Source organism: Plecotus auritus, assembly GCF_963455305.1.
Source record: "Plecotus auritus genome assembly, chromosome: 2".
NCBI classification, from domain to species: domain Eukaryota; kingdom Metazoa; phylum Chordata; class Mammalia; order Chiroptera; family Vespertilionidae; genus Plecotus; species Plecotus auritus.
In genome coordinates, this window is record NC_137771.1 from 30,150,816 (window position 1) to 30,211,763 (window position 60,948).

Consider the following 60,948-nt stretch of genomic DNA (forward strand, 5'->3'; position numbering starts at 1 on the left):
TGGGTTCCATCCTGGTCAGGTCACATCCAAGGAGCAACCAATGAATGCATAGATAATTGGAACAACAAATTGATGTTTCTTTCTCTAAAATCAATAAATAAAAAATCAAAAAAGAACTATCAGGAACTTTTCTTTCTCTTTCTCTCTTCCTTTCTTTCTCCCTTCCTTTCTCCCTTCCTTCCTTCCTTCCTTCCTTCCTTCCTTCCTTCCTTCCTTCCTTCCTTCCTTTCCTCCTTCCTTCTTTTATTCCGCCAGAACCTATTCCTGGTATTGGGAAGTGAGCTACTTCCTAGAGCCCTGGGGAAAAGGGGTGCTTGGTGGTAAAAATTGACAACTGCCCCAGGACTCCAGGGTCCAGGTTAGAGTTCCAGGAAGACACTGGCTTCCACCAGACACTGAAAGGTTGAGTTGTGTTTTAGATCAGGATAAGAAGGAAAACATCACACGTTGTGCCCTGCACCCCACTTTTCAGGACTTTGCCTGGAAACAGAAAAATCACCTATCTGAAAGCTGTTCTTTTTGTTCTTTATGGAGAAGACAATAAGACTACATATGAAGATGTAAGGTTGGGGGTGGGGAGGGACACACATTTTATGTATATTTTTTATTACAGTGGTAAAAATGCTCCCTTCATATGGATTAAAAAAAAAACACATGGAAAATAAAAATCATTAGATGTGTTAGGACTTTCAGGATGTACAGAGATGGATTGAAAGCTATTTAAGTTTTGTTTTCCATAAATATCACAATGTTTGTATAATCAAAAGAACAGATCCTACCAGCGTTTGCTTGAGGGGTGAACACTGGGGCTGGGGCTGGGGCTGAGTCAGGTGACATTTCCTGGGGAAAGTGACTTAGCCTCTCTGAGTCAGTTTCCTCAAATGTAAAAGAGTTAATAACAGCAGCACCACCTCACACGGCCGTGGTGAGGTTAAATGAAAAATTCCACACAGCATTTAGCAGACAGTGCTGCGGCATGGTAACCCTCCAAGGTGCCCTGGCCATTCCCAAGAGGACATGGCGAGGAATGCTGTGTGAGGACCACATTGGTGCGACTGCGCAGAGCTGGCATCAGGGCTGTAAGCAACTTCATTGGGGTGTAATTGACACACGATAAACAGCACACGTTTAAATGATGCTATTTGATCTTTTGACACATGTATACACACTTGAAACCAGCACCACCGCCAAGATAAGGCACATATCTATCACCCCCAGAAGTCGCTTATTCCCCTCCATCACCCCTCCCTCTTATCTCTCCCCCGCCCTCCACCCCACGCAGCCATGGCTCTGCTCTCTGGCACTGTAGATTAGTTTGCATTTCCCAGATGTCATAGAAATGGAGCCCTGCACATTATGAACGCTTCCATTTATTTATTTTTTGCTCTGGCTTCTTTCATCCAGCTTGTTCGCCGTCCGTCCGTGTTGTTGCATGTATCAATAGCTCATTCTTTTTCATTGTGCGCGGTACCCCATTGTATGACTAGATCCACTCACCTGTGAGCATGAGTGTTGTTTCCAACCGTGGGCTACTACAGAGAGAGCTGTTATGAGCTTTCCCTTACAACCCTTTGGGTGGACTGCGCTGTCATATGCCTTCAATTGCTGGTCGTAATGTAAATATGTCACTTTATAAAAAACTTTCTAGCTGTGAATGTGGCATTTTGAGTGTGGGATTCCCCTGGAGAGGGGTGGGAGGCTGGAGTTCAGAAACAGAGGGCTCGTCACCCCATCCCCACCTTCTCAAGCTCTTGCTTTGATCCTGGAGATGCAGGGTTGGTATTTCAGTGGGGCCTTTCTCTGCTTAGAGACACCCTCTCCCCATGCCAGGGGTTTCCATACCGGGTGGGCATCAGAATTTCTTGTGAGCTTTAAACAGTATAGATTCCTGGGTCCCACCTGAGACCTACTACTCAGAATATTGTTGGTGGAGCCACAGAATCTGTTTTATAAAGTCCCTCGGGTGATTCTGCCATGTAGACAGGCATAGAAACTCCCACCTACTAGAGCCACTTTAAACCCCCAGGCAACGCACTCTGAGCCCTTTGCCATCTGGACCCAGTGCCCCTGTGCAGCCTCACGCCTGGCCCCTCACCCCAAACATCCAGCCTCATGGAACCGCTCCATGGTCCCCAGACACGCTCAGGCTGCCTCACTCAAGTTCATCTCTCTACCTTCTGCCTTCTCTACCCGGGGAACTTCTACACATCCTTCCAGGCCCAGAAAGCCACCTCCTGCAGGAACTTCCACACCCTTCCTCCTCCCAGCCAGGCAGAACTCGGCTCCTTCCTGTGAGTCTCACTGCTCCTCCCACCACCTTATTCAGAGCACCTGTCACTCTGCCCAGTCATTAACCAGTAATGCCTGCACCAGTGGCCTGTGAAACACCCCCCTCCTCCCCCCGCCCAAGCATCCTCTGAGGTGGACGAAGAAGATGATGATCCAGATGATGACTAGGCGAAGAGCCTGCAGGAAACGTCTACATGTGCAGCTGGGTCCTTAAATCCTCAAACAGCTGGTGCAGGGGGTACTGTCCTTACTGGGCCCATCTGACACATGAGGAATCCGAGGCCCCGAGAGGCAAATTCACTTGCCCCAGTCACACTGGAAGTGGCAGCGCCAGGACCTACCAGCCAGGGCTCCAGATACCGTGGTTGTACCCACTGTGCTTCGGGCCTTATACAGACGAGGACGCTGAGGTGCAGGGAACTATGTGCGCACACTCACCATAAGTAGCACCGTTATAATTTATACCTCGGGGCCTCTGATTCCCCAGCTCCACACTCCACGTGGCCCCTGTTTACTTTTATTTATTGATTTGAGAGAGGGAAAAACACTGATTTGTTGTTCCATTTATTTATGCTTTCACTGATTGCTCCTTGCATGTGCCCTGACCAGGGATCCAACCCACAACCTTGATGTATTGGGATGATGGTCTAATCAACTGAACTACCTGGCCAGGGCTTCCATGGCCCCTGTTTAAACCTCCATCTAAATAATCCCCAGGCCAACCCCTTTTTCTTTTTCCTTCGCCCTGGGACTTGGACTGTTTCCAGATTTTGGCTATTACAAATATAGTTGCTATGAATATTCATGTACAAGTTTTTGTAATGCTTTCAGTTCTCTTGGGTAAATAATTCAGAGAGGAATGTCTGGGTCACAACATGGGTTATGTTTAACTTTTTATTAAACTGCCAAACTGTTTTTCCAAAGTGGTGATACCATTTGACACTTTCACCAGCAGCATCTGAGGCTTCCAGCTGCTTCACATGTTCACCAAAGGCTTGGTGTGGTCAAGTCTTGTCAATTCTATATGTTCTAATAGATCTGTGGCTGTGACATACTGTAGTTTCAACTAGAGGCCTGGTACACGAAATTTGTGCACGGGGGAGGGGGGTCTTTCTCAGCCCAGCCTGCACCCTTTCCAATCTGGGACCCCTTGAGGGGTGGGATCGGGCCTAAATGGGCAGTCTGACATCCTTCTCACAATCCAGGACTGCTGCCTCCCAACTGCTCACTTGCCTGCCTGCCTGATTGCCCCTAATCTCTTCTGCCTGTTACCCTGATCACCCCCTAACCACTCCCCTGCCAGACTGATAGACACCTAACTGCTCCGCTGCTGGCCCAATGGCCCCTAACTGCCCTCCCCTGCAGGCCTGGTCACCCCTAACTGCCCTACCCTGCGGGCCTGGTCCCTCCCAACTGTCCTCCTCTGCCAGCCCAGTCACTCCTAACTGCCCTCCACTGCAGGGCTGATCGCCCCCAACTGCCCTCCCCTGCAGGCCTGGTCCCCCACAACTGCCCTCCCCTGCCGGACTGGTCACCCCCAACTGCCCTCCCCTGCTGGCCTGATCACTCCCAACTGCCCTCCCCTGCTGGCCTGATCGCTCTCAACTGCCCTCCCCTGCAGGCCTGGTCCCCCCCAACTGCCCTCCCCTGCCGGACTGGTCACCCCCAACTGCCTCCCCTGCTGGCCTGATCACTCCCAACTGCCCTCCCCTGCTGGCCTGATCGCTCTCAACTGCCCTCCCCTGCAGGCCTGGTCCCCCCCAACTGCCCTCCCCTGCAGGCCTGGTCCCTCCCAACTGCCCTCCTCTGCTGGCCCGGTCACCCCTAACTGCCCTCCTCTGCTGGCCTGATCGCCCACAACTGCCCTCCCGTGCAGGCCATCTTGTGTCCACATGGGGGCACCCATCTTGTGTGTTGGAGTGATGGTCAATTTGCATATTACTCTTTTATTAGCTAGTATTTGCATTTCCCTAATGTCTATGATATTGAGGGTTTTTTCATGCTTTCATTAGCATCCATATATTTTCTTTGGTGAAGTGTCTGCTCAAATTTTTGTCCATAAAATCTTTGTCGATATTTTAATTGGCTTATTTGCTCAGTGTTGATTGGTAAGGTTCTTTTTTAAATATGTTTTTATTGATTTTAGAGAGGAGGAAGGGAGAGGAGAGAGAGAGAGAGAGAGAGAGAGAGAGAGAGAGAGAGAGAGGAGGAAGAAGAAGAAGAAGAAGAAGAAGAAGAAGAAGAAGAAGAAGAAGAAGAAGAAGGAAGAAGAAGAAGAAGAAGAAGAAGAAGAAGAAGAAGAAGAGAGAAGGAGAGAGAGAGAGAGACATCCATGTGAGAGAGAAACATCTATCAGCTGTATCCTGCATGCCCCGCACTAAGGATCAAGCCTGCAACCCTAGCATATGCCCTGACCAGTAATCAAACCTGCGACCTTTTGGTGCATGGGACAACACTCAACCAACTGAGCCACACCAGCAGGGCATGACTGGTAAGATTTTTTATGTAGTCTGCAAACAAGTCCCTTGTCAAATATGTAATCCTTTTCTCCCAATCTGTGGCTGGCATTTCATTTTCTTCACAATGTCTAAGAGCAGTAAATTTTAATTTTGATAAAGTCAAATTTATCAACTTTTTATGGACAGTGCTAACTTATCTTAGCAATATTTTATCATTTTCAGTGTATACTAGTAGATCATATATATATATATGGTCAGATTTATCCCTAAATATTTCATATTTTTATGCCACTGAAATTTTTAAAAATTTCCATTTCAGACTGTTTGTGGCTAATGTATGGAAATATAATTGAGTTTTTGTATATTTATCTTGCTAAACTCACTTATCAGTTCTAGTATCTTTTTTTGTAGATCTCTTAGGATTTTCGAGACAAGCAATCATGTCTGTAAATATAGTTTCACTTCTTCTTTTCCAATCTTATTTGCCTTTTATTGCTTTCCCCCCTGCCCGCTCTTTAGTGAACTCGCTATTTGCCTGTTTGAAGTTGTACCACAGTTCACTAAACTATTGGCTTTTTAAAGTCTTTTTTCTCTGTGTTTCATTTTGGAGTTTCTGTAACTATTTTTTGAAGTTCACTTATCTCCTTTTTGCAATATCTAATCTACTGTTATTTCCATCCACTGTATTTTATATCTCCAACATTGTAGTTTCCACCTCTAGAAGTGTTTATTTGGATCTTTTTAAAATTTAAAATTAAAAGTACCACTTTTTTTACTTTTTTTATTTAGGTATTTCATGTCTCTACATAGTCAATCTCTCTTCTCGTTAAACATATAAAATACACCCGCTTTCATGTTACCATCTGTTAATTGTACCATCAGTTCAACTGATTGATTATCTCTTCATTATGGGTAGCACTTTCCTGCTTGTGTTTTTTGTTGTTGTTAGTCCTCACCCCAGGATATTTTCCCATTTAGTTTTAGAGAGAGTGGAAGGGCATGGAGAGACACAGAGAGAGAAACATGGATGTGAGAGAGACACATTAATTGGTTGCCTCCTGCAAGCACCCCAACCAATCCCTGCAACGGAGGCATGTGCCCTTGACCGGAATTGAACCCGAGACCCTTCAGTCCACAGGCTGCACTCTATCCACTGAGCCAGACCTAGGGCTAGGGCTAGTAACTGTTGATTGGGATGGCAGACTCTGTGAAATTTACCTTGTTGGGCTCTGAATTGTTTTGTGTTTCTATAAAGAATCTTGGGTTTTGTTCTGGGAAGTCATTAAATTACTTGGAAACAGTGTGATTATTTTGTTGGTGGGCCAGAGCTGCATCTAGTATGGGATTACCTTCCTCAGCACTCAGCCAAGACCCTTCTTAGTCCTCTAATGGCTGTCAGGAATGGGCTCTGCTTCCCAGCCTTGTGTGAACTCTGAGCACTAATCCCACTTATCCTTTTGAGCGGTTCTCCCCCCTCCCCGCCCCCACTCACGTTGATTAATACAATTTCTAGTTGATTAATACTCAGCTGGACAGCGAAACTCATGTTTCAGATGGGAGAGTAAATCTAGTCTTTGTTACTCCATCTCAACCAGAAGCAGAAGTTCCTGTCATCAGAGCTGGCATTGGAATCGATCAGGAAGCGTCAGAGTCAGGCTTGGCTCTGCGCTGGATCCAGGAGGTTTTTCCTCCCTTACACCAGGTGGCACACCTGGCCCCAGGGAGGGGCTGATCCTATTGTGCTGCCAACCTCTCAAGCACTGGGTGCCCGCCAACCAGGGCCGTAGCCAGGAAGAGGAGGTAACTGGTGTGTCCCAGGGGAAGACAGAGCTGGGGTATCTCTATAACTTTGTCAACGGAACGATTCCTCCAGTGCCTTCACCTCCCCCAGCCATCCCAGCTGGAGTCTGGCAGCTCTGACCTCTTCTCCAGTTTCTGACTTCACCTGACCAGGGCTAAACAGAGATTAGCACCTGCAGCATTCTAGCTGGCTACATTAACTACTATCTATCAACAACAGTTAAAACTGTTCCCCCCCCACCCCACTTTTTTTTAGCAGTTGCCATTTTCTAGGCCCTAGGTTACTTGCTAAGAATCCGAGGCTGGGGGAGGTAAAGTGACTTCCCTAAGGGGCAGGATCAGGATTTAACACTTATCTTTGGAGACCTGGTGTGTTGCCTGCCAGGAATGAGCCCTGGGAACTTTCATATCCTCTGGGTCCCATCCTCTCTTTTGCCTGAGCCCCTGTTTCTAGTCCTGACTTGTGTCTGCCTCTGGGCCTCAAGCCCTGTCAGAATCTGCTTAGTTGTGGGAGGTGGCATGATGGGTGAGACACATAGAGTCATCCTAATTAAACAGACCTAAGTTCAAATCCTACTTTCTAACTGTGTGGCCTTGAGGGAGTCACTTACTCCTCCTGAGCCACAAGAATCGCTTCTACAAAATGAGTAATGGTGTTACTTCACTGGACTGATGTGAGGATTAAATGAGATGATATATAAAAAAGTGCTTACTTTGCATGGGTGTTCATACATGATAGCGATGAGAATACAGAACCAGCTCTAAACGTTCTTATTCTGTTTAATGAGATATTGGGTTGCTTCTCAGAGACAACAAACCAAAACTGCAAGTCATGCCGCCAGGGGAGAGAACGGTGATCTCTAGCTGCACCCGGAACCGAAGTCTCAGCCCTCCTTCCCCCGGAACCAGAGGACCAGGACAGAACCAGAACTTGAACACCAGAGCCTTTCAGAAGCCAAGGGTTCCTTGTCCGGGAAGATCCAATGTTGATGCCCCTTTACTACAAATGGTTAAATTCCAGTCTCCTCCAATTAAAAGGTACCCCACCAGTACTTCTGCATACTGCTCCCAGCCCCTTAAAGACTGACCTAGTCTAGTGAGCAAGATGGATTTGAGGTACGATTAGGTCTCCCATCTTCTTGGCTGGCACCTTCTTCGTCAATGAACTTTCCCTTATTCCAAACTCTGACATTTTGAGTTTTGGTCTTTTGAAGGGTCAGGTACATGAACTTTGGTAAAAGCAAGATCCCCACTTCCAGTCTGGACTGTAAGGAGTCTGGAAGTCACCACTCTGCCAGAAAACCAAATTTAAAAGCTGAATAAACTGAAAAATCAACAAGTCGTCTTAAATCTGTCAGAGCAGTGAGGTCACAGGGCCAACCACTGAGCCAAACACAGGAGAGACAGACAGGTGACTGCAGAGAATAACAATGTGCCAGAACAGAAATCCAGGAGGAACCTCTGCAGAAATGAGGACGAGAGAGGAAAACCTGAACTGTCATTGAAGAATTGCTGGAGGCTCTATGTGGACACGTCTGAGAGTTTAGAATTCCAGGGGGACCCAATCACAGGGATACCCCCACAGGTTTGTGAATTTTACCTCCAGTAGCTTGACCAGGTCCTCACAGTAAACATGAGAAAAATCCCCTCTGCTTCCCGTGGGGTGGAAATACGCCAGCGCATTCTGTTCTTCTTAACAAAATCTGCCCTCAGTAGAAGCTATTTATCAGAGCCCAGCCTACTGGGGTCTATCAGAGTATGACCTATCTGGAAGGGAAATATCCAATTCTAGCCCTCTCCAGCCATCCTCTCCTGCCTAAGTAAGGTGGAAGGTGAGGCAGGGACTGAGAAACACCTGTGAAGGTCACAGTCCAGGGAGGCAGGTTCACTAAATACTGAGACATAATCACAGGACTATAAAACACTTCCCATCTCCCACACCTTTACCACCACATCACTAAGGTCTCTTTAGACGTCTCTTCTACCCAGTACATCATGCCCAGCTTTCAACAAAAAATTGCAAACACAATTTGAGCAAGTAGTGAAATCAGGCAGGGACATTGGAATTATCAGACTGGAAATTTTAAACACCCATGATTGCTATGCTAAGGGCTCTAATGGAAAAAGTAGACAACATCAAGAATGTAAGCAGACATGACATTTCTAAGATCAAAAAGAAATGCTAGAGATAAAAAATATCTACAGAAATAAAAATGCCTTTGATGGGCTCATTAGTAGTCTGGACATAGCAGAGGAAAGAATCTCCAGCTTGAGGATATCTCAGTAGAAACTTCCAAAGCTGAAAAGCAAAGAGAAAAAAATATATACTGGCTGGGCGGTGGGGGAGAATGGTGGAACAACTACAAAAGGTATAACCTACATACTGTGAATACCTGAAGAGAAGAGGGAGGAACAGAAGCAATAGTTGAAGGAATAATGACTGACAATTTCACCCAAGTTAATGTCAGACACCAAACCATAGATCCAGAAAGCTAAGAAAACACCAAGCAGAATAATCTCGTCCTCCCCCCAAAAAAGAAGCTACACCTTTAATACATTGACTACAGAAAAATCAAAGATGAAGGAAGTCAGAAGAAACAAACACCTTATCTATAGGGGAGCAAAGATGAGAATTTCATCTGACCTCTCCTCAGATACCATGTAAGCAAGAAGAGAATGAAGTGAAATATTTAAAGTTGAGAGAAAAACTCCACAAACTAGAATTCTGTATCTGCAAAATGTCCTTCAAAATGAAGGAGAAATGACGACTTTCTCAGACAAACAAAAATTGAAAGAATGTGTTGCCAGTAGACCTGTCTTGCAAGAAATGTCAAAAGAACTTCTTCAAAGAAAAGAAAGATGATATAGGTCAGAAACTCTGATCTGCATTTAAAAGGAAAGAGAATCAAAGGAGAAATAAATGAAGGGAAAATAAATTTTTTAAAGTTGTTCTTCTTAATTGATCTTAACAGATAGGTTTGTTCAAAATAATGGCAACAATGTATTTGATGGTTACAACTTATGTATAAATGAAATGAATGACAGCAATGATATAAGGGATGGGAAGGAAGAATTAGAAATATTAGTTATTATAAGGTACTTGCACTGTAAAACAAGAATAGTTTAGTTGAAAATGGACTTGGATTGGTTGTAAATGTATATTGCAAACTCTAAGGCAATCATTTAAAAAAGTTTAAAAAGGAGTATAATTGATAAGCTAAGAAAGGAGAGAAAATGGAATCATAAAATGTTCAACTAAAACCACAAAAGGCAGAAAAAGAGTGGAAGACAAAACTAGGAACAAAGAAGGGACAATGAATAAAAAAATAGTAACAAATATGCCAGACACTTATCCAACTTTATCATGTAATCACTTTAATGTTAATGGTCTAAATGTATCAGTTAAAAGACAGATTGTCAGAAGAGATCAAAAAACAAGACCCAACTATATGTTGTCTACAAGAAACCCACTTTAAATATAAAGACGCATATAGATTAAAAGTAACAGATAAAAAATAAAAGTAATAGATGGAGAAAGATATAACACTAACCATAAGAAAATAGGAGTAGTTTGTATTCATTTCAGCCAGAGCACACTGTTATCAGAAATAAAGGAAAGTTACCAGAAATAAAGATGGGCATTATGTAATGAAAAAGGTATCAACAATCCAATAACACACGATCCTTAATGTGTTATGCCTAACAGCAGAGCATCAAAATACATGAGATAAAATGTGATAGAATTGTGAAGAGAAATAGACGAATCCACTCTTATAGTTGGAGACTTAAACACCTTGCAGTCAGAAATGGACAGATCCAGCAGGCAAAAACTCAGTAAGGACATAGTTGAACTCTACAGCACTATTAATCAACTGAATATAATTGATATCTATCAACTACCTATCCCCATGGTTGGCAAACTGCGGCTCACAAGCCACATGCGGCTCTTTGGCCCCTTGAGTGTGGCTCTTCCACAAAATACCACGGCCTGGGCGAGTCTATTTTGAAGAAGTAGCATTAGAAGACGTTTAAGTTAAAAAAATTTGGCTCTCAAAAGAAATTTCAATCGTTGTACTGTTGATATTTGGCTCTGTTGACTAATGAGTTTGCCGACCCTGACCTATCCAATAGCAGTAGAATACACATCTTTCTCAAGCTCACATGGCATATTTACCAAGATAGACCACATTCTGGTCCATAAAACATAACTTTCACAAGTCCAAAAGAATAGAAGTCATACAATATCTGATCTCAGATCACATTGGAATTAAACTAGAAATCTTTCATAGAACCCTATCTGAGAAATCCCCAAATACTGGGAGATTAGACAACACACTTCTGAATAACATGGGTCAAGAAAGAAATCAAGAGAAATTTAAAAATATTTTGAACTAAATGAAAAATAAAAAATACAACTCATCAATTAATACACATTGCCCTAGCTGGTCTGGCTCAGTGGATAGAGCACTGGCCTGTGGACCGAAGGGTCCCAGGTTCGATTCAAGTCAAGGGCACATACCTTCATTGCAGGCTCCTTCCTGGCCCGGGCCCTAGTCGGGGCATGTGCAGGAGGCAACCAATCAATGTGTTTCTCTCACATTGATATCTCTCTCTGTCTCTAAAAATCCATGGAAAAATCTCCTCGGGTGAGGATTAAAAAACAAAACAAAAACATGTTCACCACCACCATTAGCCTCACCCTCCAGCCGCAGCCCTGCCCCAATCATATCTGAGCTCACTATGATTATCATACATTGGACCACCCAGGTCCCTCTCTTGCGTCTCAACTGTCATTGCTCTAAAATCCCACTCCACCTGTGTTACGACAAGTATAAAAGAAAGTTAAGAGCCTCCTATCTCAAGCATTCCTGTGGGCAGCTGATACAATCCTACCATGGACAAATAGATCACCTGGTGAGAGAGTAAGAGCTGTGTTAAGGCAGAGAGTCTGTGTGTGTAAGCAGTATGAGCAGCTGCCAGCTGTGTTGTGATAGAAGAGATGTCTGCATTGAATAAGGTGTTGACTCCATGACCCTGCATGGCCCCTTCTAGTTGTAAAATTTGGGGGATTCTAAAAATCTCCATGGTTTTTAAAATTTGTGTTCCTTGAGCTAGATTATTCCAAGATTCTTATTTCTAAGATTATTTTATTTTAATGTTCTGTAACTTTCAGGTTTTATAAGTGGTACTAAATATGATGATGTAGAGGGAACTATCTTTGTGGGGGAAATGCTTTACTGATGGTTTTAGTAGTCATCTGACTGAGAGCCTGAGCTCCGAGGGGGGTTGTGGGGGCAAGATGCAAGGTGGGGGAGTGGGAGCACATGTCCCGTTGTACATCAAGATGCCAGTAGGCTGTGCTCCACAAGATGTGATCCTTCCCTGGAACATCCAAAACGTCTGTAAAATGTACTCTCAGGAATGCTTGGGAGGAGTGATTTTATTTTATTATTATTTTTAAATAAGAAATCCAAATAAGGATCTGAGTTTCATAACATTCAAGTCAGTGTGGTTCAGGACAAAGCCAGCACACTCTGCTGGAGGCCAAGGTGATGGGGGTAACTGAATCCCCTGGCATTTAGCTGGCATCTCTGGGATAAAGCAGGGCAACCCTGTGTGGTGGTGCAGGCATCAGGGGGTCCTACAGTATCTAGGGGGCTCCATTCATATCAAAGCTTATGTGAATGGCTCTCTCCAGAGGCAATATAGTGCACAGCCTGAGCAACTGAATGTGACAGCCCTGGCCCCGAGGCATTAGAAGAGATTTCACCACTGTCTGAAGGGACAGGGAGGCCCCCAACTGACATTCAGGCTGTTTTATTTAGGTTCTATGTTTAAGATTTTAAGACTTCTGTGACTACAGTTTTCTGACTCACAGAATTTAAGAGTATAATAAGGCTTTACAATTCTAAGGCAACAACCATCACCACCAGCAACAATGCTGTTGTGTTACCACATGCCAGGCATGGTACCAGGCACTCTACAAGTATTATCTTAATTAATTATTATTACTTTATTTTTATTGTTGACACTATTACAGATGTCTCCATTTCAATTAATTCATTTTGAATGTGTTTTTATTTATTTATTTTTTTTAGAGAGAGAAGAAGGGAGAGGGAGAAAGAGATAGAAACATCAATGATGAGAATCACTGATTGGCTGCCTCCTGTACGCCTCCTACTGGGGACTGAGCCCGCAATCCGGGCACGTACCCTGACCTGGAATCAAACTGGTGATGGCTTAGTTCAGTGGTCGGCAAACTGCGCTGGCGAGCCGCATGCGGCTCACGAACTGCGGTTTGACGCTCTGTTGCCTAATGAGTTTGCCGACCACTGGCTTAGTTCATAGATTTACGCTCAACCACTGAGCCACACCGGCCGGGTTCATTCTCAAACTCTATGAGATACACATTATTCTCTCCATTTTGCTGAAGTGGAAATGGAGGCACAGAGAGCTAAATCATCAGTCCAAGATTACAATGGCAGGACTGAAGCCAGGTATTCTGACCATGGAACCTCTTTATCTCTACCCTCTACTACCTGCATTCCTATAAGCACTCCCCTCCCTACCTAGTAAGACCACTCAACCCTTTTGCCTATGAACTGTCCTTTTTTTCCTGGTCAGGGGTCTGTAAAACAGACCTGAGATCTGAGATGTGCTGTGTTGAGTTGAGTCATATTGAACTGTGTTGTGTCGTATTGTAATAGATTATGTTGTGCTGGAAGTGTTTGACTCCATTATACTGTGAACCTTCTAGAACAAGGACTGAATCTGATTCAACCTTTTAAATTCAGCTCTCACTCCAGGGACAGGCACACTGTGGGTGTGTGAATAAATGTTTGTTGTGTGAGTGATGAATTAGACAAGTGGGCTCTAGGCAGGGAACTCTGGTGTCCATGTACTTTAGATAACCATCTTGTGATTGTATTCTGAAGGGGCCTGGCAAGGTGAGCACACTCCCAAATGCACCTGAGAAGGTGGAGCCCAGTTCATCCTCGCAGGAGCTTAAAGGTAAGGGTAGGACAGACCTGACGCAGACTTTGGGTCCCCAGGTCAGGAGCAGATGGTAACTGGCGTCAAGATGAGGAGCCTGAGGGGTGCCTCATCTGAGAGGGCAAGACAATAGCTCAGGTGCCCAATAGACGATCTTCACAAGTAGCCATAGAAGGGAGGTGGTCTGGGACACAAAGGTGCTGGAGCCAGGTACCATCTGCTCCTTGCCTTGTAGCTTTTTCTCCCTTCAGGACCAGGGCTCCATCTGACACCCTGCTTGGCTCATGGGAACTCTTCCCTAGGGCCAGACCTTGCCCTGATTTCTATGTTAGACTAGGGTCCTGCTGTGGACCTCCTGTCTCTAGACACAGACCCAGCTGCATCTGCTGACCTTGAGCCTGCTCAAGCCCAAAGCCTAGGAGTTCCTGCCTGCTTCAGCCTCTCTTTGACATGGAAATGCCCAGCTGCCCTGAGTGGGGCAGCTCTATAGCCCATTTGCCCCATACCCACCTTCTGCTTATACCTGCTTAGCGACCTGCCCTAGATTAGGCTTGGCTTTCTTATTTGGACTGTGTCTTGCCCTCTTACTGGACACTCTGCCTGGCCTCTCCTTCTCCAGCTCATCTCTCCAAACCAGCTTCCATACATCCTTCTAAGATGCAGATCTGACTGTCCCTTCCTTGCTCATAATCCTCCAAAAGCTCCCCATTGCCTACAGTAGAACATTCCAGTTCCTTAGCCCAGCATTCAAGGTCCTTCATGGACTGTCCTTCTGAGCTCTCCAGCCTCCACTCCTGCTGTCCTTTGAACATTCCCTGTGCTCCAGCCATGGCAAACCATCCTTTTACTGTTCCTTTACACTTGCTGTCCTCACTGCTTGGCATGCTTTCCTCAAGTTCCGACTCCTTCATCAAGAATCAGCTTTCCCTTGGTTCCTCCCTGGGTTTATAACAACCTAAGCACAATACCACGGTGGCAATAATCACATTGTATTAGAGTTGTCTCATTGCATTTGTTTCCCACCCAAGTGGGAATTCCATGTGAGGCCATATTCTGCTTCTAGATTCATCCTCAGTGTCTGGCACAAAGTACCTATGTGATGAATGAATGAAGAAATGAATGAATAGCAATGAGTGAGTGTGACAATGACATCCACAACACCCACACTGGGGATGGTGTGGGTGATGTTGGAGCAGGCAAGGGGTCACGATGAAACAAAAGCAGAGAACACCAGGAGATGGCTCCAAGAGGGAGGCCAGGAAGTTGCTGCAGCAGGTTCCAACCCATCTCTCTGGGTGGCTCCGTCCTGTACCAGAGCCGTGTGCTCTGAAAATCCTTGGAATCCCTGTCATTTCCTCATGTTTGTTATTTCTGCTACCTCTGTAAGGAAATGCTCCTTGACCCTCCCCTTGGGAAGAGTTGCTCAGGCCTTACCCAAGCCTGTTGCATTCTTTGGGGGTGGGGTGAGGAAGTAGCTGCACAGTTCATGCCTACCCTGGGCACTAGGACCCTCCTGGCCTGGAGGCTGGACCAGTGGGCCCTCCCGCTACCACTGTCTAAAGCCCCTGGTGAGTTCCCTGTCCTAGCTTGCTTTTATTTAGCCATATTCCTGATGACAAAGCACTCCATGCTCAGCCAGCTGAGAGAGCCAGAACTGACAAAAAGCTTTGCAGGGGGTGTAGAGTGTCTGCTTTATTCATCATTGTACTCCAGGACCTAACCCCATGACAGACGCATGGTGGGAGAGCTCAAAAACTGTTTGTTGCATGAATAAAAAGATGGATGGATGGATGGATGGATGGATGGATGGATGGATGGATGGATAACAGGAAGGCCATCCATCTCCAGGAGCCAGCCCTGGTGGCAAATGTGGCCATCAGAGTGTGGGATGCCCTTGGAGAGTGTTGGGAGGCTGTAGTTCAGAAACAGAGGGCTCGTCACCCCATCCCCACCTTCTCAAGCTCTTGCTTTGATCCTGGAGATGCGGGGTTGGTATTTCAGTGGGGCCTTTCTCTGCTTAGAGACACCCTCTCCCCATGCCAGGGGTTCCCATACCTGGTGGGCATCAGAATTTCTTGTGAGCTTTAAACAGTATAGATTCCTGGGTCCCACCTGAGTCCTACTACTCAGAATATTGTTGGTGGAGCCACAGAATCTGTTTTATAAAGTCTCTCGGGTGATTCTGCCATGTAGACAGGCATAGAAACTCCCACCTACTGGAGCCAGTTTAAACCCCCAGGCAACGCACTCTGAGCCCTTTGCCATCTGGACCCAGTGCCCCTGTGCAGCCTCACGCCTGGCCCCTCACCCCAAACATCCAGCCTCATGGAACCACTCCATGGTCCCCAGACACGCTCAGGCTGCCTCACTCAAGTTCATCTCTCTACCTTCTGCCTTCTCTACCCGGGGAACTTCTACACATCCTTCCAGGCCCAGAAAGCCACCTCCTGCAGGAACTTCCACACCCTTCCTCCTCCCAGCCAGGCAGAACTCGGCTCCTTCCTGTGAGTCTCACTGCTCCTCCCACCACCTTATTCAGAGCACCTGTCACTCTGCCCAGTCATTAACCAGTAATGCCTGCACCAGTGGCCTGTGAAAGCCCTCCCCCGCCCCCCGCCCACCGCCCACCGCCCACCGCAAGCATCCTCTGAGGTGGACGAAGAAGATGATGATCCAGATGATGACTAGGTGAAGCGCCTGCAGGAAACGTCTACATGTGCAGCTGGGCCCTTAAATCCTCAAACAGCTGGTGCAGGGGGTACTGTCCTTACTGGGCCCATCTGACACATGAGGAATCCGAGGCCCCGAGAGGCAAATTCACTTGCCCCAGTCACACTGGAAGTGGTAGAGCCAGGCCCTACCAGCCAGGGCTCCAGATACTGCAATCTTACCTACTGTGCTTCGGGCCTTTTACAGATGAGGACCCTGAGGGGCAGGGAACTATCTGCCCAATCTCACCGTTCTCACAAGTAGCACTGCCGTAATTTGTACCTAGGAGCCTCTGATCCCAAGCTCCACACTCCACATGGCCCCTGTTTCACCTCCAGCTAAGTAATCCCGAGGCCAAGCTCCATTCCTGGCCTGTTCCAGGCTCCTTTCCTTTTCCCACAACCCCTTAGAGACCTGCCCTCCAGTCTTACTGACCTGGCCTGCCCTCTGATCTCACTCCCCACCCATTCTGCCCCACCGGTTCCCAGGAAGGAACGCCCCATTCCTTACTAGGCCGCCTCTCAGCTGGCAGGCAGAAGTCTGGCACCTCTGGCAAGCTTTTCTCCTCCACTTCCCATCCAGCATTCCCGACTGAAGAAGCTGTGGAGGTGGAGGGAGCAAGCCTCCTCCTCTGCCTGAGTCTGTTCCCCCATCTGCACGGCAGAGAGTGGCTCTGCCCTGGCTGCCTTCAGGGCTGAGAGGCGGTTCTGATGATCTCAAGCTAAAAAAACTCTAGGCCCTGGTCAGGAGGATGAGATCCCAAGTCATCCTGGAATCAAGCTCTGTCGCCCTGGCAGCTCACCTAAAACCTGCCTGTGCCCCAACACCTCATCCAGAGAATACGATCTCAACAGTGCCTTTCATACAGAATCATTGTGAGAATTGACTGCAACAAGGCACAGGTGTGTATCAAGGGCACCTAGCACCCTCTATCTAAATGAGAGCATTGAGTGAGGGACCTCTGTGGAGAGAACAGACTAAAGCAGAATTGTAGCTGTGATTGGGCACTTTCCTGGAGCACTCCAGTGGGAAACATGGCTCTCCAAGGTGAGTGCCCAGCCAGCCAGCCCCCGGCTAGTTAACCGCCCAGTAGGGTGATAGGATGTTTTGTACATTAGGCTTTCGTTGCAGATGTTCTTTAACTCATAAGAAGTTGTAGAGTTCTTAAAAAAAATTTTTTTTTATTGATTTCAGAGAGAAAGGGAGAGGGAGAGAAAGATAGAAACATCAATGATGAGAATCATTGATTGGCTGCCTCTTGCACATCCCATCCACAACCCAGGCATGTACCCTGACCGGGAATCAAACCACGACTTCCTGGTTCACAACCACTGAGCTACGCTGGCCGGGCACCGAGCTCTTTAACATGTCCTTTTCTCACCCACCCTTTACAAAGCCCACAGAAGGCATCTGTGTGGGCTTTGGTTCCAGAGTGGCCTGAGCTCATTTCCAGGTCTGCTACTTATTTGCTGCGTGGTCTTGGGCAAGTTCTTTCCCTTCTCCGGACCTCACTTTGCCTCACCAGTAACATAGGCAGGATACTCCCAGTCTTGGAGGGGCCCTATGAAGATTACAAGTGTCAGACATGAACGAAGTACGTAAGAATCCTAAAAGCTCTACTACCCACTTATTCTAGATGAAGAAACTAAGGCTCAGCAAGGCTTCATTGCTTCCTCCACAGCTAGAAAGCAGCAGAGCTGGCTCTGAGTCAAGGACTCCCACTTCCACACAGGAAATCACCCCTCATTCATGAGTTTTTGAGGCCATAAAGAAAGGCTCTGGCTGCTCAAAGCCAAGGACTGATCGTGGGGTCCCACTTTATACAGCTTGCCTTAAAATCATCATCAGCCATAGCTGGCCAGGTCCAGACCTCAGCACCAGTGGATCATATGGGACAGGGCCAAGTCAGGATAGGTGTAGTGAGCATGGCAGGTGAGGTCCTGTGCCCTGTGCCCACTGAAAACTCTCAGACCCGGGCAGGACAGCAGGGAACTTGTCCCAGTCAATTGCACTGCGAGGACACAGTGACCTCACCTCCACAGCCAGGAGCTCAGCCGTTAAGGCTGTTCTCCCTTTTTCCAGCCTAGAGTCAGTGGGCTGAGAGACACTGCACCACACTGCCCCCACCCCTGCCGACTTGTTAGGTTGCTTCTGGGGAAAAGGCATGAACTCCTCTTAAGCCATCTGGCTCTGGGCAACTTACTTTTAACATTCTCTCTTTTGAAGACAACGATGAGATACCATTTTTTCACTTATCTAATTGACAAAGACTAAAAATATAAACACACCCAGTATTGGCCAGAGGACTGTGAAGAGGGCAGTCCCTTTACAGCTGCTAGAAGTGCAGGATGTACGATGGTCTTGAAGAATGATTTCGCAAGGTCTTAAAAATGCCCCTGTCCTCTCATCCTGTTGTCCCTCTCCTCCAAGGATTTGTACCGATTTCTTGATACAAAATTGGAGTTGTTCATAACTGCCCCCAAATGAAAGCCACCTAAATATTTATCAGTAGGGGCCTGGTTAAATCAATGATGGATCATTGGCCAGCCATTAAACTTCAGGCTGGGAAGGATATTTACTCACAGAGAAAATGCTCACTATAGATTAAGAGACAAAGCAAGTAATACGCAGAAGGATGTGCATGAATTAAAGCAGGCTTGATCAGTGTTTCACAGGGATTGTCCTCTTGAAATGTTCCCTCTTGGGCACAGCCGCCATGAAGTCCGGGCTGTGCCGCTGGAGACGGAGGAGGATACAACACCATATGGAGAGAATGACCCCAGCCAAGGATCCCCTGACTGCAACTGCATGGATAAAAACACCGCAGCAGTGCCATGGGGAACAGAACTGCACAAAATTATAAGAAATAATACACTTGCAGTTTAAAGCCACTAAATTTTGGAGTAGTTATTTTACGAGCAGTAGATGGCTGAAACAACCCGTTTGTTTTCATTTCCTAGATTTTTATTTTATTTTAAAAATTTTTAAATATTTTATTGATTTCTGAGAAGAGAGAGAGAGAGAGAGAGAAACACCAATGATGAGAGAATCATTGATCGGCTGCCTCCTGCACACCCCCTACTGGGGATTGAGCTGGCAACCCCTGGCATGTGCCCTCAGTGGGAATCAAACTGTGACCTCCTAGTTCATAGGTTGACGCTCAACCATTCAGCCACGCCGGCCGGGCCATTTCCTAGATTTTTAGAACGCACGAAGCAGTAAAGCAGAAGGCCTGTGTCTGAGCAGCCAGCCTTGTGCACTCCTGAAAGGCAGGGCCTGGGAGATACCAATTATTGAGTCTTTGTCACTGGCCAGTCATTGTGCAGCTTTTACAAACCATCACGTAACAGATCCTTAATAAATATTCACTGAATAAGTGAATCAATGTCCTAGTCAACCACACTGCAGCCCTGTGAGGTAAGAGTTATTGATTTATTATAACTCAACTAATATTCATCAGAGAAAAAAATTTTAAATGTAGGCATTACAAAAGAAAATAAAAGTTATTCCCAATCCTACTACCCATCATTTCCATGAACATTTATCATACATATATGTACAGAAATTCAATTATATTACATAGGCGTATTGACTTTTTTTGTTTTTTATCCTCACCTGAGGATATTTTTTCCACTGATTTTTTTAGAGAGTGGAGGGGAGGGTGGAGGGGGGTAGAGAGAGATAAACATCAATATGAGAGAGGCACATCAATTGGTTGCCTCCCATTCAAACCCCGTCCAGAGCCGGGGGTTCGAGCCTGCAACTGAAGTATGTGCCCTTGACTGGGAATCGAACCTGCAACCCTTCAGTCTATGGACCAATGCTCTAACCATCGAGCAACCTGGCCAGAGTGCATATTTACGTTTTAAAATGTGATAAATGTACTGTTTTGTAACCTGTTTTTTCCCATTCAAAACAATTTTGATTTTTTAAAAAAATGTTTTTATTGATTTTTCAGAGAGAGGAAGGGAGAGGGAGAGATAGAAACATCAATGATGACAGAGATCAATGCTCAACCTCTGAGCCTCACCAACTGGGCTTGACTTTCTTTTCATATCAGTGTGTGTATATTTTTATTCAACATTTTTAATAGATACACATGTTTGCCTTTGTGACTCATACCCCTTCTTCCGCACCACCCTGTTCTTTGTCTGTGCTCTATGACCCCGAATGGTCTGACCACAGCCAATTGGACCCAGGGCAAATCTCTAACCAAAGTGGAGATTTGCTTCTTTCTCCTCTAGAAAAAGGAGCAGGACCAGGAGACAGTTGAGGGTAGTTGAGATGGTCCCATGTGAGTTCCGGCATTGTGTGATGGTCATATCCTGCCAGGTAGAGCAGAACATACCTGTCTGTGAAAAGAGAGAGGAATAAAGCCTGGTGAGGGATGTAGACCATCCTGGTGGTAATCTCCTTGTGGAGCCTATATCTTTTTCAGCTCCTGACTGCATCCCTGCCGCTGGTTTGGGAGACATCTCTATACCGGTATGCTTTAATAAATTCTCCTTTATTGGCTGAGGTTGGCTTAAATATATTGATACCTGCCACTGAAAAATCCTAACATTATTACTCTAAGGAAAGGAAAAAAATGGAGCTCATCAGCCACAAGGGCAGGCCTCTGGGAATCAGTAGAAAGGAGAACCCAAGATAAAAGAATATTGCCCCAGTACCTTCTATAAGCAGAGGCTCTACCATCCACTTTACAATCCCAGGTACATAGGCTGGAACACAAGCACTCGAGGCCCTTCTTCTACGCCGGGGCCCCTACTTTCCAACCTCAGCAGCAAACATCTGTTGGACACCTGTCATATTCACGGCATCATGCTCAGGGCACAGGTGGGAATAGATGCATCAAGTTCCATGGCTTTGGGTAAGTCATTACCACTTCTCTAGGTCTCAGTCTTCTTACCTGTAAATGGGTTGATACACACAATTCTAAATTATTTTCAGCTCTCACACCTATCAACTCAAGTTGGGGTCCTGGTCCCAAAACTCCAGGAAGAAGGTATATTTTACAAGCTCTAGAAGTGGCATCAGACTTTCCCATCACCTTCATATGTATTGTGCCCTGTGATTCAATCAATAACCCCACCAGGCAAGATTTATTCAGCCTGAGGGCACACAGCTGTTGAACTTAAATCCAAGTCCAGCCAACTGCCCAACTAGATGGATCAAATAACTCTTGACCATTTAAAAAAAAGTTTTTTTTATTGATTTCAGAGAGGGAGAGGGAGACAGAGAAAGAGACAGAAACATCAATGATGAGAGAGAATCACTGATTGGCTGCCTCCTGCCCAACCCACACTGGGGATCAAGCCCACAACCCGGGCATGTGCCCTGACTGGGAATCGAACTATGACCTCTTGATTCATAGGTTGATGCTCAACCACTAAATCATGCCAGCCAGACAACTTTTGATCTTTATTATCATAGTTTTAAAAATGAGGAAAGTTGCCGAGACCGGTTTGGCTCAGTGGATAGAGCGTCGGCCTGCGGACTGAGGGGTCCCGGGTTCGGTTCCGGTCAAGGACATGTACCTTGGTTGCGGGCACATCCCCAGTGGGAGGTGTGCAGGAGGCGGCTGATCGATGTTTCTGGCTCTCTATCCCTCTCCCTTCCTCTCTGTAAAGTGTCAGTAAAATATATTTTAAAAAAAATAAAATAAAATAAAAAAATAAAAATAAATAAAAATGAGGAAAGTTTACCAGGTAACTAGAGTAGTCAACTTCAAAGGACAGAAAGTAGAATGGTGGTTGCCAAGGGCTGGGGGGGAAGAGGGAATGGGAAGTTACTCTTTATTGGGTAGGGAATTTCTATTTGAGAAGATGAAAAAGTTCTGGAGATGGATGGTAGGGATGGTTGGGATGGTTGCACAACAGTGTGAATGTGCTTAATGCCACTGAACTGTCTACATAAACAATTAAAATGGAAATTTTATGTTATGTATATCTGTTCTGTCACAATTGTTTTTGAGGAAACGGGCCAGCAGAATAAAGGGAGTAAGTATAGATGGGATTGTGAGAGTTCTGGAGACAGACTGCACTCAGTCCTCACTTCTACCACTGGCTTACTTGCTTGATCTGGGGCAAGTTATTCTGAAACTGTGCCTCAGTTTCCTTCTTTGTGAAATGGGATAAAACAGCATGTCTAGGATTTGCTATTGGAATTAAACGAGATCATTATATCACTTTGCCCTGTACCTGGCACATTGTAAACTGTCAATACACATGTCATTATGACCAGAGAAGGTGACTTTGGAAGTCACCCATTGCAACACCTTCATTACAAAACTGAAGAGACAGACTTAGAAAGTGACTTGCCTGAAGTTACCCAGCAAACCTGTAACAGAGCCAGGGTGGAACTGAACCACCCTCTTCTGAGTCCTGAGATCTCTGCCTCCAGGCAGCCCACAGTGCTTTCCCTTTCTTAAGAGCTAACCTGAATTTGGGTATTAATTTCAAGCCTCAGTGAGGAAGGGAGGACTCCACAGGCTCACAACTGGTTCTCTGTCAGTCTTCTAAAGTGAGTCAGCTCTGGTATAATTGGGTGAATCAGCCAGCAACTCTGATGAATGTACCTGACTGCCAGGTGGGGGCAGGCATGGCTGGATGCCAGCAAGGTTGTTCCTGTTCCCTTGAGGGGGTTTGGGGTATGGGGGAGGAAAAGGGTGAGGTCCAGGTTTCATACCTTTAATTTGCTACCAATTTCCTTCTTTGGTAAAGCAAGTATGCCTTAATTTCCTTAACTGCCCAGTGGATGTATACATAAAATTTGGTCTTGCCCTCAGCACAAGGTGTGAAGAGACAGGAACCAAGGAATGACATGTGGGAAGGTTTTGCACAAAGTTGCATCCGCATAAAGGGAATTATTATTTCGCTTCTCAGGAGATATAAGATTCTAAGAACAAAATGGAGCCCAGCCAGGCTGTTTGTTTTTCCCATCAGTACTGGGACTTGTCGGGGTCTCTGAGACCCTCTGTCTCCATGTTCTTCTCCCACACCTCAGAGTGCCAGATCAATTCCTCAGATGTAAATGTTATGAAGGACCTACTGTGTGCTAGGCCCAGGAACATGCCATTGGACCCTCCGAAGAGCCCCATAAGATCAAGCTCATTCTAAGCCCCATCCTACAGAGAGATAATTGAAGCTCGCAGAGAGGAAGCAACTCATCAACATTGGCACCACTGGCAGTGAGGAGCTGGGCCAGACTTCCGGACTATTCCAGCACTTGCTCTCTTGACCAGCTTGAGGAAGAAAGCTCCTGTAGGCTGCATCAGGTCCCCTCCTTCCTCCTCCAGAGACCCCCAGAAAACAATACATGGAAATAGAAAGAGGCAGATCCCTGCCACCCTGATATAAATAGGCGTTGAAAATGTAAAACACTAGAAACAATAATGGTTACCATTTTTCAAGTATCTATTATATGCCTGTCACTCAGCAGTCATTTTCTCCTTTATATTCTCAATAATTCTTTGAGGAAGATACTGATATTATTCCCATTTTATAGGCAGGGGAATTGAGACTCAGAAAGGCTACGTAATATGCCCAAAGACACACAGCTAGCAGATCTGTCTTCAAAACCTGTGCTCTACCCCCCACATATCACTGTTGGCCTCATTCATTCATTCTTTGCTTCATTCATTTAAACATTTATAGCCTTTCCCTTGTGCTAAGCAACTAGCTAGAAGAAGAAAGTCAGAAATGTCTGAGTCCCTGCCCCAAGGAAGTCATTATCTAGAGAAAGATACAGCTCAAATAATTGTAATCTAAGTGATAGGGCCAGACCCAGGTACACAGCTGGTCAGAAGTTTTTGTTTATTTTTTTAATCGAGGTGTTAGAACTCAAACCTACTACCTGTGTGATCCTTGACAAATTACTTCACTTCCCTGAATCTCAGTGTTCCATTTTAGAAAAAGGAGAGCAAAATACTTAAAGTTTTTGTGGGGATTAAGTTAACTGAAATAATATTGTATTCATTCATTCATTCATTCATTCATTCAACAAATAAGTACTGAGCCCTGGCCAATGTGGCCTAATTGGTAGAACATCGATCGATCGTCCCATGCACCAAAGGTCACTGGTTTGATTCCCAGTCAGGGCACATGCCCAGGTTGTGGGTTTGGTCCCAGTCAGGGTGTGTGCAGGAGGCAACTGATTGATGTTTCTTTCTCACATCAGTGTTTCTCTTTCTCTCTCTATCTCTCTAAAATCAATAAAAAACATATTTAAAAAAAACAACAAATTAGTAGAGAGTCCCAGTGTGTGCCAGATTGTTTTTTGGTGATGGGGATGGTAGCTAGAAGAAGCAGACAGCAGACATTCCCTTGAAACCAGAGAGAGATTTTTTCAAGTAAAAAATAATAATAAATTTTTTAATTGAAGCATAATATACATACAGAAAAGTGCAAAAATTGGAAGTGTACAGCTCGCTGAATTTTGACAAACGAAACACACCCGAGTGAGCAGCACCCTGATTACAAAACATTACCAGTCAGGTCAGAATTAGTGTGTGGCAAGTGAGGCACTCATCTCCCCAGTAAGGCTTAAGGGGGTGCCAAAAGCTCAGTCATAAAGATAAATAATGTATTTTATACAGTATTTTCTAAAATCAAAATTAAAGGAAAAAAAAAACACGATGCCAAAATACCAAAATTTTAAATAATGACAAGATTAGTACCAGTGCCGAAACCGGTTTGGCTCAGTGGATAGAGCGTTGGCCTGCGGACTGAAAGGTCCTGGGTTCGATTCCGGTCAAGGGCATGTACCTTGGTTGCGGGCACATCCCCAGTGGGAGGTGTGCAGGAGGCAGCTGATCGATGTTTCTCTCTCATCAATGTTTCTAGCTCTCTATCCCTCTCTCTTCCTCTCTGTGAAATATCAATAAAATATATTAAAAAAAAAAAAAAGATTAGTACCAGTGCCTGTTGAGTTATATTAAAGCTCAAGGCAAAGAGGGGGAAAAATCAATTTGGTGAATTAGAGGAGCCATCTCTGGACTGGGGACCAGAAGGGGTAGGGGAAGATGATGCGTCTACATTTAAACATGGGCAGTGCCAGGTACCTGTGGGACATGAAGAGGGCTGTCCTGGAGATAGCTGGACAGACAAGCCTGGTGCTCAGGAGAGAATAGAGGAGTGATGTGTTCCTCCGGTAGCCCCCAGCATCAGGGAGCGAGTGGTGGCCCTGAGAGATCTTGCAGAGGGGGACACAAGAGGATAAAGAAGGAAAGCAGAAAATTCTCTAGGAGCAGGTGGTTTGAACAGGTGTGCAAATGAGAGCAAAAATATTAAACACAAAAAACTGTCCTGCTTGGCCCATCAGGCCTTGGAGGAGTCCAACACCGTGTTTACCTGCAGCCTGGGAGGATTTGAGTTGCAAAATATCCTTCGGTCTGGGACTCCTGCATCCCAACCCCTGCCAGCCGCCCTTGCATCAGCTGCAGTTGACTCAGCAGGCTTTTTCTCCAGACTGCCAGGACCTTTGCCTTTAAAGGCAAAAATAAAATAATATAAAATTTAAAAGCCTTTTCCCGGGCCGGCTTACTCACTGATGACTCGGGAGACGCAAGGCGGAGCCGCTAGGACCCAACTCAGCGCCGCCTCCTCTGCCGCCGCCGCTGCTGGAGCCCATGTAGCCCACATGCGTGCTCTCAGGCACGCACTCGCCAGCATCATCTGCCTAGACACCTGGAACCGCCCTGCCAATCCCAGAATGCTCTTTTCCTCCAAGCAGCTAAGCCTGGAATTGCTTGGAATCAAACCCAGAAAAGTTCCCAGTTCCTTCCTGGCAGCCTCAGGAGACAAAGCTTCCAGTGTGAACGCAGCTTGGGGAGGGGCCACTTGGTCCCTCCAAGATGACGGCCAGGGCTCCCCAGTCCTCTTCACAACTCTTTAGAGCCTCGGGGTAGGGTAGGCTTGAGGGGAGGCGGAGATTTCCTCAAGTCCTTCCTCTGCTCAAAAACCCTCCGTGGCTCTCCACTGCCTACTGAATAAAGTCCTAACTCCTATACCTGGCATTTGAGGGCTTTTGTAACCCTCACCATTCAGCTGCTTCTCTCATTCAAATTCCCTCTATGCTCGTCTCCTCCCTCTCCCAACTCCCAACACTTCAATCACAGGGGCTACTTAGCCTGGCTCTCTCTGGCTTAAGCTGCACGTTCATGACCCACTTTCAGGCATTTATTTGTTTATGCTCCCTCCCCCCCCTCGCCCCCCCAACCCAACCTTCCAGGCTCAGATGCTACTTATTTTTTCTGGTGTTCCCTCCTTGGTTGAAATTAAATCCTATTTCACAGGTCTCAGCCACCCCAAAATAGACTAGTCGGCCTGGGAATCTAATCACTGACCCATGGTCAATAGCTTCTGATGATTGTACCTCTAAAGATAGCCTCCGGGGGTCATAAAACTTTTACAGGGAAAAGTTAGAAATGGAATTTCAACCAGATAATGGGTATCTGTTTGAGCAGGTATGGTGTGGAGGGCAAAAGTAAAGCTGTTTGGTCACTATACTTTGCCTTCAAGGGACACCATGACAATAGGAAGGGGATTGATTGAATTTCCTACACCTTGAAATGGTACCATTTATTTGGATAAACTTTAATATACATCCATTTACCTCAGGCTTACCCAGGAAGGAATTATTATACCCATTTTATAAATGTGGGTCTTGAGGCTCAGAGAGAGAAGGGATTTGCTCAGGGATGTTTGGCAAGTAAATAGCAGAGCTGGGATTCAGTAGTCTGACTCCAGGGCTCCACCATCAGTCTCTGAGCTGGGTGGGAAGATTCTTTCTTCCCTTCAGCAATTACTCTCTGCCTGTCCGCTGTCTTTGCACATGTTCTTCCCTTTGCCAAGAATGGCCTTTACACTGATCTACCTGGTAACCTCATATTCATTCTTCTAATCCCTGCTGAGCATGCCCTCCCCCTTCCCTGAAGATCTCTACTCTCTCTGTGATACAAATTCTGCTCCTGTGTGCATTCTTATCCCTGCACTCAACTTGGTGTTGTTGTGCATCTCCCCTCTTGCATCCTCTCTAGTTTTGGGTCTCCATGAGGCTAGCTAGCATCAGGTTCACATGCCTCTGTCCCTGGGGAAGTGAGACCCATAGCTGAGTGGAACATCCCTCTGCTGGGAAGAGGCATCCATAGTAGGCTAGATGTGCTAGGGAACAGAGACTGTTCGCAGGGAGGTAGCAAGACCCAAAAGGCACTCAAGGAAAGGCTAGAAGAGTTGCCAGGAGCCTGGTAGGTCAGTTGGTTACAGCGTCCTCCGGATGCGCCCATCCATCCCGGGTCAGGGCACATACAAGAAGCAATCAGTAAATGCAAAAATAAGCGGAACAACGACTCTCTCTCTCTCTCTCTCTCTCTCTCTCTCTCTCTCTCTCTCAAATCAATTTAAAAAATAAAGTATTTTTTTAAAGGTGGCAGGAAGCAGGCAGATTAACTGCTCATTTGTTCATCATTTCTGCCTTCCTTCACTCCTTCACCCAAGCATCTGAGTGACAGGAGTCCTCTCTCTGGCCCCCTCCCCGCGCAGCCCCGCCCCTGACGTGCCCCAAGCCCCGCCCCCGGCTCTGCGCCCCCTCCCCCTCTCCAACACTCACACACTAGTAGCGCCAGCCAATGCCTGGGGTCCTATAAACCGTAGAGGTGGCCTCGCGGAGCTTGAAGACCACGGGTCCTGGGACAGAGCGGAATCAGACTCGCAGTCGTAGTCTCGGGACCTGAGCCGCCCGCGCACCCGTTGCACCCGGAGCCTCCGGCGCAACACAGCACGGCCATGGATCCCAGCAATAAGGTAAGCCGCGCGCTCGCACGGCCTGGGTCTTTCCGACCGCCCGGCCGCGCTGTGCACCCGGGGCGGGCGGCGCGCGTCTCTGACCTCTTTGGGCGCCGGCCTAGAGCGCAGGGATAGGGGACGCGGAGATGGCTTGGGCTCGGATCGGGCGGGCTCGAAGGCGCCGCGCGCGTTGTTGGCGCCTGCACTGAGTATCTGGCTTCCGGGGAAGATGCGTGGGGACTTGAGGCTCTCACGTCTCTCACGATCTCCCAGCGCTCGGACTCCTCCTGTGGCACCCATTGGCTGAGCGGGCCGAGCCCCCGGCCCGGCCCGGCCCGGCCCCAGCGGCGTGCGGAGGAGGCGGGACCCTCCTCCTGCTGGCAACGAACCGTCGCTCCCCTTTCCTGGGGCGCCACATCTCGCGCGGCCTGGGTTCCAAGGCGGAGGGCACTCCAACTCCGGGGTGCCCGGTTCCTTCCAGGCTTAGATGGAAAGAAGCTGGCCTCTGAGGCCCTTCTTTCCGAGTAGCGCAGGCCCCAAAGCTTCATGTGGTCCGAAGTGGCACGTTTCCCTCTGGGGCGGGGCTGGTGAGAGCACCACGGGGGCCGCCGCCGCGTGTCCCGGGGACTGAGGGACGGGAAGGGACCCCAGGCTGAAGTGGAGCCAGAGGAAGGGGACTGAGGAACTGGAGGCGTCCTGCTCTGAATAGGGGACAAGCAACTCTTATTTCCTCTGTATCGGCTTTGTCCTACCCAGAACGTGTATTGATTGAGCCCCTCCCGCGTGCAGGACATTGTTTCTTTCCTTCCTCCCATATTTTCAAGTCACTTTTTTCTTGGAAACTTTCCCTCTTATCCGCTTGAATGTTCCCATCTCCTGGGCTGGGAAGGCGCGAGGATGCGCTTTTTGTTTTTTTTGTGTTTTTTTTTTAACCTGGGTAGACTGAACTCTGCACCGCCCCTGCCTGCGGGCTGTAGAGGTGTGCGGTGCGGCTGAACGGGGTCTGGCTGGGCAGAGTGGTGCCTGACATTTACACCAGGCTGTACCCTCAGCGGGAAAAGGCTCCTTCATACCTGTTGAATCCTGACTACTTGCTTCACCCCGCCCTGGGGAACGCGTATTCTGACAGTCATGGGTTAGCCATTATGCTGGGATATAACATAATAAAAATCAAATGAGAAGTGCTAGTGGCCAGGGCTTGAGACCACAAAGTCCAAATACTTGCTGTGTTATCTCAGAACACTGGTAGGCCGCTTCACCTCTCTGGGCCTCCGTTTCTCCATGTGTAAGACATATAACTTTTTACTTCCTCAAGGGTGAGAACTATCTGTTCAGCATGTGATATAAGACCTGGGTGTTTATTTGTTGAATGGTTAAGTGAATATTCTGCGTGGAGGTAAAACATTCTTACAGTTTCCCGGCTGGCATGGCTCAGTGGTTGAGAATATTCTTACAGTTTGCTAGGCACTTGGCTAGTAAATGCTTTTCTCAAGTCCTGCAGATGTGGTTTTGAAGTCGAGCTCAGCTCAGTTGCCTTATCTGCCTAATAATGTTATTTTCATCATTAGAACAGCTGTAAGAATTCAGGGAAAAAAATGTGTGTGTCCTCGTAGATGTTCCATAAATCGTCCTGGCCTCTTTGGGCTCCCATGATGCATTGCTCTTACCTGGGCCTCAGGTTTCCTGTACCTGAGTTGTGGCCTCTGTCCAGAAGTCTGGCATTCTGACAATGTGTACTTTCGGGGAACCCCAGGATGTCTGGGCCAGGAGTACCACTTGATCAAGGAATCATTAAGGTTACAGTTCTTCTCCAGTAGGGGTTTGTCAGGAAGTTGGTTTGCAGAGGTAGCTAGCCCATGGGTGAGAGATGAGTCAGCTAATGTGGCTGCCCTGCCTCCCCTGTGAGGGTGAAATGAATCATAATCCAATGAAATTTGACTTTCCCAAGGTCACACACTGAGCCTCCTACCTCAAAACATACTGCCATCTTCCTAGGATGACATAAGAGGGTAAAGTAAAGTCAGAGCAAGAAGGGACCTTCCAATACATGGCCCAGCCTTCCATTTGGCAGACGAGGAAACTGAGGCCAGAGAAGGAAAGAGACGTGACCGAGATAAGGCTTTCACAGAATAGTTGAGATGTTCTGTAGTATAAAAAAAAAAGATGCTTTCTTCTCCACACCCCTGTCCTCTGTGCCATCCTGCACGCTCCCCAAATGAGTAGGAATTCCTAGACTCCTGGGACTTAGCGAGCTCTTTCTGGACTCAGCAGGAGTCTCAAAGTTGGATTAGGCATAACTTGACAACCAAAACCCTTCTGTGAGTGGGCACAACATGTGTCCTCACAAAACTATGACCTTGGGGAAGTGGCTTTCCTCAGAGCTTTGGTTTCTTCCCTGTAAAATGGAGGTTCGCTCCCCTGTGGTGGATGTGGTGAGACAGGCCAGGGGCCCTAAATCAGAGCAGTGGCTATTTTAAATGGAAACACCCTTAGTACAGCCTGTTTGGGTGTGCAGGCATTGTAAACATCTCCATGATGATCCTTGTCCCAGGCTGAGCCATTCAGGGACCCGACCCCACTTGCCCCAGAGCTGGGTCAGCCCCAAATCCCCCATAATCAGCTTGTGACTTCAGGGAGCTCAGCCTCCTGGTCACGGGGTGTTGCGGCCTAGAGCTCTGCTCTGGCTCCAAGGGTACAGGCATCCAGTCCCCCCCTCCCCCAGGCTGGCAGAGGTGGGGAGGCCGGGAACAAAGGGGAAAGTGTGTGCAGCACTGGCTTGGGACCTGCAGCCCTTCCCCCATGTCATTCCTGGGCAAAAAGGTGAAAAAGCCACTCAGTTTGGTAACTGGTGTCCCCATGATAGTAGAGGCTGAGAAGGCACCTTATGGGCTCAGAGAAGCTGTGTCCAGGCCCACAGGCCCCGCCTGGCCACCAAAACAAACCTCCATTGTTACCTCCCTCCGTGGGAGGGGTGGAATAGAGCTGGAGGCTCTGTCGTCCAGCCACCAGGCCAGGGAAGCAGTAGCTAATGCGTAAATGCTGGGGTTTTACAGTAACTGAGCAGGGCTCCATGGTCTTGAATTTGGGCAGAATGAAGGCAGTATTCATCCTCTCCAAGACCACCTTTCTGGCTTTTGCTTCCCAAGGGCCTCGGCACCCTGGAAGTGGCAGGGAGAGAGCTTCTGCCAGATCCCAGTTTATGGAGCATTTGGCTACGGAGGCCTCTGCTGGACAGGACATCTGTCCATATCACCTAACCCGGAGCGGTCCGTCCGTCCTCCCCGCCCGCCCCCTGCCCCGTCTTAACATTGGGAGTGGGGAGGAAAAGGAGGCCCCCTCAGCAACAGCTCCACCATCCGACCTCAGGCCAGCCACACCTCCTATTGGAACTCATTTCTTCAACTGCAGTAGGAAAATAGTACATACCTCTCTGGGTCAGGTTGTGGATTTTTTTTTTTTTTTTAAATTATAGAAGTATTGGAGGCAACTGTGGAGAAATATTCAAAGTAAAAGAGTAAATGCCTTCCCCCAGTTGTAATAGTTTGCTGTTTACCCTCACACACTTCATGTGCATGTGTATATGTGTGCCTATAAGTGTAATTTTTATGTAGTTGGATCACACTTTCTACCTAGTTCTGTGCATTCCTGCGTGGCCCACCACCCCTTAGAAGTAAATTCTTGCAGTATTTCCCTGCGTGTATAAGCAAGTACCATTGTACAAGCTAATTATCTTCCCTTTCTCTACGCAAAATGTACATTCTATTCATTGTTTTGTACTTCGCTTTTTTCTCTGAAAAATCTACCCTGGGGCTCTATCCAGATCAAGTACATACAGATGTGTTGCATTCTTTCCAACAGCTGCATAGTATTCCATTACGGGTGTGTCCCATGATTACAAAATAGCACCCCCATCACTTTTTCTTCATACCACTCATCACCTGATGTATCTTAGGTATTTATTTTCTCTCCTCGCCCTCAACTAAAATATCAAGTTCCAGAAAGGCAGGAATTTGGTGTATATTGCTGAATTCTCCATTGACTAGAATAGTGTTGGGAATATGCATCCAAGCATTATCCTTTCCTTAGTAATGTAATTTATTTTTTGTAGAAAACCTCTCTTATTGAGAACTGGAGGTCTTAGGGGAAAGGGCATTTTCAAGGTCACACAAGCGAGGATATTGGGACTTAACGTTTGCTGAGAGTGTCGTGGACCTTTGCCTATTCCCATGGTCTTATTAAATTAAATTGACCAGAGTTGAATTGGTACCCATCTCACCACTGAATGGGTACCTACCCCCTCAGGGGTGGCAGCTTCTCCAGATGTCCAGGTCCTGACCCAGGGCCCACACACACAGCCCAGGAAGTTAGTTGTTTGCATTTAACATCTCATTTTAGGATAAACACCTTTTTACTTATTTAGGGAGAATGATTTGGTTTTGCCTGAAAGGCTTTGAAAATCCTGTGCCGTTTACATATTGAGTTTGCACATAGCAGTTCAGGGGACCTGGGGCTTAAAGTAGAAATTGGCAAATTTTTTCTGTAAAGAGCCAAATAGTAAGTAAATATCATCGGCTCTTGTCACCATCAGCCACAATCACTGGTCCCTGTCATTGTCACACAAAAACAGCCATAAACAATACATAAACCAATGAGTGTGGCTGTGTTTCAATCAAACTATATTAATGCTCACTGAAATTTGAATGTAATACAATTTTCATGTATCACAAAACATTAGTCCTTTTCCCCAGCTAATTAAAAAAACGTAAAGCCCATTCTTAGCTGGCAGGCTGGATTTGGTCCACGGGCTATTGTTGCCGACCTTGGAGCCAAATCCACCCAAGTAGCCAGGAGCTTGGGCCTGGGCTGCTCTGACTCAGAATGGGCAAGGCCCAGCATTGCTGGAAGGGAATCTGACCTACATAGAAAGCACCAGGTAGAAACCTTGTTTCCTTCAGGGACCAGACCCGGAAGCGAAGAGGGGAGGACATGAGCAGGAATGGCAGAGTTTGGCATCAGAGACCTCTCCCAGCTTGAAATTTCACAGAAGCCGAGGGATGTACCGGTACCCATTTTTCTCTCTGAGCCTCTCCCATTTTCTCATCTGTGAAAGTGGGAGCAATCTCTCCCCAGAGTGTGTTCATAGTGGTTAAATTGGAATGTGTAAGCAGCCCTTGGGATGGTGCCCAGCCCCTTACAGGTGCTGCAGGTGCTGCTGGTGCTGCTAAATTCAGCAGCTCCCTCCTCTCCTCCCTGCTTTAAAGATTTATGAGTATCGCTCCCCACACACAAAAGATTGATCAGTCCCTTCTGCCTCCAGGGAGGCTCAGCCAGGCAAGTCCTGACATCACTGGAAGGGTTGAAGGAAATGGCTTCAAAGGAGTAAATGCTTGAGGTCCCCTGAAGGTCAGGCATTGGAGCAACATAACCCATTGCTCAGCTTTTAGAAGGAAAAGGTCAGAGAGGGCAAAACGCCAGCATAGGAATCCAAAGAACTCCAGTCCCAGCACCAGCTTTTGTTTGCTGGGTGTCCTGGGCCCCTGACTCTGACCTTCTGCTCCCATTTATCACACAAGGATTTTAAAGCTAATATGCAGTTTCTTGGGCCTTTTTTTTTTTTTTTTTTAAATCCTCACCCAAGGATATGTTCATTGACCTTAGAGAGAGGGAGAGAGAGAAACATCAATGTGAGAGAGAAACACCGATCTGTTGTCTCCTGTACATGCCCCGACATGGGATTGAACTGGCAACCTAGGTATATGCCCTGACCGAGAATCAAGGCCACAACCTTTTGGTGTATGAGATGATGCTCGAACCAACTGAGCCACTCAGCCACGGCATTGGGCTCTTTTTTTAATGCCCAGAATTTTGTTCACATGAAATCTTAAAAAAGAAATGTACAGGAAATAAATACAAAGGGAGCTGTCACGGATCCAGTAAGCCCCCAACCCCCAACCCCTGCCTCTTTAGAACTGGGGGCCAACCAGTTACAAAGGCTGTGTGCCTTGCTCCAGTGCACCTGGGGAAGCCATGTGAGAAAGGGGATGGGAGCCACATCCTGACTCCAAATGGCAGTAGCCACATGCCCTCCCTCTGCCAGTATCGACCAAGGTTCTGCTGAAGGCCAAGTCCGAGGAAGAGCACGTAGCAGGTCAAAAGGCTATGCTGCTCGCAATGCTACCTGGCCAGAGCCATCATCATCTCGATGTGTGGGAGGAGAGGTCCCAGTTGCTGACACCCCACCACTGGCTTCTGGGGGAGGGAGAACTCTCGGCGAGGCTCTGGACCCCCAGAATTAGTATAGAGGTGACGAGGGGTGGGGGTATGATATCCCTCTCTGTGTGGGATCCTGAGCCTGAGCCTTTGCTGAACTGGAGTGTCTGTGGCACTCTACGGGTGTCAGGGTTAAACTCAGTTTGGTGGTCTTTCCCCTCCAGCCCTGTGGGTTGGGGTAGGCCGTTACTGTTGGCCTGTTTCCACCTCTCAGAGCGGAGCTTTCAGTACTCATCAGAGGACTGATAAAGGGCCAAGTTAAAGTCTGTGGGGATGAACACCATTCTGGCAGAACAGATACACACGGAGCCAGTTTTGCCCAAAAGTTAAATTCAGAAGTGGTGGGTCTTTTCCAAAGTTCCTGTGCTGTGTCCTACCCTGGGCACTCTAGGCCCATGCTTAATGAGTTCCCAGTCTAGTGGGTAAACAGCAGGTGAGTATTCTGAACTACTTGGAGCAAAAGCTGGAGACTTAGCAGACACAGCAAGGGCAAAGGCCTGGAAGAGTGTGGATGTTCTAGAAGGTAGCCCCATCCCCAGGGGTCTCAGGGTCTGGGCTCCACATTACTACTGCATCCCTAAAATAAGGCTTCATAAGAAAACGGCAAGCTGTGGGGTTTGTACCCCTTCCCTAAGGCATCACCAACTTGTCCATTAGCTTGACACCAAAAAAAAAAAAAAAAAAAAAAATACATGTTGAATAAATGGATTTCATCACCATGTTTCAGTTCTAGCCACAGGGATGGTGGGGGCAGACGGTGCTATGGCAGCCCAGCCGAGGGTGGCTTCCCCTCCTTCCCTGATTCAGAAAACGCTTGTCAAGTGAACCCTGCAAGCTCTATGATGGGCACTGATTCAGACCTTGACAGCAACCCTGAAGGGAAGGAACTCTTGTCCCCATTTCCTGTGTGAAGAAACCAAGGCCCAGAGCCAGGGCCACCACATATCCCAAGTCCAAGGTGAGGGGAAGCAGCTCCCTGCCCTTCAGCCTGGGTCTCCTGACCTTAAGTCCAGCAGTGATCAAGCTGGGTTTGGTGGGTGCAGTGGGGCGGGAGTGTGAATGTGTGATTGGTGCCTACCAAAGAGCATGGGCACCTAGCATCCAGCCACACTGAGCACCTCCTGTTTAATCTGGGGCCCTATATGGGGCCTCCTTTTCCCCCTGAACATACTGTTCTGTCTACCTGGAATGCAGTCTTGCCACCACCTTCCCCGCTTGGCAGACTCCCTGCATGTCCTTCACGGCCCAGCTCCAGTGTCACCTCCTGAGAACCCATCTTTGATGGTCCCCAGGCAAAATTATAAGTCTCTCTGTCCAGGACTCCCACAGTGCCTTCTCCCACTGACTGGTTGAAGCTCAGACCACAGTCGCCTGTGCACTGGACCAGAAGCCTCTTCCTTGATGTCATGACCGGGCCCTGAGCATGGGTCCCCGAGCATTTTCGTAGGTCCTAATGCAGCAGCCTGCCTGGGTGGATGTGCATATAACTCAGGGCGTGGATGGGCAGGTTTTCTAAAGCAGAGTTTGACCTTGACCTGCCAAATAGCACAGTCCTTCATTCCTAGCAGGCGCCAGAGGCTACAGCTGCTGGTTGGGGTCCCAAGGGTGACTTCAGAGACCCAGAGAGGCCCCTGGAAGATCCTAGCCAGACTGAAAACAGGGCCTGTGATAATAGTACTACTTCTCACAGAGCCCCTGCTGCAGCATCGTTTATTCATGTGCTACCGGCATGATTTTTTTACCAGAGCACATCTCACCTGTATTATTTTTCACTTACATTTTCATTTAAATTGCTTTGTTCTAAGTAATATGAAACTGCAGGCCTTGTAAAAAAGTAAAAAATGTGCAAAAGGGTATAAAAAGAAAATCTCCCTTCCACTCTGCCTCTGCTACTCAGATCCCCTAAAGTGCCTTTCTTATGTGCCCTTAAATAAGTAGATATTTATATTCTCCCCCTCCCCCAGCCTTATTTATTTATTTATTTATTTATTTATTTATTTGTTTATTTCCCAAAAGGTAGCATACAGCACACTGCTCTGAAGCTTGCTTTTTTTTACTTAATATATCTTGGTGTGTGTCCCAAGTTAATATTGCATTATATAATTGGGCCATGTTTTATTAAATCATAGGTTTGCATCACTCATTTTATAGAGGTTTTTTAAAAAATATTTTTATTAATTTTTATAGAGAGAGGAAGGGAGGAGAGAAACATGGATGCAAGAGCAAAGCATCAATCGCCTACCTCCTGCACACCCCCTACCAGGGATCAAGCCCACAACCCCAAGCATGTGCCCAGGGACCTTTCAATGCACAGGACAACGCCCTACCAACTGAGCCACACTGGCCAGGGCTGCATTGCTTGTTTTATACTTACTCTGTGTGTACTAGAGAAACGTCTCTTCTGTACCATTTTTGTCACACTCTGGACAACCCAGTGGACAGCCCCAAGCTAACGCATGTGACGCACCAGGCAGAACACTCTCCCATGGTGAGGTTCAACAGCCACTGTTTAGCCCTTCCTCTGCCAATGCTCAGTGCCTTTCCACATCCTCTTACTCAATCCCAGTGGTCAACCTATGAATTGGGCTGGGCCGGGGCCCACCAGAGGAGGTCTGTCAGGTACTCACTCACCAGCCACTCAGAACTGACAGCCCTGGATCTGAAGGCTTCCTCGGGAGTTGAGAGAAGGGGACTCTGGGGGCCCTGGGGCATGCTGAGTATGGGGTTGGGGTGAGCTGGGCAGTGAAGGACAGGGTTTAAAGGGAGTGCAGCCTGCCGTGAAGAAAGCCCCAGCATCCAGGATGAATGTCCAGAGTTTGGCCAGGAAGTGGCCAGGTGTGCTGGGGGGAGGGAAGGGCCCAGCACTCACCTGGTGAAGAATGGACTCTGAGCTTGTGCACTCAGGCTAGCCGAAGCCCCCTGCCTCTTTCTCAGCCTCTGTTGTGAAAACCTTGGCTTTCTCAGTCGTTGGCCTGATAGCAGAGAATGAAAAGACCACACTAGGAACATGCCTGATTAACAGCTAAGCCCAGTGCTATCTGTGAGGGCTGCATCTGGGTTCTGTGTGGAAACCGAGGCCCATTGCAAGGTGTGACTGAGCTGAGAGCCCCCCTCCACAGGCATGGCTCCGGATTGTGAGCGTCCAGCCCTCTCCTCCAGTGCCACGCCCGGTGTGGTGCCCACAGTTGTCCTTTGCAGTCCCTGGCTCCATTCTCTCACTACCAGTTAAGGGCCTACCTAAGGTCACATTTCTTGACTTCTTCATTTTAAAAGAAAAAAAGAGTCCCTCTTTTAACAAAAGGGGTTCTTGCTACAAGGCACCGTCTCTCTAGCAAGGTGCCTTGTCACCCAGGGCCCACCTGCCTGCTGCTCTCAGGCCCCCAGCTTCCAGGGGGCAGAAACCCACCATCATTTTTCTCCCCTTTGCCCATTGAAAACACTTGGCCCCATGCTTTTACTTGCCTCATGTCACGTACTTTTCCAAAGCACATTCCTGAGCGGTATGTCATCTGTGTCCAAATAACCCTGAGAGGCTCAAGGTCTGGGGATGGCTACCATGAGGGACACTAGGTGGAGACTATGGAGCCCTGAGCTCCAGCCTGGCTCTCTGTAGACCCCCTGAGCGAGCTGGAACTCTTCTCTCCCTCATCTCTGCCTCTTGGGGCTCCGTTTCCCACTGTGAATGGAGGGAGGGAAGGATGGAACCACATTTCCAATGCTGATCAGCCCGTAACTGTTCCCATTTTGCAGACCAGCAAACAGAGGGTCTGGGAGGAGTGGGGAAGACTCACTTAGTGTGCTGGAATTCACAGAGCAAGTAGGCAGGTAGGCTAGAATCAGAAGCCAGCCCCTTTTGAGTCCAAATCCAAGGCTCCCCCGCCCCCCGCCCAACTATGTAGTTTCTCCCATGTAATTTGGTCCCCCTTTCATAGGGGCATTGCTTCCTGGGTCTCCCAATCAGTCTGGAGCCATCTGCACCCCAGCATGGCTCCATCCAGAGAATGATACCCCACAGAAGCCAAGGCCTGTCTATCTTTAGCTGAAACCTAGCTGCAGAGAGAAGACCCAAATTCCCCCTCCACCCCGGAATGAGTCTGGCCAGCCTGGTGTCTAGAAGTCAGGAGGGCTGGTTAGGGCACCTGAAGTCAAAAAGTGGCCAAGTTTCCTGGGAGAAAGGCTGGTGGAGCGCCAGGAGTCAGACAAGACACCTGAATAAGAGAACCTGCCTGCCCAGGCTCTGCCCTGTAGTAACCCGGCCCAGAGCTGCCTGTAACAGTGTGTTTTTTCTCTGCAGAAGCTGACCAGCACCCTTATGTTGGCTGTGGGAGGGGCAGTGCTTGGCTCCCTGCAGTTTGGCTACAACACTGGAGTTATCAATGCCCCCCAGAAGGTGAGTGCTCTGCTTTCCTTGGCTTATCAACACCAGCTTGCACTGCACACCCTCTCACACACTCACCCTGCCTCTGAGGTGTCAGTCATTTATGTCAACTCACCATCTGCCTCAGTATCCTCTTTTCTGGCCACGAACAGGTCAGAGATTCTTATCATTGGCCTTAAATTCTTGGGGCTTCAGAATTCTAGAAGCTTGGGGCCTATAGAAACATGGGGTCTTAATAGGTCACCTTGAGCAACCTCCTATACAACACAGACATTTGTAATAATCAGAGCAATACCTGGTATAATGATGCTGCATTTATGTGGTACCTGGGGCTAGAGAGGGCTCTCATGGTGCTTATCTCACTTGCTGCTCACCTGCAGCCCTAAAAGGCAGGCAGGCAGCATCCACCATGCCCATCATGCAGATGGAGAGAGTAGCCAGAGAGAAGGAACCTGTCTGGCATCACCCAGCTAGTCAGGGATGGAGCTGATGTCCAGCAGCAGTCTGCCGTGGAGCCCTCCTGGCCTGATGGTCCCTGAGCCTGTGCTCACACCCATCCACTCACAGCACACTCCTTATAAGGCATCTCGTTCTAGGTTGAAACTGCCTCCTCTCCCTGGAGGCCCTGTGCCAGTCAAAACACAAATGGCGTCTTGCCCTAGGGAACTGCAGGGGCTGAAGGCCTGTGCTTACTTCCTCTCCCCACAACGCATCCCAGATCTGTCCTCACTTGTTCACTCGAATGTCAAGACTAGGAGGGACCCTGGTGATCACCTCCAGCCCAGCCCACTTGCTTTAGGGAGGAGAGAAGAGGAAAGCAGTCACAAAAGGGAACTGTACTGCATCCCTCCTCTACACCAGACCTGCATATGTTTCTGAGGCTGGGTGGTGATTTCCATTTTATGAACCTGAAAACTGGCCCTGAGCAGATGAGGGTGGATGAAATGACTAATGGTCTCAAGGTCATGTAGCTAGTCCATGGTGGGGTCAGAAGCCAAACTCTTGTTTACACGACCCCTTCCTGACCAACCTCCTTGTGAGTTTAAAATGCTGTACCTTCCTGGGGAGGATGAAATGAGAGTGGACATTAGTTTTTCAGACTAGAAAGTGAGAGTAGCTACCTCCCAAGGGCCTGGGGCCCGTTGGAAGAACAAGGCGGTGTCGGGAGTCAGAGCTGGGCCTCCTCCAACAGGCGGAGGGTGGCTGTCAGAGCTACGCCCCATGCTCAGGCGCAGGTCACAGGAAGGCCTGGCCTGCTGAGTCATGAGGGGACTTTTCTAAGCTTGTCTGGGGGAACTGGGGGCCCGTGCTTGGTACAGCCACAGCCCTGCTTTGCTAAGTGCTCTGAACAGCCCTGGCCAAGCTGTGTGCCTCGGAGCGGACGCCGTTTGGGAATCCTTACAGAAGGAGGTTGAGGGCACATTGGGGTCCCCTGGACACTCCCAGATTCTGACCTCATTGGTCTGGGCTTCTGTTTGGGCATCGAATTATTTTTCCTCACTCTTTTTTTTAATTTAAATTCTTTATTGTTTAAAGTATTACATAAGTATCCTCCCCCCCCCCCCCCCCCCGTTGACCTCTCCCCAGCCACCCCCATCCCCCTGGGCATCGAATTTTTAAAGCTCCCCAACTGATTCTAATGTGAAGCCAAAGTTGAGAACTATTGGGTGAAGTGATGTCCTGACTGATCACATAGTGAGTTACTGACAGAACTAGGGCTCTAAGATCAGGACACAGGAGGTGTTTTCCAAAAACAACAGGGTGGGGCCGAGCAGGGGGCCTCCACCCTGTAGAGAGGGGAATAAAATGCCCAGAGGAGAGAAAGTCTGGTGCGTGACTTGGGTGAATGGGAGGAGAGAAAAGATTGAGAGGGCCACAGGTAAGCCAGAGCCTGGCCACCAAGGGCCTTGTGGGTAGGGTAGCTTTCATCTATAAAATATCCAGCCGCCAGTATGGCATGGGACAGTCAGAATGGGCATGTGGCCTTATTGGTGTGGTTCAGTGGTTGAGCGTCGACCTATGAACCAGGAGGTCATGGTTCCATTCCCAGTTAGGGCACATGCCCAGGTTGTGGGCTCGATCCCCAGTAGGGGGCATGCAGGAGGCAGCCAATCAATGATGCTTATCAATGATGTTTCTATCTCTCCCTCTCTGTCCTTCTCTGAAATCAATAATAACATATTTAAAAAAAAAAAAAAAAAAGCATGGGCATGTACGCATTACCGTCTAGGGCAAGCTAGGGAGTGTGGACTTTAGAATGAGGACAGTGGGGACCCATTAAAGAGGACAGAAGTAATCAGATTTGTATTTTAGGGAAATGATCCAGGTGTCGGGTATGGGATGGATCTGAACATGTGAGACTAGAGACTGGGAAACTGGTAAGAAGGCTGCTCTTGTAATAGGGGTAGAAAAACAAACACTGAGTAGGAAGGATGGGCAGGATTTGATCATCAGATCAGTGTGAGGACAAGAGAGTAGGGTTTAAAAGTTGTTTCCAGGTTTCTGGCTTAGGGGAGGAGCTGGTATGGGAGGCGCTGACAGGGCCTGTGGCCCGTGCAGGAATGGAGGTTTGGTAGAGATGTACAAGATGCACTTGGATGTGGGGTCAGTTTCTTAGATGGGTGGTCAGCTGGAGAAAAGTTACAAGTTGGTCATTGGTATCCAAATAGCAGGAGAGGAGAATGTTCTAGAGAGATTGGAATAAAGAGAGAAGTAAAGGCCAAGCCTCATTGATAGAAGAGGACGATCCTAGGCAGGAGGAGAGCTGGCAATTTCAAGCTAAGAGACAAAAACCACACAAGACAGAGGAAGAATGGAAGCACCTGAGGGCAAGGGTGTTGGGTTTGCCCATGGCCACGACCTAGAGCAAAGCCTGTCCATGACCTAGAGCAGAGCCTGTCCATCGTAAGAGGCACTCGTGGAATAGTGGGTGGAGGAATGGAATGAAGGAATGCTGTCAGGGGCCCTAGAGGTCAGCCTGCACAAATCAGCCCCATATTTCTGGATGTGAAAGACCCACTGGTGACCCCCTGGTGGCAAAGGCTGACTGGGGGAGCCATGTGAGTAGAAAACTCTCTGCGGCCAGTTGAGGAGAGAGGGGAAGTGGGAAAGAGTAGAGACGTGGTAGAGAAGGGAGAAAAGAGGGGTATTAGCTAGAGGGGCCACCTGGCTGGTTTGGTTCAGAGGCTAGAGCGTTGGCCTGAGGACTGAAGGGTCCCGGGTTTGATTCCAGTCAAGGGCACATGCCCAGGTTTCGGGCTCAATCCCCAGTGGGGAGGCAGCCAATCAATGGTTCTCTCATCATTGATGTTTCTATCTCTCTCCCTCTCCCTTCCTCTCTGAAATCAATAAAAATATATTTTTTAAAAAGAAAGAAGTATAAAGACTTCATTTTTATTTTATTTACTTATTATTATTATTTTTAAATCTTTATCCAATGACATTTTCCACTGATTTTTAGAGAGAGGGAAAGACAGACAGAAATATTGATGTGAGAGAAACACATTAATTGGTTGCCTCCTGCATGAGCCCCGACCGGGGCCCAGGCCGGGAGGAGCCTGTAACGAAAGTATATGCCCTTGACTAGAATCAAACCCAGGACCCTTTGGTCCACAGGCCGACACTCTATCTACTGAGCCAGACTGGCTAGGGCAAGCCTTCATTTTAAAACATGTAAGGAATCGGCAGAGGAGGAGTGGGGAGGAGCTCCTCCAGGAGGAAGGTGGTGGAGCAGAGGCAGAGGGGCTGCTTCTGGCCGGAGGGACTAATACTTCTGAGGTTGAGGATGTGAACAAATCCAGAGCAAAGTTCTCCAGTTCTTGGAGCCTCTGGTTTAATCGGAAATAGGTGGAAGGTGAGACCTGCTGCGGAAGACAGGTGGGGCAGCTGGCCAAGGCATCTGGAAGGCCAGGTGGGCAGCACCTAGGGCCCAGCTGAGCCTATAAACAGTGTGTTTGTGGGCACCTGTCCAAAGGTCACTAAAGAAGCCAGCCTCTGAGGACTGGAGCCAGGGACCTGAGTGGTGGAAATTGATAACACACACCCTGAACCGAGCGGCACTTCCTGGGGTGCGCACTCGGGCGCTCCATCTATTTACTCTTGCACTTGACAAACACTTCTCACAAGCCTGGCCGCTGTTCCCCAACCAGAGACAGATTAGAAGGGATAAGTTTAACACCCGAGGAGGGAAGAGTACCACATGAGTGAGAAATGAAAGCGCAGCTCGGAGCAGGCTGGGCGCGGGGATTCTGCGACTTCCTTCAACAGGGTCTGTGCCAGATGGTGTCCTAAACGAGAGGGACAGAGTCGTGGACACATCCCGGTCCTCGGGCAGCTGCCTAACACATGGTCTGAGCAGGACTGCCGCTGCCCTCCAAAGACTCAGCCTCCCAGGGGGTGGGGAGATTCTCCTTTGGGGAAAGCCAGTATAATTAACAGAGGGCTTCAAGGTATATGGGAGCAAAGAGGAAGGAATGACTGATGCTGGGTGTGGGGGTGGGAGAGACAGGAAGGGTTTCTCGAAGGACTTGGCAGCTGCTCTAGACCTTAAAGCAGGGTGGGGAACCTTTTTTCAGCCAAGGGCCATTTGGATATTTATAACATCATTCGCAGGCCATACAACATTATCAACTTAAAAATGAGCCTGCTATATTTGGTCGAACATTTAATTAACTCACCCCAATGCCTTGGCAGGGTCAGACCAAATGATTTCTTGGGCCTTATACGGCCCACAAACTGGGCGTTCCCCACCCCTGCCTTAAACCTTAAATGGTGAGTCAGTCCCACGGGGAGGGAGAGCAGGTGTCCCGGGCGTGGGGCCAGCTTGTGCGGAGATGCAGTGGCACGAAGTGTGTCCCTAATGCGGAATAGCTAACCGCCGGCACAGGTCAGGCCGACTGCCCGTCTGTTGAGACCTTCTCTTAGGAAACTGCGCGGGGCTGACGGGTCAGCCCGCTGTCCAGGAGGACTACCACTGGTGGTGAGGATGCCGGGCTGCTCTTAATCATCAGAAGCTCAGGCTCCTCCATAAAACAGCCCCAAAGGGCTTCCTTCTGGAAGTGGTTAATTAACCATAATATCATTTTAAATGTTTACAAAGCAACTCCCCATAAATTATCTCCTCACTGTAGCTTCCCAAGGTGGGCGGGACGGAGGCTGTAAAGTAGGAAACCAAGGCTAGGTGAGGTCACCTGGCCAGGGAGAGAGGCTGAGCCTGAGGTGGACTCCAGGCCTCATACCTCCTTGACCCTCCACTGCCCCACGTTGCATCGCGTGACTCCTCCGTGCCAGGCCTCCTGTCTCCTGGGGAAGAAGCGGGGTGAGGTGAGCCCAGCCACAGAGCGAGTACATGAACAAGGGCATCGGACTGGGTGGAGAAACTGCCTCTCCCCTCCGCATATGGCTGAGTTGCCAGCAGGAATGACTAACGGCCATTTAGAAACCATGAGTTCCTGGCCAAGGGACAGCGTCAGGCATGTCTAAGAATGAGGTATCCTCAGAAAACACACAGTTGGGGCTGCCCCTCCTTGTTTGACAAAGGAGGAGTTTGACCTGGAGAGCCAGCAAGGTCTGCCTCACCCAGGTGACTTGGTGAGCGAAAGTGTCCCAGCCCCAGCCCTCTGCCCCCTCAGGCTGCGCCTCTCCTTACCTGTGCCTAGATCCAAAGAGTCCTGGCTCCCCTCTCCCCTCTCCCCTTCCCCCATCTCCATTAACACAGCCGCTTACCGCTTGCTGTGTGCCAGGCATTGGTCTCAGTGCTTTAGAAATCCTAATTCAATTGTTTCTTTTAATCACCCCATTAGGTAGGCACTATAATCTCTCCTTTATAAGAAACTGGAGCACAGAGACGTTAAGCAATTAAACCAAGGACACACAGGTAGTAAGAGGCAGAGCTGGGATTTGAATCCAGGGAGTCTGGCTCCAGTCCACATCCTTGGCCACTGTAGAAGCCCCGGCAGTTATACTATAGTTAGATGAGCTCCGAAACACCCGTTCACACACCTCCAGCTGCTATCCAGCTGGTCCCTCCTGCTCTGACTTCCAAGCCCAGTCAGGCTGAGTCACATGCAGACATTTCAACAGTTTACACAATTTCTTACGTTATTTCACCCTGTCCCAGCTATATCATTCAACAGCTCTTCCTACCCCAGCCTCTGCTGAGCCCCAGCGACACAGATGAATCAGACGGTCCTGGTGTTGACATTTAGTCTGGAGGGAGCACATAGTAGCTTGTAGTGACTTCCTCAGGGCAGTAATGGAAATGTGGACCGGCCAGTGGGAGCAGAGATGGGGAGGGGCCATAGAGCAGGGTTTTCTCAACACTAGACATTTGGGGCCCCGTGCATTGTAGGATGTCTGGCACTCGGTGCCAGTGTGACAACCAAAAATGGCTCCGCACATTGCCAGATGTCCTCTGTTTGAGAACCACAGAGACGGAGAAGGAGGGCGGTTATCAGGAAGGCTTTCCAGAAGAGTGTTAGTGCCTTTTCTGAAAGATGGTTAGCAGCTCCCCAGGGAGAAGGCAAAGCAGCAGCACAAAGGAAAATGCAGAGGTGTGGGCTACCCCGGTAGCATGGAGGAGTTGTGTGGGCGGAGGAGACACTTCATTCATCCTGAGTTAAGGAAGGCTGTCTGCAGGGGAGACCCCAGAGGCCAGGCACCCGTGCGGAGGAGGCCAGAGCCAAGACCTGGCTGGGTTTGGAGAGAAGCCAAGTCTGGGCTCTTCCTGAGAAGCAGCCTGGGTGGTCCAATCCTCTGCTGCTGGGTGGGGCCCAGCTTCTAGCTCCATCTGCGGCCCAGGGGACGCAAGGGGCAGGGTTCTCTGTCCAGCCCCACCTGTGGCCTCTGGCTCTGAACTACCAGCTGGCCCTGGGGTGTGGCTGAGAGTTGCTATAGAGACATAAGCTCCGGTCTGAGGATGGGGTGCAGCTCCAGCTGTGGGGATGTGGGGGGGGGAGAAAAAGGGAGAACAGGAAATAGGGGTCAAATTCAGACTGAGGGACTAAATTGGAGGAGCTGGCCCTTCTCCTAACTGGAGCTCAAAGCTTGACTGGCTGTTTAACCCCTCCATCCCCACAGTAATATCTCCGAGAGAGAAGAGAAGGTTGAGAGGGAGCTCTGAGTCTCTCTCAGGATGATCTAGAAGACCCAGGCCTCCTGAGCTAGAGGGATGTCTGCAGGGAAGGATGGTGAGACAGCCAGAGGTTCCAAAACACCCCTTCTATTGGTAGTCGTCTAGAGTTCTAGATCAAGGTTAGCAAGAAGGCCAAATTCAGCTAGCAGCCTGTTTGTATGGCCCATGAGTTAAGAATGTTTTTAATTTATGTTTTTAAATGATTAGGGGTTGGGGAGGAGAAAAGGAAGCAACAGAGGCCATATGTGGTCTGCAGACCCTAATATTTCCTATCTAGCCTTTTACATAAAATGTTTACCAACCCTGCTCTAAACCGTGACTTGTATGCTTCCCGCTATAAGGGAATTCACTACCTGTCAGGTGAGTCAGCACGTCCTGTAAGGCCTTGAAAGCTGTCTTTTTCTCCTGGGCTGACTGTACACCAGGAGAGTCTGAGGCTAGAGCTTTCCTTCGGGTTCTCGTCCACAGTATAAACTCCTAAGGGTAATGCTTCATCTTCCTGCAGTTTGCAAATGGCAATCCTCTGAAAGTGGTGGGTCCTCAGAGACTAGCGGTGATGCAAGTAACTGCTTATTCTGTGTGCCAGGCAGTGTCCTCCACCTCATGCCAGGGCAGAGAGGAAGTCAGAACTTCCTCTGTAGACAGCAGACATGTGGTCCATCACCCACAGTTGCTTGGGTGTGGGGGCAGGAGAGGATAATTCCCAACAAGTCAGACATGACGCAAGCCTCCCTCCCCCACCCCATGGTTATTTACCCTGGAGAACTGCTAGGGTGAGAAATAGCTTTTAACTGGAAACCAAGGGATCTCACCTGCCCAGAGCCAACCCACTTCTCCATGTTGGCCCCTACTGTGTCACCAAGTGGGCCACTCTAGTTCAATGAGGGGACAACTGGACAGAGATATCTAATAGCCCCAACTTCTGACAGTCCCCCCTCAAAGGACCCTCCCTTTCTCCCCAGAATGTACGTACTTGCACAGACCCTTGGCGGGGTGCAGAGGTTGGGAATGAGCTGTAAGGGAGTGGAGGAGAAGAGGGACAGCTGAGCCTGGGCATTGGATGGACAGGGCTCCGCCTGCCATGTTGGGGAGTAATTATGAGAAGAGGACTCTGGCTTCAGTGGATGGGAGGAGTCAGGAGCAGAATCCAGGAGAGACCCAGGGCAGATGTTGCGTGAGTAGAGAGTAGGACCATCCTTGAGGGTCAAGTGCCAGGGGCAAGTGCAGAACTGACAGGACCTGGTGATTGGTTCAATGGAAGGCATGGCAGGATCCAGGTTGTCTGCCAGGCTTGTGACAAGCACGTGGGATGAGAGCACATGAGGTGGCATGTTCAGAAGAAGCCTGTGCCAGGACTCTCTTCAAACATGAGCCGAGCCGAGGATGTTGCCAGTAAACATGTTGTGGGGATTGGATCTGTGGGATTCTTTTAGGGGGGTAGTAAGTAGGTTCTTCTTCCCTTCGGGGTACCCAGCCACTGCAAGGGTGGGTGCTGAGGGCAGTAACTGGTTGGAAGCAGTGATCCCAGGACCTCTCTCATTCTTCTGACTCTCCAGGGATCTCCCTGCCTTTCCTGGGCCAGGGCCAGCTTGGAGCCCCACGTGGGGCATGGACCCACAGGGGCCAGAGGACACACACAGCCCCCACACCGGCAGCAGGACTGGAAAACTGGGCATAGCTTCTTCCCAGAAATATCAGGTCTCAGATCAAGAGGCAGGACTCCACTGCACAGCCTCAGCTTGGCCAGGACGTGCTGCTGCGGGGAGAGAGGATGAACCTGGGGCCAAGGTGGGGGCTGGGCTGCTCCCTTTTCTCAACCCCATAACGTAGCCTGAGTAGCAAAGGGGCCCATGAGCCATAGAGGAGCCAGTCCTGCATAAGGTCTGACTTGCCACTACAAGCAGGAGACTTAACTGGGGGTGGGGGGAGGGGGGTCCAGTAACACCTCACTTACACATGGTCCTCAACATCTCCAGCCAGCCCCAAGAAGAGGTTTACAGACCTGAAATGCCCAAACAGACACCTCAGCCTGTATCCTTCAGCTCATTTTAGGTAGGTAGTAAGTCCTTACTCAGCCCTTACCTGTTGACTCTGTGCACAACAACTCAGACAAGTTCCATTTGCTGACTTCTTGGCAGAATCTAAAACGATAGTGTGGGGAGTTCTATGGTCAAGCATCGGAACCACAGGAAGATTCTGAGAGCTGCAGAATGCACAACTTAAGAGCCTCTGGGGCAAACACCGCTCCCTGTTTATACGTCTGGTTGCTAAGGGCAGCAGAGAGAGTGACAGAAGGGAGAAGGACTTCCACCAGATGACAGGTCAGGAGAGTTTGGGGCCTCAGAGGCGTGTCATTTATCTGGACAGTACCCTTATCCAGGACAGCTTGTTCTCCTCCGGGCTGATAAATGGAGCATTCCTGTTCCTAGCCAGTCTCCTCTGGGTGGCTTTGTCCCTTGAAGAACACAGGCACTCTGTTTTGTTTTGTTGAAACCCGCCTTCTCTCTGCCCTCAGAAGAAGCAGGGGTTTCCAGAAGGAGAGCCTAAGGCCCTTTCTTCATTGACTCCTTCCTTCCCTCACGAGGCGTCCCTGGAACCAGCTCTGGGAAAGGCCCTGGTGTGAATCCACTGAGGTCCCTGTCCTCCGGGAGGACAGATTTCTGGGATCCCTTGAGCTGGATCTCAGAAGGTTTTAGTGTGGTAAGGCAGGGTGGGCCCTCCCGGCAGAGTAACCACGGGGTTGGGGACGTGGTGCGCAGGGCTAAGGTAGAGGCATGGGTAGGTGGGAGGTTGGACTGATAGCTGGCAAGAGCCCTGATTTGAGTTGTGGAATGCAGGCTTTGTTAGACTTTGTCAATGGTCTGCACTTCCCTCGGGTCAGTACTGGAACGTGGTGGGGTCCCTTGGCTTAGGGATGGTGCCAGGTACCATGTAAGCACCGTGAGGATACTTCATTAATTTCCTACAGCACTACAAAGTAGATACTTCCAATGTTGTCATTTGAGATGAGATCATTAGTCCTTGATCACGCTGGAGATAAGGACAGAGCTGGGACTGCACTTGTGTCTAGTCCCTAACCCTGTACTGTCTGGCTTCCCTGGGATAAATACGTAGATCTTTGGAGCTGCCTCTCCCCTCCCCCCACTCCCCATGCCCCCTATCCTAACTCCCTAGAGCCCAGCCTGCCAGGTGTCTCCACACCTGAGACAGATAATGGCAGCAGGGCAGAAAAAAGATGGCTAGTGGCCAAGGATCCACTGGAACCTCAGGGCCAGGCCCAGCATACTCAGTGGCATTCCTTGGACTGTAGGCCTCCGTTTCCCCTTTGGCAGTTGTGCCTAACCACAGCCTCCTCTTCTGCTAGACCCCTGGGACTTGGGAGGGTGAGGGAGGGCCAAGAGCAGGGCCAGCAGAGGGTGTATAAGAGATGCATCTGCTGTGTGTGCATGAACTTGCAGCATGATGCAGTGAAGGGTGCTGGGATGGGCATGGAGTTGTTTGAGCTGCAAGTGGTGAGGGGAGGAGGGGCATGCAGGTTTGTGACTGGCTGATGCCAGGAATGTTCAGGTGACGTGGGCATGAATATGTGTGTGAGATCTGTGTGCACAGGAAGCTGCTTCTGGGTACATTGGGCCTGTGCCCAGCTGCACATGTGGCTGGGGAGGTCTGGCCAGTTCCATGGCCCTAGGTGTGTGTCTGCGTGTCCTGGAGTTAGAGAGTGTGCTCAGGCATAACCGGTACCTCCTGCCTGTCACATTCCTGGGATCTGGCCAGGCCCTCCCCTGGGGAGGGACAGGACTGGTGGGCAGGCCTGTGCTAGGACAGATGACTGCAGTTCCTAGAACTACTTCCTCGTCCTAGCCTTTCCTATGTTTCCCAGCTGGGCACCTGGGAGAGGGGAGGAGGCCATAGGGCCTTCAAGATGGGACTTCCAGTCCAGCCACAAGGAGGCAAAAGAGCAGCAGTGTGAGTCTCAGGAGCGTGGCTTGTATACAACTTGGGCACACTGGTCCCTGAGTGCAGAGCCAGTGAGCCTGCCCTCCCTTCCTCCCCGGGCCTCTGGAATGGCAGAACCTGTCTGTCCAGCTGTATTTCCTCCCCAGCAGGGGGGTTGGGAGAGGACCTGCGTGACAGGAGCTGGGGCCTTAGGTACCTTGAGGAGAAAGGGGCAAGCGGGAAGGAGCACTTGCTCTCAACGCCCCGCTCTATGCCTGAACTTCCTCCACTGGGCATTTGCCACCGTCCGCAGCAGGTCCTGCTGAACATGCACAACCCCACAGGGCACGGGACACCATGCCCGGGAGTAGGAGAGTGGGAGGTGGAGCCCAGCCACTTGTTTCTCACCTGGGAAAACTCAGCCCCGCAAATGGGGAGGGCCTTGGCTCAAGAACATGCAGTAGACCTGACCATTGTGACAGTGGTTGAGCTCAGCCCATGAACCAAGAGGTCATTGGTTCGATTCCCAGTTGGGGCACATGCCCGGGTTGCAGGCTTGATCCCCAGTTGTGGGGTGGAGGGGGCGTACAGGAGACAGCCAATCGATGTTTCTCTCTCATCCATGTTTCTGTCTGTTCCTTTCTCTTCCTCTCTCTCTAAAAATCAATAAAAACTTTTTTTAAAAAAAAGAACATGCAGTGAATGTGGGGCCTGGCCAGGTACTGGGCCCTCTCCAGCATCCTGTAGTAAAATGGCCATCCTTGAGGGGCAAGTGCCAGGGAAAAGAACCACTGGGTCCTGGCCTCGCCCACCAGGCTGCTTCTCCCCCTGCAGGTGATTGAGGAGTTCTACAACGAGACGTGGTTCCACCGCTACAGGGAGAACATCTTGCCCACCACGCTCACCACGCTCTGGTCCCTCTCCGTGGCTATCTTCTCCGTAGGGGGCATGATTGGCTCCTTCTCAGTGGGCCTTTTCGTTAACCGCTTCGGCCGGTGAGCAGAGGGGTCCTGGCCCTGCCCAGGGTGTCCCAGATGGGTGTGGGGGTTGGGGGAGATGTCTCTGCCTGTTCCAGGATATTCCCTATGACCCAATCCTTGGGGAGTCTGGGGGATCAAAGGACCCACCTGACCTGTGACCCCCCCACACCCCCAGGCGGAACTCGATGCTGATGATAAATCTGCTGGCCTTCATGTCCGCTGTGCTCATGGGCTTCTCGAAACTGGGCAAGTCCTTTGAGATGCTGATCCTGGGCCGCTTCATCATTGGTGTGTACTGTGGCCTGACCACGGGCTTCGTGCCCATGTACGTGGGAGAGGTGTCCCCAACGGCCCTTCGAGGGGCACTGGGCACCCTGCACCAGCTGGGCATCGTTATTGGCATCCTTATCGCCCAGGTGAGTGGAGCAGGGTCTGCTCCCCCAGCACGGCCCCCACCTTCCACAGCCCTGCCTCATGGGACAGCCTAGCACAGGTCCCAGAGGACACACCACCACTCATGGTTCCCCCGTGGGCCTCTGTGGCAGGAGAGCAAGTCCATCCCAGCTCACTCAGCCTCTCTCCTCACCTGGGGATCCAGCCACAGGCACGGAGGTTGCTCGCCTTGCCGGGCTCTGTCATGGCTGCAGGCCTCTATGTCTTCCCATACACTACCCCTCTCTAGGGCTTTCCTGTTCCCGTGCCTAAAAGGCCTGTGGACGAGTGGCAGGCCCCCTTCCCTGTGCCATTTGTCCTCTCACTAATGCCGGGAAGCAGGTCCTACTTCCCTCCAAATGAGGGAATTGAGGTCAGAGAACTCAAAGCCTCACATTAGTGGCAGAGCCACAGAGCCGGCGCCCTTTCCCTAAAGCAGCGGTAGACACAAAGCCGGCCAAGGCCACTGGGTGCAGGGGGCTGGTTGTGGGGCCAGGGCTGGAGTGCTCACAGCTGCTTCCTCCGACCCTGCTTCCCCAGGTGTTCGGCCTGGACTCCATCCTTGGCAACAAGGAGCTGTGGCCCCTGCTGCTGAGCATCATCTTCGTCCCGGCCTTGGCGCAGTGCATTATGCTGCCCTTCTGCCCCGAGAGCCCCCGCTTCCTGCTCATCAACCGCAATGAGGAGAACAGAGCCAAGAGTGGTATGGGCAGGGCCCTGTTCCCCTCCCCATCTCCCGCCCTGGCCTTCTTCCTGCTCTGAGCCACCCCCGCCTTCCCTCCGCTCCCTCCAGTGCTGAAGAAGCTGCGCGGAATGGCAGACGTGACCCGAGACCTGCAGGAGATGAAGGAGGAGGGTCGGCAGATGATGCGGGAGAAGAAGGTCACTATCCCGGAGCTGTTCCGCTCGCCCCTCTACCGCCAGCCCATCCTCATCGCCGTGGTGCTGCAGCTGTCCCAGCAGCTGTCGGGCATCAACGCTGTGAGTGCCCCACACCCACCTTCCTATGGCCCCAGCCAAACCCTGTGGTCAAGTACATGCTGTGAACGGAGCCCAAACTTCAAATGACAAACGAGCCCCTGCCAAAGGGGCTTTCCTTTAGCACCAAACTGGTGCAGTGTCCCCTTCATCCTGTACTCACCCTGTGTCCTGTACCCGCCAGGCCAGAGACGGGAAAGGCCACAGCGCCCGGCCCAGCACCAATGACTTCTCTGTCCCTAGGTCTTCTATTATTCCACAAGCATCTTCGAGAAAGCGGGCGTGCAGCAGCCTGTGTATGCCACCATCGGCACCGGCATCGTCAACACAGCCTTCACGGTCGTGTCGGTGAGTCTGTGCCCATCCTTGCCCGCCACCAGTCAGCAGCCAGGGTCCAGCTTAGTGCTTCTAGGCCTCATGACTGAATGGCAGCGTTTACTGCGAGCCAGGCGTGTGTCATGTGCTCCGAGTGCTTTGTCATTTCATCCTCAACTCGTCAAGCTCATTACTCATATCAAACAGCTGATGACACTGATGCCCAGAGAAAAGTGATGCTTGCCCAAGGTCACAGTCAGGGTGCTCTGCTGTCTGGCTCTCCAGGCCAGCTCTCAGCCCCTTTGCTGCTGTCGGGCTTTAGGGCCAGCCTCCCTTCCCTCACTCCCTGTGTGGCCCCCAAGCCGAGTCCCCGGGAGGAGGGGATACCATCTTCCCTTGGTCTCTGCAGTGCCACGTGGCTTTCCCACTCTTGGGGAAAACCTCTGGGTCGGGGGTTCAGAGTGGCACTATGTGGTGGGGGGGCACTGACATTCTCTCTGCCCACAGCTGTTTGTGGTGGAACGAGCTGGCCGGCGGACGCTGCACCTCATTGGCCTGGCTGGCATGGCGGGCTGTGCCGTGCTCATGACCATCGCGCTGGCATTACTAGTGAGTTGCCACACTGTGGGGGCAAGGTGGCAGGGGTGGGTACAGAGCTCACAGGGGCTTCTGATCCCAAAGTGCCTACCTCAGCCCCAGCCTGGCCATCGGCACCAGAGGCTGGGGTTGCTGATCTCCCTAGTTCTGCACTCTACCCACTCATATCCTGCCCTGAGCTGGCTCCTCCCTGCACGGAGCTGTCTCACCACAGCACTCGAGCCGCAGACCCCAAGTTCCCTCTCCCCGCGAGTTGCTTTGCCCAGTGCTAACCCTTTAAGTGTCTTCATCTGTAGCCTCAGTTCATCTTTAGAACAGTCCTAGAAGGTAATGCCCTCCTCACCAGAGGTGTAGACACATGCCTGATCTCACTCAGTTCTCACAACTCAGTGTAGTTCAGTCAGTAGTCAGTCCCATTTTTCAGGTGAGGAAACCTAGTCCCAGTGAGGTTAGTAAGTAATGCAGCATATGAAGGACAAAGTCAGGCATTGACCTCAGGTCTGCTGGCCGCAAGCCCTTGACTGAACCTCTGTGATAACCTGTGCCAGGCACTTCACATACTCGAACACTCATTTGTCCAACCTCTGCACAAGGAAAGCGCCAGTACGCCAGTTTTACAGCTGAACCAAGCCTTGGAAAGTCCTATGATTGCTAAGAGGTCCGGCACACAGCGATGAGTGGCAGATCTGGGTTCTGAGCCAAAACCCATAACCTCTTCTGTGGCCTCGAGGTGGCAATGATTACATATAGAACCACATGTCTGAGGCCTGTGCTGTGCTGGCCCTGAGCTGGGTGCCTTGCAAGGCTTCTAACACCCACTACAGAAATGTTCTTCCACATCCTCCTGCCTCAAGCAGATTGGCTTGCACCCAGAGCAAGACCACAGGGATCTCTTCTTAGCACTCCTGCATGCACAACCATGACCATTCCCAGAGGACAGATGAGCTCACAACCACCATGCAGGGCGCAAATCATTTTGTTCCGATGAGGAAACTGAGCCCCACGGCAGGGTACTTAACTCACTCTGCAAATCCAGGATCAGCCCCAGGCCTCCTGCTGTCCAGCCCAGCCTGCCTCTGCAGTTTGTCTCCTGAGGCTCCAATCTAACTTTCTTCCTCTCTCTCTTGTCCTCAACAGGAGCAGGTGCCCCAGATGTCCTATCTGAGTATCGTGGCCATCTTTGGCTTTGTCGCCTTCTTTGAAGTTGGTCCTGGCCCCATCCCATGGTTCATTGTAGCCGAACTCTTCAGCCAGGGTCCTCGCCCGGCTGCCTTTGCTGTTGCTGGTTTCTCCAACTGGACCTCAAATTTCATTGTGGGCATGTGCTTCCAGTATGTGGAGGTGAGAACCCCCATTGTCTCTACACACCATTCCTCACCTGCCAAGTGCTCTCCCAGCTGTTCCCATTGGAATGGGACTCAGAAGCCCAGGTTACACAGCTAAGAACCCTGACTTCAACCCCAGGGTTCTTTCCTTGGCTTTGAATTGTCTCCATTCTGCTCTGCAATGGGGACCTGTTCCCTGGAGCCTATTTCATGGCCGCTGTAGGCAGGCAGACTCATTTAATCACCCCAGCACTCCTGGGTGGTAGGTGGGTGTTCCTTTCTCAGATCAGAGGCCTAAGAGTAAATGACTTATTAAAGGTCCTACAGCTAGAATGTAGAGTCAGGACTCCAACCAAGTGTGTCTGTGTCTTTCAGCAACTGTGTGGTCCCTACGTCTTCATCATCTTCACGGTGCTTCTGATTCTGTTCTTCATCTTCACCTACTTCAAAGTTCCTGAGACCAAAGGCAAGACCTTCGATGAGATTGCTTCCGGTTTCCGGCAGGGGGGAGCCAGCCAAAGCGACAAGACACCTGAGGAGCTGTTCCACCCCCTGGGAGCTGATTCCCAGGTGTGAGGAACCCCACACCACCAGCCCAGCCTGTTCCCCAGCAGCCCCAAGGATCTCTCAGAGCACAGGCAGCTGGACACGACTTCCACATCGACAGATCTCAGCAGAGCGGGGCCTGGGGCTCCTTTCTTCAGACAGCAATGATGTCCAGAAGAATATTCAGGACTTTTACGCCTCCAGGGTTTTAACAAAAGCAAGACTGTTGCTCAGATCTATTCAGACAAGCAACAGATTTTATAATTTTTTTTATTACTGATTTTATTATTTTTGTATCAGCCAGAGTCTCCTGTACCCACACTTCAGGCTCCACCCTGAATGGCTCAGTACCTGAGGGTGGGGACCAAGTCCTGCCTAGACACACTTGCCTTCTTCACCAAGCTAATTTGTAGGGCTGGACCTATGACCAAGGACACACTAATCGAACTATGAACTACAAGGCTCCTATCCCTAGAGGTGGCCATGGCCATTCGCTTCTGTGGCCCTGAATCTCCCCACCCTAGGGGTCAGGCTCCATTAGGATTCGCCCATTCCCATCTCTTCCTACCCAACCACTCATTAATTTTTCCTTGCCTGAGACCAATTGGGAGCACTGGAGTGGAGGGAGGAGAGGGGAAGGGCCAGACTGGGCTGCCAGATTCTAGTCTCCTTTGCACTGAAGGCCAGACGATCACCATGAGAGGAGGGCCGTGGGAGACTGAGAACTCACTACTCAAGAACACGTGGATGCTCCTGCCCTGCTGTGTATAGATAGAAATATTTATATATTTTTTTGGTTGTCAATATTAAATACAGACACTAAGTTATAGTATATCTGGACAAACCAACTTGTAAATACACCACCATACTTCCTCTGTAACTTACCTAAGCAGATATAAATGGCTGGTTTTTAGAAACATGGTTTTGAAATATTTGTGGATTAAGGGTAGGGAGATTTGGGTGCGAGTGGGAGAGAAGCAGTTGCAACTGCTACACTTGGTTTAGACTTTTTGACTCTTTGAAGCACCTGTGATCAACACCCTCAATGTTCAAGAAGCTGATTCTGTTACCCCGAGAAAATTTAAATATCTTGGCATTTGTGGCATCCCCATTTTCCTTCATATATGCTAGTTGGTATGCAAAAAACATGATAGCAATGTGCGAATCTTGATGTTTGGGCCTTGATATGCGTTACCTTAAACGTGAGGTAGGTACTATATCAACATTTGACAGGCTCAAAGAGGTTATATGCCTGAAGTCTCAGGGAAAATATGCTAAACACCCTGCTTTTAACAATTAAACTGCACAACCCCTACCTCCGCATACACCCCCCCTCCCCAATACACACACACAAAGTGAATCATGTTCACTGCATGGCCAGTTAGCTGTTAAGCTGTCTTCTTCCATCAATTTCACTTGGAAATGCCCCCCTCTGGTTCCAGTTTATATCCTTTCTAAAGACTTGATTCTCCCCCCACCCCCACTGCCAATTTCCAGAGCATTTCTTCTGTTCCTTTCCTATGGCACTATCCCCTCCCACCCGTCTCACAAATCGTAATTTTTCCCACTAGTTTCAAGTTAATGGGAAGTCTCTTTGGTTCATCTGGATCTACAGATGCAGGGCTTGGCACGCAACAGGCATTCAAATAATTGATGAAATAAAGCACCAAGGATATTTGTCCCTAGAGGCTCAGCTGACAAAATCTGGGAGGAACTTCCTGTTGAAGCCTTCATAACTGCACACAGGCAAAATTATACAATCTTGGCAAGAAGAGGGGTTCTGAGGAAGGGTGACCAAGGGAAAGCAGGTACGAAGTAATTGGGAGTGCCTATGAGGTGTGTATTAGGTAAAGATAACCTGAGGAATTAAGTAGGATGGGGAAGCCCTATCACTTGCCCTCCCCCAACCCACCCCCGCTGAAAGGAGTTGTCTCTGTCACCTTCTCTGGGTGGACCCCAGAGGACAATGCAGAGAGTCAGGGGTGCTATCTATAATAATAATAAAAGTGTAATATGCTAATTAGACTGGACATCCTTTCAGATGACCTTCTGAAGGAAGCCGGGGCTGCTAGGAAAGCTCAGGTCCCTGGTGCCAGAGGGAATCCGGTGCCGGCAGCCATGGGAAGGAAGGCCTACTCACACGATTTCCGTGCATCGGGCCTCTAGTTGAGTCATAAAATCCTAGGGCTGCACTCTGGCAGCTGTTAGCAAAGGATGGAAAAACACGTGGGGTGGGAGGGGTGCGCTAGAGGCAGGAGCTTAAGGATGCAAAGCAGATGGTGATCAGGGCCGGAGGCTCCTAGGCGCCCACCGCCAGAGGCCCAGAAGCTGGGCAGAGCCCGGCCGCATCCCAGCCCCGCCCACCCGCAGGTTCCCTCCCGCACTGGGTTTGTACCCACGCGCGGAGAGCCGGCCATTTCCCCCGACGGAAGTGCGCGCAGGCGCCGGGAGCCGGGCGGCCCGCCGCGCCCACAAGGCTCGGGAGGCGCGGCTTCCGGCCCTCGACACCTTTCCCAGGAACCGCGGGCATGGGTGCGGGGCCGGCCGACCCCTCGTCCTTCCCAGACCTAACAACTGGTCCAGGCCCCCACTCAGAGGTCGCACACCCACCCCGTTAGCTTCCTCTTGTCGCCGGCAAGAGGGGCGGACCCCAGCCCCCACCAATCACAGCCTGGCTGCTCCGGGCGCCCTGGGCCTCCGGGATGCTGCACGCCGGTCTCCTGGGAGTTGCATTTGCTCCAGGAGCGAACGACGGTTGCTATTTTAGCGCCGGCATCCTGGGGAAAGTAGCTCACTGGGATACCTGTCGCGCATTAGTTGATGCCTACGGTTTCTGACAAAGGGGTAAATGGGTCACGGAGCAGACCCCTTTCTTTCCCAGTGCTTAGTTAAGTTCACGGACAGTTCTGTGAGATCCTTTATCTGCTCTTCTGGGCTCAGAACTCTTCTCTCCCTGGAAACCTTGTGGATCGGTTTCCCCGATGGACCCCATAGCATCCTGTACTTCTCCCATCAAAGCCCTCTCCACACTGTCCTTCCACCAGACTGGGGAGGCAACTGCGAAGTCATTCCTTTGTCCCCAGTTCCCACCACAGACTCTGGTCAGGACTGATGAATGAACTAGAATTTGCACTCCATAATCTGAGTTTTTCCAGTGCGGTTTTAGGCAGAAAATCCAATTGAGAATGTGTACCAGGAAAAGAATATTAATTCTCCTCCATCATAACAACACTTTTAATTATCCCTTTCTCATTCTATTGTTATAATTTCTTAAGCCTAGAAATCTTACCTCTTCCATCCATTGCAATTGCTGGCCCTAGTGTGGCCGGACCTCTTATCATCTCTTCCAAAACCACTGAAGCACCTCCTCACTGTTCTGCTCCTGTCTCTTCTCCCTCATTCTCCATGCTGCAGTCTTGATCATCTTTCTACAATGCAAATGTAGTCATGCCTCTCCTTCTCAAAATGTTCCCTGGGTCCCCAGTTCCCTTCGGATAATGTCCAGATTCCTTAACCTGGAAATTCAAGACCATTCATGATCAATTTCTAGCTCAGATGCAGCCTCATCTCTCACCACTACCACCCACCCCATCCCACCCAACCCCCAGCCATTGGTCACTCTGTCCTCTGACCTCCATAGACTGGTATTCCTTCCCTTATGGGCCTTGGGGGTTCCCTCCACACAGATTGCCCTTCCACCTACTCATATTGCCCACCAGGTGATCATGTCCTATCATGGTCCCAGGAATTGGCTGGGGAAGCTGCTACTTGGAGCTCAGGCTCCTCCGTTTCTTGGGACACTGCTGCCTACTAGTGGCTGTTGTGTGAACAACTAAGTCAGGGCTGGTTTTAACCTCAACCTCTCAGGGATTCAGAGAACAGATTGCTTTGAAGATCACCCTTCTTTTACAAGAAATCCATTTGGTAACCCTGCACCCACAATGACTTTCTGAAGTCAATGTCTGACCATATTACTCTACTACTTAATGCTCCCCAATGTCTCATGGTGAAACCCAAATTCCTTAATCTAGCAGACAAGATCTTTCACATTCTGATCTTTGGAGACCTTAGCTCCTAATACATTCCTTCAACACTCCAAGATTCAGCCGCGCTGAATACTCAGTGTTCCCTGGATGGTTCCTAATCACCTAATTCTAAAACTTTTTGTTCACGCTCTTCTTTCTCCTGGTCTGCCTTTGGTCTCTCGAAAAGACCAAATTAACTGTCATGTTCTCTATGAAACATTTGTTCATTCCTTCAACTGTTACTTACCAGAACATACATTCTTTGCCAAGCTTTCTCCTAAGCTCTGTGGTATCTTGGAAAGAACATGGTTTCCAGAGTCAGAGAGACCTCATTTCAGATTCCTACTCTGCCACTTAGTTAAATAACCTTGGGTAAGTCACTTCACCTTTCTGATCTTCAATTTCCTCAGCTGTGTTGTGATATTAAGATGAAATAAGATAATGTATTGGTAATGCAGCTATTAACTGGAGTTACTCTATATTCTCCCTTCCCCCTTTCAGAAAGTCCAGTCCTCATACCCAAGATTTCTGTGAATTCCCAGGGATCTCTTTCATTTTCTTATTTTTTTTCTTTTAACTTTCCTGCCTCCCCCCCCCAAAAAAAAGTTTATTAATTCAACAATACATTTATCTTTGACATCTTTCCTGATGAGCTTGTTTAGGTTAATTGAGTATAAAGCTCCAACTTGCTCATCTAGAAAATGGGAATCTTATCTATTGTGCCTGCTTATGTAATAAACTGGTTTATTATACAATCCAGATGGAATGACTAGTAGATGCCTCAATATCTGTTATTCCTTGTTTATACACTTATATTTTGCATAAAATAAGTACAGGCTGTATTCCATGAAAGGGATCTATTCAAACCTGTCTTTGAGTCATTGCATCTTGTCTTCTCTTTGCCATACTATATGTAAATAAAAGCAGGTAAAAGTTACTGTATATTTGTTGCAAAATTACACACCAGCTATCTTGTGCTGAGAGAGATGTCTGGAGGCTTTAATTCTACAGGAGGCACTAGCAGATGGGAATCCAAGTTTCAGTGCCATTTCAGAAACACCTAAGGCCCCAGGGCTGGAAAGTTCTGTGATTGCCCGACTCATCCCTTGTTATCTTTCCTAGAGTCATATTTTCAAAGTTCTTTTAGAGCTTTTCCCCCAAAATAACAAAGTAAAACTACACCAAAAATCATGTATGCCCCGACTCATCCTCATTATCTTTCCTAGAGTCATATTTTCAAAGTTCTTTTAGAGCTTTTCCCCCAAAATAACAAAGTAAAACTACACCAAAAATCATGTATGCCCCGACTCATCCTCATTATCTTTCCTAGAGTCATATTTTCAAAGTTCTTTTAGAGCTTTTCCCCCAAAATAACAAAGTAAAACTACACCAAAAATCATGTATGCCCTCTTTTAAAATTTAGTTGGATTTCCAAAATAGAAATACAGTAGGTCCTCGGGTTACGTGGGAAATCCGTTCCTACGACGACGTAACACGATTTTCGCTGTAAGTCAGAACCCAACTACATGAGCACCTACGTCACTCACAAGGAGCACATACACAGCAGTAATGAAGTGAAACAGTAAAAAACATTTTAAAAGAAAGATAACAATTCCTGACCTTTCCTTGTGGTAAATAAATAATAAAAAACATAAAGCACATAAACACATACGTCGAAATGAGGGAACTTTTTTTTTATATAAGTAAATGGGAGAGGGACGTAACCACAAAATGACGTACGTCGAGTCCGATGTAACCCGAGGACTGCCTGTAGGTGGGTTTCCAAAAGGAACTCTATCTGCATTTCTACCTACCAGGCTCTTCTTTTCTCTTTAACTTAGGTCTTGTTTTGTATGTTTTCTCTTCCTCCTCTCTTGCCTTGTCTCTGGCTAATATAATAGTTACTTGTCTCATGTAATCTACCAGACAGAAGGCAAAGAAGGGTCTTCCATTTCCTTCTTTATATATAGTAGAGGCCTGATGCACGAATTTCGTGCAAGG

At 49.1% G+C, this 60,948-nt stretch overlaps 1 protein-coding gene and 1 long non-coding RNA gene across 3 annotated transcripts; one reads left to right on the top strand and one right to left on the bottom strand.

Annotated features, from left to right (window-relative positions):
• Nucleotides 1-19,745: 19,745 nt before the first annotated feature.
• On the bottom strand, nucleotides 19,746-28,282 carry LOC308239654. 2 transcript variants are annotated; one of them, XR_013959760.1, is made up of 6 exons: nucleotides 28,136-28,282; nucleotides 27,858-27,934; nucleotides 25,601-25,734; nucleotides 25,312-25,442; nucleotides 20,921-21,159; nucleotides 19,746-20,602 (listed from the first exon to the last, which is right to left on the bottom strand). It is a non-coding gene; the product is annotated as an uncharacterized lncRNA (long non-coding RNA). The 2 variants fall into 2 exon arrangements; XR_013959761.1 differs by lacking the exon at nucleotides 28,136-28,282 and having other exon boundaries at nucleotides 27,858-27,977.
• Nucleotides 27,852-55,839, top strand: SLC2A1 (solute carrier family 2 member 1). The gene is made up of 10 exons (XM_080652408.1): nucleotides 27,852-28,051; nucleotides 38,598-38,693; nucleotides 50,584-50,744; nucleotides 50,905-51,145; nucleotides 51,702-51,864; nucleotides 51,955-52,142; nucleotides 52,383-52,487; nucleotides 52,962-53,063; nucleotides 54,189-54,392; nucleotides 54,752-55,839. The coding sequence occupies exons 1-10, from the start codon at nucleotides 28,034-28,036 to the stop codon at nucleotides 54,950-54,952; spliced, it is 1,479 nt and encodes a 492-aa protein (XP_080508534.1). The 5' UTR covers nucleotides 27,852-28,033; the 3' UTR covers nucleotides 54,953-55,839.
• The last annotated feature ends 5,109 nt before the right edge of the window (nucleotides 55,840-60,948 follow it).

Excerpts from the sequence above, each read along its gene's own strand:
- SLC2A1 (XM_080652408.1), top strand. Across the intron at positions 38,694-50,583 it reads TTATCAATGCCCCCCAGAAG|GTGATTGAGGAGTTCTACAA; the intron begins GTGAGTGCTCTG and ends CTCCCCCTGCAG. Across the intron at positions 51,865-51,954 it reads GGAGAACAGAGCCAAGAGTG|TGCTGAAGAAGCTGCGCGGA; the intron begins GTATGGGCAGGG and ends CGCTCCCTCCAG.